The 65,970-nt window shown below is 38.1% G+C and overlaps 2 long non-coding RNA genes and 1 pseudogene across 20 annotated transcripts; 1 reads left to right on the plus strand and 2 right to left on the minus strand.

Moving 5' to 3' along the window:
* Positions 1-23,643: 23,643 nt before the first annotated feature.
* LOC127923087 (NT-3 growth factor receptor-like) lies at positions 23,644-44,114 on the plus strand (annotated as a pseudogene).
* An 11,115-nt stretch (positions 44,115-55,229) lies between these two features.
* Positions 55,230-58,820, minus strand: LOC127923088 (uncharacterized). Of its 17 annotated transcripts, XR_008113291.1 has the most exons (7): positions 58,569-58,820; positions 58,467-58,517; positions 58,314-58,415; positions 58,160-58,261; positions 57,956-58,057; positions 57,752-57,904; positions 55,231-57,700 (listed from the first exon to the last, which is right to left on the minus strand). It is a non-coding gene; the product is annotated as an uncharacterized LOC127923088 (long non-coding RNA). The 17 variants fall into 17 exon arrangements; XR_008113278.1 differs by having other exon boundaries at positions 55,230-57,700; positions 57,956-58,108; positions 58,467-58,820; XR_008113276.1 differs by having other exon boundaries at positions 55,232-57,700; positions 58,007-58,108; positions 58,467-58,820.
* Positions 58,821-59,205: 385 nt separating this feature from the next.
* Positions 59,206-62,156, minus strand: LOC127923089 (uncharacterized). Of its 3 annotated transcripts, none has more exons than XR_008113292.1 (4): positions 61,934-62,156; positions 61,243-61,388; positions 59,376-59,503; positions 59,206-59,279 (listed from the first exon to the last, which is right to left on the minus strand). It is a non-coding gene; the product is annotated as an uncharacterized LOC127923089 (long non-coding RNA). The 3 variants fall into 3 exon arrangements; XR_008113294.1 differs by having other exon boundaries at positions 61,179-61,388; XR_008113293.1 differs by lacking the exon at positions 61,243-61,388 and having other exon boundaries at positions 61,902-62,156.
* Positions 62,157-65,970: the final 3,814 nt, after the last annotated feature.

Here is a 65,970-nt window from a genome sequence, read left to right on the forward strand (position 1 = left end):
CAATATACTTCATTCAATTACATGTACTGAATGTGATATTTTTAGTAATGAAGATATGATATTACTAGTAATGAGAATGTAATGTTACAAGTAATGAGAGATATGATATTACTAGTAATGAGAATGTAAATATTACAAGTAATGAAAGATGTAATGTTACTGAAGTAATGAGAATGATGAGATATTTTAGTAATGAGGAATATTACTATAGTAAAGAGATATTACAAGTAGTAGAGATATTACAAGCAATGAGAGATGTTACTAGTAAAATGTTAACTAGATATTAAGGGATATTTTTGTAATGAGAGATATTACAAGTAATGAATATTACTAGTAATGAGAGAGATATTACTATTAGTAATGAGATATTACAAGTAATGAGATATTTTTAGTAATGAAAGAGATATTACAGCGTAATGAGATATTTTTAAGTAATGAGAATGTAATGTACAAGTAATGAAGATATTACTAGTAATGAGGGAATGTTACTAGTAATGAAAGAGAATATTACTGAAGTAATGAAGATATTACTAGTAAATGTTACTAGTAATGAGAGATATTACTATGGTAATGAGAGATATTACTAGTAATGAAGAGATATTACTAGTAATGAGAGATATTACAAATGAGAGATAATTACTAGTAATGAGGAATGTTACTAGTAATAAAGAGATATTACAAGTAATAAAGAGATATTACTAGTAATGAGAGATGTAATATTTACTAGTAATGAGATATTACTAGTATTAAAGAGATATTACACAAGTAATGAGAATGTGCAAGTAATGAGATATTATATTAAAAGAGATATTACTAGTAATGAGAGATATTACTAGTAATGAGAGAATGTAATGTTACTAGTAATAAAGAGATGTTACAAAGCAATGAGAGAGATGTTACTAGTAATGAGAGATGTACTAAGCAATGAGAATGTGATATTACAAGTAATGAGAGATATTACTAGTAAAGAGATATTACACTAGTAATCAATGAGATATTACCCCAAGTAAGAGATATTACTAAGTAATGAGTAATGTACAAGTAATGAGAAATATTACAATTAATGAGAGCAATGAGAGATATTACTAAGTAATAAAGAGATATTACTAGTAATGAGGAGATATTTTAAATAATGAAAGAGATATTACACCCAAAGTAACAAAGAGATATTACTAGTAATGAGAATGTACAAGTAATGAGAATATTACACAAGTAATGAGAATGTAATGTTACAAGTAATGAAAGAATGTAATGTTACTAGTAATGAGAGATGCTACAAGTAATGAGAGATATTACTAGGTAACAAAAGATATTACTAGTAATGAAAGATATTACAAGTAATGAGAGCAATGTTACTAGTAATGAAGATATTACTAGTAATGAGGAATATTACTAGTAATGAGGAATGTACTAGTAATGAGATATTTTTAAGTAAGAGAGATATTACAAGAATGAAAGTTACAAGTAATGAGAATATTACTAGTAATGAGAATGTAATGTTACACAAGTAATGAGAATATTACAGTAATGAGAAATATTACTAGTAAGTAATGAGATATTACCCCAAGTAATGAGAGATATTGCAAGTAATGAGAGATATTACAAGTAATGAAGAATATTACTAGTAATGAGAGATATTACAAGTATGTAAGAGATATTACAAGTAATGAGAGATATTACTAGTAATAAAGAGATATTACTAGTAATGAGATATTACTAGCAAAGAGATATTACTAGTAATGAATGTAAATGTTACAAAGAGATGTAATTACTAGTAATGAGAGATGTAATGTACACTAGTAATGAGATAATTACAAGCAAGTAAAGAAGTAATATTTTTAGTAATGAGAATGTAATTACTAGTAAAGAGATATTACCAAGTAATGAGAATATTACTAGTAATGAAAGGATATTACAAATGACAAAAATATTACAGTAATGAAAGATATTACTAGTAATGAGAGATATTACTATTAAAAGAGATATTTTTAAGTAATGAGAGATATTACATTAATGAGAGATATTACTAGTAATGAGAGATATTATAGTAATGCCAAAGAGATATTACAAGTAAGGAATAATAGATGAGATATTACTAGTGATGAGGATGTTACTAGTAATGATAGGATATTACTAGTGATGAGGAATGTAATGTTACACTAGTAATGAGGATGTTACTGAGTAATGAGATATTACTAGTAATGAGGATATTACACTAGTAATGAGGATGTTACTGAAGTAATAAAGAAGATATTACAAGTAATGAGGACTAGTAATGAGATAGCAATTACAAATGACCAAAGATATTACAAGTAATGAGAATGTACAAGTAATGAGATATTACTAGTAATGAGAATGTGATATTACAAGTAATGAGAGATATTACTAAGTAATGAGAATATTACTAATTAATGAGATATTACAAGTAATGAATATTACAAGTAAATGAATGTTACAAGTAATGAGATATTACTAGTAATGAGATATTTACAAGTAATGAGATATTTTTAAGTAATGAGATATTTACTAGTAATGAGAATATTACTAGTAATGAAAGGAATGTACAAGTAATGAGAGATATTACTAGCAATGAAAAGATATTACAAGTAATGAGGGAATGTTAAATATTTACTAAGATAATGAATGTTACTAGTAATGAAGATATTACACAAGTAATGAGAAGATATTACAAGTAGTAGAGATATTACAAGTAATGAGATATTACAAGTAAAGAGATATTACTAGTAATGAGAATATTACTAGTAATGAGATGTTACTAGTAATGAGATGTACAAGTGATGAGATATTACTAGTAATGAGATGTTACAAGTAATGAGAGATATTTACTAGTATTGAGAATGTAATTTACAAGTAATGAAAATGTTACTAGTAATGAGGAATGTACTAGTAATGAAGATATTACACAAGTAATGAGAGAGATATTACTAGTAATGAGAGATATTACTAGTAATGAGATATTTTTAAGTAATGAAGATATTACTAGTAATGAGATATTACTAGTAATGTAGATACTACTAGGAATGTTAATGTTACTAGTAATGAGAGATATTTACTAAATGAATGTAATGTTACAAGTAATGAGAATGTGATGTTACTGGTAATGGATATTACTAGTAATGAGATATTACTAAAGTAATGAGATATTACAAGTAATGAGAGATATTTAAGTAATGAAAGAGATATTACACAAGTAATAATGAGATATTACTGAACAAATGTAGATGTGATATTACTAAAGTAATGAGGATGATATTACTGAAAGTAGATGAGGATGTTACTAGTAATGAGATGTTACTAAGTATTGAGATATTACAGTAATGTAATGTAATGTTAATGTAATAGAGATATTACAAGTAATGAGATATTGTAATGAGATATTACTAGTAATGAGATATTACTAGTAATGAGATATTACTAGTAATGAGAGATATTACTAGTAAAAGAGATATTACAAGTAATGAGAGATATTAATGTAATTAGAGATATTACTAGTAATAGCCAATTACAAGTAATGAGAGATATTACAAGTAATGAGATATTACTAGTAATGAGATATTACAAGTAAAGAGATATTAATAAGTAATGAGAGATATTACTAGTAATGAAGAGATATTACAAGTAATGAGAGATATTACTAGTAATGAGAGATATTACTAGTAATGAGAGATATTACTAGTAATAGTAGAGATATTACTAGTAATGAGAATGTTACTGCAAGTAATGAAGATATTACTGAAGTAATGAGATATTACTAGCAAGTAATGAGATATTAAAGTAATGAGAATGTAATTACTAGTAATGAAGATGTTACACAAGTAATGAGAATATTACTAGTAATGAGGGAATGAGATATTACAAGTAATGAAGAGATATTAAAGTAATGAAGATATTACTAGTAATGAGAGATATTACTAAGTAATGAGAGATATTACAAGTAATGAAGTACAATGAGATATTACTAGTAAAGAGATATTACTAGTAGTAAAGGGAGATATTACAAGTAATGAGATATTACTAGTAATGAGAGATATTACTAGTAATGAGAGATGTTACAATAATGAGATATTACAAGTAATGAGAGATATTACTAGTAATGAGATATTACTAGTAATGAGATATTACAAGTAATGAGAGATATTACAAGTAATGAGATATTACTAGTAATGAGGATATTACAAGTAATGAGATATTACTAAGTAATGAGAGATATTACTAGTAATGAGAGATATTACAAGTAATGAGAGATATTACTAGTAATGAGAATATTAATGAAGTAATAAAGAGATATTACAAGTAATGAGGAATGTTTACTAAGTAATGTAAGAGATATTACAAGTGATGAGAGATATTACTAGTAATGAGAGATATTACTAGTAATAGAGATATTACAAGTAATGAGGATATTACTAAGTAATAAAGGATATTACTAGTAATGAGATATTACAAGTAATGAGGATATTTACAAGTAATGAGGATATTACAAGTAATGAGAGATATTACTAGTAATGAAAGAGATATTACAAGTAATGAGAGATATTACAAGTAATGAGGATATTACTAGTGATGAGGATGTTACTGAAGTGATGAGATATTACTGTGAGTTACTGAAGTAATGAGAATGTTACTAGTAATGAGGAATATTACTAGTAATGAGATTACAAGTAATGAGATGTTACAAGTAATGAGAGATATTACAAGTAATGAATATTACTAGTAATGGATATTACAAGTGAGAGATGATGTTACAAGTAATGAGAGATGATATGTTACTGAAGTAATGAGAGATATTACTAGTAAGAATGAGATATTACTAGTAATGAGATATTACTAGTAATGAGAGTAATTACAAGTAATGAGATATTACTAGTAATGAGAGATATTACTAGTAATGAGATATTACTGAAGTAAGGAGATATTTACAAGTAATAAAGAGATATTACTAGTAATGTAAAGAGATATTACAAGTAATGAGAGATATTACTAGTAATAGTAATGAGATATTACTAGTAATGAGAAGAGATATTACAAGTAATGAGAGATATTACTAGTAATGAGAATGTAATGTTACTAGTAATGAGAGATATTACTGAAGTAATGAGATATTACTAGTATGAGGATGAAGTAATGAGGATATTACTAGTAATGAGAGATATTACTAGAAGTGATGAGATATTACAAAGTAATAAAAGAGATGTTACAAGTGATGAAAGTAATGAGAGATATTACTAGTAATGAGTGATATTACTAGTGATGAGAGATATTACTAGTAATAAAGAGATATTACTAGTAATGAAGAGGATATTACTAGTAATGAGATATTACTAGTAATGAGATATTACTAGTAATGAGAGATATTACTAGTAATGAGAGATGTTACAAGTAATGAGAGATATTACTAGTAATGAGATATTACTAGTAATGAGAGATGTTACTAGTAATGAGATATTACTAGTAATGAGGGATATGACAATGAGAAGATATTACAAGTAATGAGGGAGATGTTACTAGTGATAAAGAGATATTACTAGTAATGAGATGTGATATTATGTAATAGAGATATTACTAGTAATGAGGAGATATTACTAGTAATGAGAGATATTACTAGTAATGAGATATTACTAGTAATGAAGATATTACTAGTAATGAGATATTATAGTAATGAGATATTACTGAAGTAATGAGAGATATTACTAGTAATGAGGATGATATTACAAGTAATGAGAGATGTTACTAGTAATGAGAGATATTACTAGTAATAAAGAGATATTACTAGTAATGAGATATTACTGAAGTAATGAGATATTACTGAAGTAATGAGATGATATTACAAGTGATGAGAAGATGTTACTAGTAATAAAGAGATATTTACTAGTAATGAGAGATATTACTAGTAATGAGAGATATTACTAGTAATGAGAGATATTACTAGTATAAAGAGATATTACAAGTAATGCAAAGAGATATTACTAAGTAATGAGAGATATTACTAGTAAAGGGGTAATATTACTAGTAATGAGATATGTTACTAGTAATGAGAGATATTACTAGTAATGAGAGATATTACTAGTGAGATATGTTACAAGTAATGAGAGATATTACTAGTAATGAGATAATGTAATGTTACTAGTAATGAGGAGATATTACTAGTAATGAGGATGTTAGAGTAATGAGGATGTTACTGAAGTAATGAGGATGTTACTAGTAATGAGGATATTACTAGTGATGAGAGATATTACTAGTAATGAGATATTACTAGTAATGAGATATTACAAGTAATGAGATATTACTAGTAATGAGAGATATTACAAGTAATGAGATATTACAAGTAATGAGAATGATGTGATATTACTAGTAATGAGATGATATTACTAGTAATGATAAGAGATATTACTAGTAATGAGAGATATTACTAGTAATGAGAGATATTACTAGTAATGAGAGATATTACTAGTAATGAGAGATATTACTAGTAATGAGATATTACAAGTAATGAGAGATATTTTAGTAATGAGATATTACTAGTAATGAGATATTACTAGTAATGAGAGATATTACAAGTAAAGAGATATTACTAGTAATGAGATATTACAAGTAATGAGATGTTACTGAAGTAATGAGGATATTACTAGTAATGAGAGATATTACTGAAGTAATGAGGATGTTACAAGTAATGAGAGATATTACTAGTAATGAGAGATATTACTAGTAATGAGAGATGTTACAGATATTAAAGTAATGAGATGTTACAAGTAATGAGAGATATTACAAGTAATGAGTGATAGAGATGTTACTGTAATGAGAGATATTACTAGTAATGAGAGATATTACTAGTAATAGATGTTACTAGTAATGAGAGATATTACTAGTAATGAGATATTACTAGTAATGAGATATTACTAGTAATGAGAGATATTACTAGTAATGAGAGATATTACTAGTAATGAGAGATATTACTAGTAATGAAAAGAGATATTACTAGTAATGAGAGATATTACAAGTAATGAGATGTTACTAGTAATGAGAGATATTACAAGTAAAAGAGATATTACTAGTAATGAGATATTACTGTAATGAGATATTACTAGTAATGAGGGGATATTACTAGTAATGAGAGATATTACAAGTAATGAGAGATGTTACTAGTAATGAGAGATATTACTAGTAATGAGAGTAATGAGATATTACTAGTAATGAGAGATATTACTAGTAATGAGGATGTTACTAGTAATGAGAATGAGATATTACTAGTAATGAGATATTACTAGTAATGAGAGATATTACTAAAGTAATGAGAGATATTACTAGTAATGAGATATTACTAGTAATAAAGAGATATTACTAGTAATGAGATATTACTAGTAATGAGAGATATTACTAGTAATGAGATGATATTACAAGTAATAAAGAGATATTACTAATGAGATATTACAAGTAATAAAGAGATATTACAAGTAATGAGATATTACAAGTAATGAGAGATATTACTAGTAATGAGAGATATTACTAGTAATGAGATATTACTAGTAATGAGGATGTAATGAGATATTACTAGTAATGAGAGATATTACTAGTAATGAGATATTACTAGTAATGAGATATTGTAATGAGATATTACTAAAGTAATAGAGATATTACTGAAGTAATGAGAGATATTACAAGTAATGAGAGATATTACAAGTAATGAGAGATATTACAAGTAATGAGACTTACAAGTAATGAGAGATATTACTAAGTAATGAGAGATATTACTAGTAATGAGATATTACTAGTAATGAGAGATATTACTAGTAATGAGAGATATTACTAGTAATGAGAGATATTACAAGTAATGAGATATTACAAGTAATAAAGAGATATTACAAGTAATGAGAGATATTACTAGTAATAAAGAGATATTACAAGTAATGAAAGAGATAGTAATGAGAGATATTACTAGTAATGAGATATTACTAGTAATGAGATATTACTAGTAATGAGATATTACTAGTAATGAGAGATATTACTAGTAATAGAGATATTACTAGTAATGAGATATTACTGAGTATTATAGAGATATTACTACAAGTAATGAGAGATATTACTGAGAGATATTACTAGTAATGAAGATATTACAATAATGAGATATTACTAAAGGAGATATTACTAGTAATGAGAGATATTACTAGTAATAGAGATATTACTGAAGTAATGAGAGATATTACTAGTAATGAGAGATATTACTAGTAATGAGAGATATTACTAGTAATAAAGAGATATTACTAGTAATGAGAAGATATTACAAGTAATGAGAGATATTACAAGTAATGAGATATTACTAGTAATGAAGAGATATTACTAGTAATGAGAGATATTACAAGTAATGAGAGATATTACAAGTAATGAGAGATATTACTAGTAATGAGATATTACTAGTAATGAGATATTACAAGTAATGAGAGATATTACTAGTAATAAGAGATATTACTAGTAATGAGAGATATTACTAGTAATGAGATATTACTACTAGTAATGAGAGATATTACAAGTAATGAGAGATATTACTAGAGATATTACAAAGTAATGAGATATTACTAGTAATGAAGAGATATTACTAGTAATGAGATATTACTAGTAATGAGATATTAGATGAGAGATATTACTAGTAATGAAAGAGATATTACTAGTAATAAAAGAGATATTTACTGAAGATATTATGAGTAATGAGATATTACTAGTAATGAGAGATATTACAAGTAATGAGAGATATTACTAGTAATGAGAGATATTACTAGTAATGAGAGATATTACTAGTAATGAGAGATATTACTAGTAAGATATTAAATGAGAGATATTACTAGTAATGAGATATTACTAGTAATGATATTACTAGTAATGAGATATTACTAGTGATGAGAGATGTTACTAGTAATGATGAGAGATATTACAAGTAATGAGAGATATTTACAAGTAATGAGATATTACTAAGTAATGAGATATTACTAGTAATGAGAGATATTACTAGTAATGAAGAGATATTACTAGTAATGAGAGATTACAAGTAATGAGATATTACTAGTAATGAGAGATATTACTAGTAATGAGATATTAGTAGTAATGAGAGATATTACTAGTAATGAGAGATATTACTAGTAATGAAAGAGATATTACTAGTAATGAGGATATTACTAGTAATGGGATGTTACTAAAAGAGATATTACAAGTAATGAGATATTACTAGTAATGAGATGTAATGAGATATTACTAGTAATGAGAGATATTACTGATATTAAAGAGAATGAGATATTACTAGTAATAAAGAGATATTACCCAAGTAATGAGAATGTGATATTTACTAGTAATGAGAATGATATTACAAGTAATAAAGAGATATTACTAGTAATGAGATATTACTAGTAATGAGAGATATTACTAGTAATGAGAGATATTACTAGTAATGAGAGATATTACTAGTAATGAGAGATATTACTAGTAATGAGATATTACTAGTAATGATATTACAAGTGAGATATTATAGTAATGAGAGATATTACTAGTAATGAGAGATATTACAAGTAATGAGAGATATTACTAGTAATGAGATATTACTAGTAATGAGAGATATTACTAGTAATGAGAGATATTACTAGTAATGTAGAGATATTACAAGTAATGAGAGATATTACTAGTAATGAGAGATATTACAAGTAATGAGAGATATTACTAGTAATGAGAGATATTACTAGTAATGAGAGATATTACAAGTAATGAGATATTACTAGTAATGAGGAAGTAATGAGATATTACTAGTAATGAGAGATGTTACACAAGTAATGAGAGATATTACAAGTAATGAGAGATATTACTGAAGTAATGAGAGATATTACTAGTAATGAGAGATATTACTAGTAATGAGAGATATTACTAGTAATGAGAGATATTACTAGTAATGAGAGATATTACTAGTAATGAGATATTACTAGTAATGAGATATTACACAAGTAATGAGAGATATTACTAGTAATGAGATATTACAAGTAATGAGAGATATTACTAGTAATGAGATATTACTAGTAATGAGAGATATTACTAGTAATGAGAGATATTACTAGTAATGAGATATTACAAAAGAGATATTACTAGTAATGAGAGATATTACTAGTAATGAGATATTACTAGTAATGAGATATTACTGAAGTAATGAGATATTACAAGTAATGAGATATTACTAGTAATGAGAGATATTACTAGTAATGAGAGATATTACTAGTAATGAGAGATATTACTAGTAATGAGAGATATTACTAGTAATGAGAGATATTACTAGTAATGAGATATTACTAGTAATGAGATATTACTAGTAATGAGATATTACTAGTAATGAGATGTTACTAGTAATGAGAGATATTACTAGTAATGAGAGATATTACTAGTAATGAGATATTACAAGTGATGAGGATATTACTAGTAATGAGAGATATTACTAGTAATGAGATATTACTACAAGTAATGAGAGATATTACAAGTAATGAGAGATATTACTAGTAATGAGATATTACTAGTAATGAGGATATTACTAGTAATGAGAGATATTACTAGTAATGAGAGATATTACTAGTAATGAGAGATATTACTAGAGAGATATTACTAGTAATGAGAGATATTACTAGTAATAAAGAGATATTACTAGTAATGAGATATTACTAGTAATGAGATATTACTAGTAATGAGAGATATTACAAGTAATGAGGGAGATATTACTAGTAATGAGATATTACTAGTAATGAGAGATATTACTAGAATGACAAGATGAGATATTACTAGTAATGAGAGATATTACTAGTAATGAGAGATATTACTAGTAATGAGATATTACACAAGTAATGAGATATACTGAGATATTGTAATGAGGATATTACAAGTAATGAGATATTACAAGTAATGAGAGATATTAGAGATATTACTAGTAATGAGATATTATAGAGATATTACTAGTAATGAGATATTACTAGTAATGAGAGATATTACTAGTAAGAAGAGATATTACTAGTAATGAGATGTTACTAGTAATGAGAGATATTACTAGTAATGAGAGATATTACTGAAGTAATGAGAGATATTACTAGTAATGAGATGAATGTAATGAGATGTTACTAGTAATGAGAGATATTACTAAGTAATGAGATATTACTAGATATTACTAGTAATGAGAGATATTACTGAGAGATATTAAGTAATAAAGAGATATTACTAGTAATGAGAGATATTACTAAGAGATATTACTAGTAATGAGATATTACAAGTAATGAGAGATATTACTAAGTAATGAGATATTACTAGTAATGAGATATTACTAGTAATGAAGAGATATTACTAAATGAGAGATATTACTAGTAATGAGAGATATTACAAGTAATGAGATATTACTAGTAATGAGAGATATTACAGAAGTAATGAGATATTACTAGTAATGAGAGAGAGTAATGAGAGATATTACTAGTAATAAAGAGATAAAGTAATGAGATATTACTAGTAATGAGAGATATTACTAGTAATGAGATATTACTAGTAATGAGATATTACTAGTAATGAGAGATATTACTAGTAATGAGAGATATTACAAGTAATGAGAGATATTACTAGTAATGAGATATTACAAGTAATGAGAGATATTACAAGTAATGAGATATTACTAGTAATGAGAGATATTACTAGTAATGAGATATTACTAGTAATGAGATATTACTAGTAATGAGATGAGAGATATTACTAGTAATGAGATATTACTAGTAATGAGATATTACTAGTAATGAGAGATATTACTAGTAATGAGAGATATTACTAGTAATGAGAGACAAGTAATGAGATATTACTAGTAATGAGAGATATTAAAGTAATGAGAGATATTACTAGTAATGAGAGATATTACTAGTAATGAGATATTACTAGTAATGAGATATTACCCAAGTAATGAGATATTACTAGTAATGAGATATTACTAGTAATGAGAGATATTACTAGTAATGAGAGATATTACAAGTAATGAGAGATATTACTAGTAATGAGATATTACTAGTAATGAGATAACTAGTAATGAGATATTACTAGTAATGAGAGATATTACTAGTAATGAGATATTACTAGTAATGAGAGATATTACTAGTAATAAAGAGATATTACAAGTAATAGAGATATTACTAGTAATGAGATATTACTAGTAATGAGAGTTACTAGTAATGAAGATATTACTAGTAATGAGAGATATTACAAGTAATGAGATATTACTAGTAATGAGAGATATTACTAGTAATGAGAGATATTACTAGTAATGAGAGATATTACAAGTAATGAAGAGATATTACTAGTAATGAGAGATATTACTAGTGATGAGATATTACTGTAAGTGATGAGATATTACTAGTAATGAGATGTTACTAGTAATGAGGATGTTACTAGTAATGAGATATTACTAGTAATGAGAGATATTACTAGTAATGAGAGATATTAAAGTAATGAGGATATTACTAGTAATGAGAGATATTACTAGTAATGAGATATTACAAGTAATGAGATATTACAAGTAATGAGAGATATTACTAGTAATGAGAGATGTTACTAGTGATGAGATATTACTAGTAATGAGAGATATTACTAGTAATGAGAGATATTACTAGTAATGAGAGATTTTAAGTAATGAGAGATATTACTAAGTAATGAGATGTTATGAAGTAATGAGAGATATTACTACAAGTAATGAGAGATATTACTAGTAATGAGATATTACTAGTAATGAGATGTTACAAGTAATGAGAGATATTACAAGTAATGAGATATTACTAGTAATAAAGAGATATTACTAGTAATGAGATATTACTAGTAGAGATGTTAAAGTAATGAGATATTACAAGTAATGAGAGATATTACTAGTAATGAGAGATATTACTAAGTAATGAGAGATATTACTAAACAAAAGAGATATTACTAAGTAATGAGAGATATTACAAGTAATGAGAGATATTACTAGTAATTAGTAGTAAAGAGATATTACTAGTAATGAGATATTACTAGTGAGAGATATTAAAGTAATGAGAGATATTACTGAAATGTAAGAGATATTACTAGTAATAAAGAGATATTACTAGTAATGAGATATTACAAGTAATGAGAGATGTTACTAGTAATGAGATATTACTAGTAATGAGAGATGTTACTAGTAATGAGATATTACTAGTAATGAGATATTACTAGTAATGAGATATTACTGAGTAATGAGATGTTACTAGTGATGAGAGATATTACTAGTAATGAGAGATATTACTAGTAATGAGAGATATTACTAGTAATGAGAGATGTTACTAGTAATGAGAGATATTACTAGTAATGAGATATTACAAGTAATGAGATATTACTAGATGAGAGATGTTACTGAGATATTACTAGTAATGAGAGATATTACTAGTAATGAGAGATATTACTAGTAATGAGAGATATTACTAGTAATGAGAGATTACTAGTAATGAGATATTACAAGTAATGAGATGTTACTAGTAATGAGAGATATTACTAGTAATGAGATATTACTAGTAATGTAATGAAGATATTACTAGTAATGAGAGATATTACAAGTAATGAGAATGAGATATTACTAGTAATATTATTACTAGTAATGAGAGATGTTACTGAAGTAATGAGAATGTAGAGATGTTACAAGTAATGAGATATTACTAGTAATGAGATATTACAAGTAATGAGATATTACAAGTGATGAGATATTACTAGTAATGAGATATTACAAGTAATGAGAGATATTACTGAAGTAATGAGAGATGTTACTGTAGTAAAGAGATGTTACTAGTAATGAGAGATGTTACTAGTAATAGAGATATTTACAAGTAATGAGAGATATTACTAGTAATGAGATATTACTAGTAATGAGATGTTACTAGTAATGAGATATTACTAGTAATGAGATATTACTAGTAATGAGAGATATTACTAGTAATGAGATATTACTAGTAATGAGAGATATGTAATGTAAGAGATATTACTAGTGATGAGATATTACTAGTAATGAGAGATATTACTAGTAATGAGAGATATTACTGAAGTAATGAGAGATATTACTAGTAAGTGAATGGGATGTTATTAAGTAATGAGAGATGTTACAAGTAATGAGATATTACAAGTAATGAGGATAGTAATGAGATATTACTAGTAATGAGATGTTACTAGTAATGAGAGAGATATTACTGGTAATGAGATATTACTAGTAATGAGATATTTACTAGTAATGAGATATGTTACTAGTATGAGGATATTTTTAATGAGGAGATGAGTAATGAGAGAGTAATGAGATATTACTAGTAATGAGATATTACTAGTAATGAGAGATATTACTAGTAATGAGTAATGAGATATTACTAGTAATGAGAGATATTACAAGTAATGAAGAATGGAATAATGAGGAGATATTACTAGATGAGAGAGAGATTTACTAGTAATGAGATATTACTGGTGATGAGGATATTACTAGTGATGAGGGGATGTTACTGAGAGATATTACTACTGATGAGGATGTTACTAGTGAGAGGATGTTACTAGTAATGAGATGTTACTAGTATGAGATATTACTTAATGAGATATTACTAGTAATGAGAGATATTACTAGTAATGAGAGATATTACTGAGATATTTAAGAGAGATATTACTAGTAATATTAGAGATATTACTAGTAATGAGAGATATTACTGAAGTAATGAGAGATATTACTGAAGATTTACTGAGATGAGATATTACTAGTAATGAGAGATATTACTAGTAATGAGAGATATTACTAGTAATGAGAAGATATTACTAGTAATGAGAGATATTACTAGTAATGAGAGATATTACTAGTAATGAGATATTACTAGTAATGAGAGATATTACAAGTAATGAGAGATATTACAAGTAATGAGAGATATTAGATGAGATATTACTGAAGATATTACTAGTAATGGAGATGTTACTAGTAGTAAAGAGATATTACTAGTAATGAGAGATATTACTAGTATGAGATATTACTAGTAATGTAATGAGATATTACTAGTAATGAGAGATGTTACTAGTAATGAGAGATATTACTAAGTAATGAGATGTTACTAGTATGAGGATGAGATATTACTAGTAATGAGGGAGATATTACTAGTAATGAGGATATTACTAGTAATGAGGAGATATTACTAGTAATGAGAGATATTACTAGTAATGAGGGATGTTACTAGTGATGAATGTAGATATTAAGTAATGAGATATTACTAGTAATGAGGATATTACTAGTAATGAGAGATGTGACGAGATGTTACTAGTAATGAGATATACTACTAGTAATGAGAGATGTTACTGAAGTAATGAGGATATTACTAGTAATGAGAGATATTACAAGTAATGAGAGATATTACTGGTAATGAAGAGATATTACTAGTAATGAGAGATATTACTAGTAATGAGATATTACTAGTAATGAGAGATATTACTAGTAATGAGATATTACTAGTAATGAGAGATATTACTAGTGATGAAGATATTACTAGTGATGAGAGATATTACTAGTAATGAGGAGATATTACTAGTAATGAGATATTACTAGTAATGAGATATTAGGATGAGAGATGTTACTGAAGTAATGAGAGATATTACAAGTAATGAGATATTACAGTAATGAGAGATATTACTAGTAATGAGAGATGTTACTGAAAGTGATGTTATGAAAGGATGTTACAAGTAATGAGAGATATTACTGAAGTAATGAGATATTACTAGTAATGAGAGATATTACTAGTAATGAGGATATGTTACTGAAGTGATGAGAGATATTACTGAAGTGATGAGGATGTTACTAGTGATGAGATGTTACTAGTAATGAGATATTACTAGTAATGAGAGATATTACTAGTAATGATGAGATATTACTGAAGTAATGAGAGATATTACTGTAATGAGAGATATTACTAGTAATGAGAGATATTATGTTGAGATGTTACTAGTAAGAGATATTACTAGTAATGAGAGATGTTACAAAAGTAATGAGAGATGTTACTAGTAATGTTAGGAGAGATGTTACTAGTATTAGAGATGTTACTGAAGTGATGAGATGTTACTAGTAATGAGATATTACTGAAGATATTACTAGTAGTGAGAGATATTACTAGTAATGAGAGATGTTACTAGTAATGAGATATTACTAGTAATGAGAGATATTACTAGTAATGAGATATTACTAGTAATGAGAGATGTTACTGGTAATGAGATATTACTAGTAATGAGAATGTGATGTTACTAGTAATGAGAGATATTACTAGTAATGAGAGTTACTGTGATGAGATATTACTAGTGATGAGATATTACTAGTGATGAGAGATATTACTAAGTGATGAGATATTACTAGTAATGAGATATTACTAGTAATGAGATATTACTAGTAATGAGAGATATTACTAGTATGAGAGATATTACGAAGTAATGAGATATTACTGAATGAGATATTACTAGTAATGAGAGATATTACTAGTAATGAGATATTACTAGTAATGAGAGATATTACTAGTAGAGATGTTATAGTAATGAGAGATGTTACTAGTAATGAGGATATTACTAGTAATGAGATGTTACTAGTAAGAGATATTACTAGTAATGAGATATTACTAGTGATGAGATGTTACTGAAGTGATGAGATGTTACTAGTAATGAGATATTACTAGGATGAGATATTACACAAAGAGAGATATTAAAGAGATGTTACTAGTAATGAGAGATATTACTAGTAATGAGATGTTACTAGATGAGATATTACTAGTAATGAGATATTACTAGTAATGAGATATTACTAGTAATGAGATATTACTAGTAATGGAATGTTACTAAGTAATGAGAGATATTTTTAAGTAGTAATGAGAGATATTACTAGTAATGAGATATTACAAGTAATGAGAGATATTACTATAGTAATGAGAGATATTACTAGTAATGAGATGTTACTAGTAATGAGAGATGTTACTAGTATGAGAGATATTTTTGAGGATGTTTTTTAGTAATGAGATATTACTAGTAGTAAAGAGATGTGAAAGAGATGTTACTAGTAATGAGATATTACTAGTAATGAGATATTACTAGTAATGAGAGATATTACTAGTAATGAGATATTACTAGTAATGAGATATTACTAGTAATGAGAGATATTACAAGTAATGAAGAGATATTACTGAAGTAATGAGATATTACTGAATGATGAGATATTACTAGTAATGAGGATGTTACTAGTGATGAGGATGTTACTAGTAATGAGGATGTTACTAGTAATGAGATGTTTATGAGGATGTTACTAGTGATGAGGATGTTACTGGTATGAGGGAATGTGATATTTACTGGTAATGAGATGTTACTGAAGTGATGAGGATGTTACTAGTGATGAGGATATTACTGAGTGATGAAGAGGATGTTACTGTAATGAGATTTAGTATTGAGGATGTTACTGAAGTGATGAGGATGTTACTAGTGATGAGATGTTACTTAGTAATGAGGATATTACTAGTAATGAGATATTTACTGAAGTAATGAGGATATTACTAGTAATGAGATATTACAAAATGAGAGATATTACTAGTAGTAATGAGATGTGATGTTACTGAAGTGATGAGAGATGTTACTAGTAATGAGAGATATTTACTGATGAGATGTTACTAGTAATAGAGATGTTATATTTATGAGAGATATTACTAGTAGTGAGAGATGTTTTTAGTAATGAGAGATATTACTGTAAGTGATGAGATATTACTAGTAATGAGATATTAGAGAATGAGATATTACTAGTAATGAGAGATATTACAAGTAATGAGATATTACTAGTAATGAGAGATATTACTAAAGTAATGAGATATTACTAAGTAATGAGATGTCTTACTAGTAATGAGATATTTTACTAGTAATGAGAGATATTACTAGTAATGAGATGGCAATGTTACAAGTAAAGAGATATTACTGAGAGAAGTAAATGTCTTATTATTTAAGAGATGGAATAGATGTTACAAGTGTGAGAGATGTTACTGAAGTGAGATAGGATGTTACTGAGAGATGATGAGAGATGTTACTAGTGATGAGATGTTACTAGTGATGAGAGATGTTACTGAAGAGATATTACTAGTGAGGATGTTACTGAAGTGATGAGGATGTGATGTTACTGAGTGATGAGGATTTACTAGTAATGAGATATTACTGTATTGAGATGTTACTAGTAAAGAGATATTACTAGTAATGAGATATTACTAGTAATGAGATATTACTAGTAATGAGAGATATTACTAGTAATGAGAGATATTATGTAATGGGATTACTAGTAATGAGATATTTACTGAGATGTTACTAGTGATGAGGATGTTACTAGTAATGAGATATTACTGAGTGATGAGGGATATTACTGAGATGTTACTAGTGATGAGATGTTACTGTAAGTGATGAGGGATATTTACTAGTAATGAGATATTACTAGTAATGAGGATATGTAATGATATTACTAGTAATGAGGATGTTACTAGTGATGAGATATTACTAGTAATGAGAGATATTGATGTTAGTAATGAGAATATTACTGATGAGGATATTACTAGTGATGAGAGATGTTACTGAGATATTGTAATGAGATGTTACTAGTAATGAGGATGTTACTAGTATGAAGAGATATTACTAGTAATGAGAGATATTACTAGTAGATATTTATGAGATATTACTGAAGTAATGAGAGATATTACAGAGTAATGAGATGTTACTAGTAATGAGATATTACTAGTAATGAGATATTACTTAAATGAGAGATATTTTTTAATGAAGATATTACAAGTAATGAGAGATATTACTAGTAATGAGAGATATTACTAGTAATGAGAGATATTACTAGTAATGAGGAGATGTTACTAGTAATGAGATATTACTGAAGTAATGAGATATTTACTAGTAATGAGAGATATTACTAGTATGTTGTAAGAGATGTTAAGTAATGTAGAGATATTACTAGTAATGAGATGTTACTGAAGTGATGAGATATTACTAGTAATGAGATGTTACTAGTAATGAGATATTACTAGTAGAGATATTACTAGTAATGAGATATTACAAGTAATTAAAGAGATATTACTAGTAATAAAGAGATATTACACAAAGTAATGAGATATTTTAAGTAATGAGATATTACTAGTAATGAGAGATATTACTAGTAATGAGAGATATTACTAGTAATGAGATATTACTAGTAATGAGATATTACTAGTAATGAGAGATATTACTAGTAATGGAATGTTACTAGTAATGAGATATTATTACTGAGATATTACTAGTAAAGAGATATTACTAGTAATGAGATATTACTAGTAATGAAAGAGATATTACTAGTAATGAAAGAGATATTACTAGTAATGATGAGATATTACTAGTAGTAATGAGATATTTACAAAGTAATGAGAGATATTACTAGTATGATGAGATATTACTAGTAATAAGAGATATTTTAGATATTACTAGTAATGAGATATTACTAGTAATGAGAGATATTACTAGTAATGAGAGATATTACTAGTAATGAGAGATATTACTAGTAATGAGATATTACTAGTAATGAGATATTACTAGTAATGAGAGATATTACTAGTAGTAATGAGATATTACTAGTAATGAGATATTACTAGTAATGAATGTTACTAGTAATGAGATATTATAGTAATGAGAGATATTACTAGTAATAAAGAGATATTACTTAATGATATTACTAGTAATGAGAGATATTACTAGTAATGATGAGATGATTAGAGATATTACTAGATGAGATATTACTAAGTAATGAGAGATATTACTAGTAATGAGAGATATTACTAGATGAGGATGTTACTAGTAATGAGGAGATGTTACTAGTATGAGAGATATTACTAGTAATGAGATGTTAATGTATGAAGATATTACTAGTAATGAGATATTACTAGTAATGAGATATTACTAGTAATGAGAGATATTACTAGTAATGAGATGATATTACTAGTAATGAAAGATATTACTAGTAATGAGATATTACAAGTAATGAGAGATATTACTAGTAATGAGATATTACTAGTAATGAGAAGATATTACTAGTAATGAGAGATATTACTAGTAATGAAAGAGATATTACTGTAATAAAGAATTACAAAAGTAATGAGAGATATTACAAGTAATGAGAGATATTACTAAGATATTACTAGTAATGAGATGTTACTAGTAATGAAGATATTACTAGTAATGAGATGTTACTAGTAATGAGAGATGTTACACAAGTAATGAGATGTTACTGAAGTGATGAGGATATTTACCATGAGATATTACCAAGTGAGAGATGTTACAAGTATGAGAGATGTTACTAGTAATGAGGGAATGATGTTACTGAAGTGATGAGGATGTTACTAGTAATGAGATGTGATATTACTAGTGATGAGGATGTTACAAGTAATGAGATATTACTAGTAATGAGAGATGATATTACTAGTAATGAGGACTAGTAATGTTACTAGTAAGAATGTAATGATATTACTAGTAATAAAGAGATGTTAGAAGTAATGAGGATGTTACTAGTGAAGATGTTACTAGTATGAGATGTTACTAGTATGAGGAGATGTTACTAGTAATGAGAGATATTACTAGTATGAGGATGTTACTAGTAATGAGATGTTACTAGTAATGAGAGATATTACTAGTAATGAGAGATATTACTAGTAATGAGATATTACTAGTAATGAGAGATATTACTGAGATATTACAAGTAATGAGAGATGTTACTAGTGAGGATATTACTGAGTAAGATGATATTACAAGTAATGAGAAGATGTTACAAGTAATGAGGATATTTACTAGTAATGAGAGATATTTACAAGTAATGAGAGATATTACTAGTAATGAGAAGATATTAAAGTAATGAGAGATATTACTAGTAATGAGATATTACTAAGTAATGAGAGATATTACTAGTAATGAGATATTACAAGTAATATTACTAGTAATGAGATATTACTAGTAATGAGATGTAGAGATGTTACTAGTAATGAGATATTACTAATGAGATATTACAAGTAATGAGATATTACAAGTAATGAGATATTACTAGTAATGAGATATTACTGAAGATGAGAGATGTTACTGGTAATGAGATATTTACTGGTAATGAGAGATATTACAAGTGACCATAGAGATATTTACTAGTATTATGAGATATTTACTGAGAGATATTACTAGTAATGAGGATATTACTAGTAATGAGATATTACTAGTAATGAGATATTACAAGTAATGAGATATTTACTAGTAATGAGAGATATTACTAGTAATGAGATATTACTATTAGTAGAGATATTACTAGTAATGAGGAGATGTTACTAGTAGAGAGATATTTAGTAATGAGATATTACTAGATGAGATATTACTAGCCCAATGAGATATTACTAAAGTAATGAAGATATTACTAGTAATGAGATATTACAAGTAATGAGAGATATTAAAGTAATGAGGATATTACGGAGTAATGAGAGATATTTACTAGTAATGAGAGATATTATGTAATAAGATTTACTAGTAATGAGAGATATTACAAGTAATGAGAGATATTACTAGTAATGAGGATGTTACTAGTAATGAGAGATATTACTAGTAATGAGATATTTACTTAAGTAATGAGATATTACTGAGTGATGAGGAGATATTACTAGTAATGAGATGTTACTGGAGTAATGAGATGTTACTAATGAGGGATATTACTAGTGATGAGGATGTTACTGAGTAATGAGGGATATTACTGAGTAATGAGAGATATTACTAGTAATGAGGATGTTACTGAGTAATGAGGATGTTACTAGTAATGAGGATGTTACTAGATGAGGGATATTACTGAATGAGGGATGTTACTGAGTAATGAGGATGTTACTGAAATGAGGGATGTTACTAGTAATGAGAGATATTACTAGTAATGAGATATTACAAGTAATGAGGGGAGATATTACTAGTAATGAGATATTACTAGTAATGAGGGATGTTATAGTATGAGGGATATTACTAGTAATGAGAGATATTACTAGTAATGAGGGATATTACCAAGTAATGAGGGATATTTACAAGTAATGAGAGATATTACTAGTAAAGAGATATTACACAAGTAGTAAGAGATATTACTAGTAATGAGAGATGTTACTAATGAGAGATATTACTAGTAATGAGAGATATTACTAGTAATGAGATATTACTAGTAATGAGATATTACTAAGTAAGAGATATTACTAAGTAATGAGATATTACTAGTAATGAGATATTACTAGTGATAAAGAGATATTACTAGTAATGAGAGATATTACTAGTAATGAGGATATTACTGAGTAATAGTAGAGATATTACACAAGTAATGAGATATTACTAGTAATGAAGAGATATTACTAGTAATGAGAGATGTTACAAAGTATTTAGTAAGAGATATTACTAGTAATGAGAGATATTACAAAGTAATGAGGAGATATTACTAGTAATGAGAGATATTACTAGTAATGAGAGATATTACAAGTAATGAGGAGATGTTACTGAAGTAATGAGAGATGTTACTGGTAAGAGATGTTACTAGTAATGAGATATTACTAGTAATGAGAGATATTACTAGTAATGAGAGATATTTACTAGTAATGAGAGATATTACTAGTAATGAGAATGTACCAAGTAAGATGTTACTAGTAATGAGATATTACTAGTAATGAGATATTACTAGTAATGAGAGATGTTACTAGTAATGATATTACTAGTAATGAGAGATATTACTAGAGAGAGATATTACTAGTAATGAAGATGTTACTAGTAATGAGAGATATTACTGAATGAGAGGAGATACTACTGAGCGTATTGAGGATGTTAATGAAGAGATGTTACTGAAGTGATGAGGAGAGATATTGCAATTTACTAGTGATGAGGATATTACTGAGTGATGAGGATGTTACTAGTAATGAGTTACTGAGTAATGAGATATGTTACTGAGATATTATAGTAATGAGATATGTTACTAGTAATGAGGATGTTACTAGTGATGAGGATATTACTAGTAATGAGAGATATTAGGTAATTGAGATGTTACTGAGATGAGGATGTTACTGAGTGATGAGGATGTTACTAGTGATGAGATGTTACTGTTTTTTAGGTTTGTATAACTGAACCTACTGGTAATTTACAGACATCATCCCAGCAGAATACCAACAGCACATCTCTCTTCTTCCCAGACCCTGAAGGACCTCACCCTTTCTGTTGTCTATAAGATGTCTGATATCAATGTGTTTACTACTACAGTAGTACCAGCAGTAAAACAACAGTACTTCTCCATCTCATCCACAGACCCTGAAACCATCAGGGTGTCCCTTTGGTTCCCAGACCCTGAAGGACCCCAACCTGTCTGTTGTCTATATGCTGTAGTTCCGTCTGTAAACCAACAGTACTTCTCCATCTCATCCACAGACCCTGACACCATCAGGGTGTCCCTTTGGTTCCCAGAGCCTGAAGGACCCCAACCTGTCTGTTGTCTATATGCTGTAGTTCCATCTGTAAACCAACAGTACTTCTCCATCTCATCCACAGACCCTGAAACCATCAGCGTGTCCCTTTGGTTCCCAGAGCCTGAAGGACCCCAACCTGTCAGCCAGAAAAGACTTCCAGAGAGAAGCTGAGCTGCTCACCAACCTCCAGCACGACCACATTGTTAAGTTCTATGGGGTCTGTGTGGATGGAGATCCCCTCATCATGGTGTTTGAGTACATGAAGAATGGGGACCTCAACAAGTTCCTCAGGTAGTGGTATAGGAACAATGCTGGTACACAGGGGCGCCTCTTTGGTTTCAGAAGTGGGGGGACATAGCCTGACAGGGGAGGTCTGGAATATTTTGGGGAATCTAAAGCTAATTAACTGCATTTTTACACAATCCAACCTGCCGTCTCTATTTAGAACAAAAGAAAGCAAAAATGTCCTCTGTCTCTACTCCTCCTCTGTCTCTACTACTCCTCTGTCTCTACTCCTCCTCTGTCTCTACTACTCCTCTGTCTCTACTCCTCCTCTGTCTCTACTCCTCCTCTGTCTCTACTCCTCCTCTGTCTCTACTCCTCCTCTGTCTCTACTCCTCCTCTGTCTCTACTCCTCCTCTGTCTCTACTCCTCTGTCTCTACTCCTCCTCTGTCTCTACTCCTCCTCTGTCTCTACTCCTCCTCTGTCTCTACTCCTCCTCTGTCTCTACTACTCCTCTGTCTCTACTACTCCTCTGTCTCTACTCCTCCTCTGTCTCTACTCCTCCTCTGTCTCTACTACTCCTCTGTCTCTACTACTCCTCTGTCTCTACTCCTCCTCTGTCTCTACTCCTCCTCTGTCTCTACTCCTCCTCTGTCTCTACTACTCCTCTGTCTCTACTCCTCCTCTGTCTCTACTCCTCCTCTGTCTCTACTACTCCTCTGTCTCTACTCCTCCTCTGTCTCTACTCCTCCTCTGTCTCTACTACTCCTCTGTCTCTACTCCTCCTCTGTCTCTACTCCTCCTCTGTCTCTACTACTCCTCTGTCTCTACTCCTCCTCTGTCTCTACTCCTCCTCTGTCTCTACTACTCCTCTGTCTCTACTCCTCCTCTGTCTCTACTCCTCCTCTGTCTCTACTCCTCCTCTGTCTCTACTCCTCCTCTGTCTCTACTCCTCCTCTGTCTCTACTACTCCTCTGTCTCTACTACTCCTCTGTTCTGTTTCGTATCTCCCTCTCCAGAGTCCATGGTCCAGATGGCCAGCCTCTACATACTGTATAGATGAAGGTTAATGTTTCTCCCTCTCCAGAGTCCATGGTCCAGATGGCCAGCCTCTACATACTGTATAGATGAAGGTTAATGTTTATCTCTCTCCAGAGTCCATGGTCCAGATGGCCAGCCTCTACATACTGTATAGATGAAGGTTAATGTTTCTCTCTCTCCAGAGTCCATGGTCCAGATGGCCAGCCTCTACATACTGTATAGATGAAGGTTCATGTTTCTCTCTCTCCAGAGTCCATGGTCCAGATGGCCAGCCTCTACTCCAGACTGTATAGATGAAGGTTTATGTTTCTCTCTCTCCAGAGTCCATGGTCCAGATGGCCAGCCTCTACATACTGTATAGATGAAGGTTTATGTTTCTCTCTCTCCAGAGTCCATGGTCCAGATGGCCAGCCTCTACAGACTGTATAGATGAAGGTTAATGTTTCTCTCTCTCCAGAGTCCATGGTCCAGATGGCCAGCCTCTACAGACTGTATAGATGAGGTTAATGTTTCTCTCTCTCCAGAGTCCATGGTCCAGATGGCCAGCCTCTACATACTGTATAGATGAAGGTTAATGTTTCTCTCTCTCCAGAGTCCATGGTCCAGATGGCCAGCCTCTACAGACTGTATAGATGAAGGTTTATGTTTCTCTCTCTCCAGAGTCCATGGTCCAGATGGCCAGCCTCTACATACTGTATAGATGAAGGTTTATGTTTCTCTCTCTCCAGAGTCCATGGTCCAGATGGCCAGCCTCTACATACTGTATAGATGAAGGTTAATGTTTCTCTCTCTCCAGAGTCCATGGTCCAGATGGCCAGCCTCTACAGACTGTATAGATGAAGGTTTATGTTTCTCTCTCTCCAGAGTCCATGGTCCAGATGGCCAGCCTCTACATACTGTATAGATGAAGGTTTATGTTTCTCTCTCTCAGAGTCCATGGTCCAGATGGCCAGCCTCTACATACTGTATAGATGAAGGTTTATGTTTCTCTCTCCAGAGTCCATGGTCCAGATGGCCAGCCTCTACAGACTGTATAGATGAAGGTTTATGTTTCTCTCTCTCCAGAGTCCATGGTCCAGATGGCCAGCCTCTACATACTGTATAGATGAAGGTTTATGTTTCTCTCTCTCCAGAGTCCATGGTCCAGATGGCCAGCCTCTACAGACTGTATAGATGAAGGTTTATGTTTCTCTCTCTCCAGAGTCCATGGTCCAGATGGCCAGCCTCTACATACTGTATAGATGAAGGTTTATGTTTCTCTCTCTCCAGAGTCCATGGTCCAGATGGCCAGCCTCTACATACTGTATAGATGAGGTTAATGTTTCTCTCTCTCCAGAGTCCATGGTCCAGATGGCCAGCCTCTACATACTGTATAGATGAAGGTTTATGTTTCTCTCTCCAGAGTCCATGGTCCAGATGGCCAGCCTCTACAGACTGTATAGATGAAGGTTTATGTTTCTCTCTCTCCAGAGTCCATGGTCCAGATGGCCAGCCTCTACAGACTGTATAGATGAAGGTTTATGTTTTCTCTCTCCAGAGTCCATGGTCCAGATGGCCAGCCTCTACATACTGTATAGATGAAGGTTTATGTTTTCTCTCTCTCCAGAGTCCATGGTCCAGATGGCCAGCCTCTACAGACTGTATAGATGAAGGTTAATGTTTCTCTCTCTCCAGAGTCCATGGTCCAGATGGCCCAGCCTCTACATACTGTATAGATGAAGGTTTATGTTTCTCTCTCTCCAGAGTCCATGGTCCAGATGGCCAGCCTCTACATACTGTATAGATGAAGGTTTATGTTTCTCTCTCTCCAGAGTCCATGGTCCAGATGGCCAGCCTCTACGAACTGTATAGATGAAGGTTTATGTTTCTCTCTCTCCAGAGTCCATGGTCCAGATGGCCAGCCTCTACATACTGTATAGATGAAGGTTTATGTTTCTCTCTCTCCAGAGTCCATGGTCCAGATGGCCAGCCTCTACAGACTGTATAGATGAAGGTTTATGTTTCTCTCTCTCCAGAGTCCATGGTCCAGATGGCCAGCCTCTACAGACTGTATAGATGAAGGTTTATGTTTCTCTCTCTCCAGAGTCCATGGTCCAGATGGCCAGCCTCTACAGACTGTATAGATGAAGGTTTATGTTCTCTCTCTCCAGAGTCCATGGTCCAGATGGCCAGCCTCTACAGACTGTATAGATGAAGGTTTATGTTTCTCTCTCTCCAGAGTCCATGGTCCAGATGGCCAGCCTCTACATACTGTATAGATGAAGGTTTATGTTTCTCTCTCTCCAGAGTCCATGGTCCAGATGGCTATGCCTGTGGATGGCCATCCTGTTCAGATGAAGGTTAATGTTTTCTCTCCCAGAGTCCATGGTCCAGATGGCCAGCCTCTACATACTGTATAGATGAAGGTTTATGTTTCTCTCTCCAGAGTCCATGGTCCCAGATGGCCTGGCCTCCAGGAACTGTATAGATGAAGGTTTATGTTTCTCTCTCTCCAGAGTCCATGGTCCAGATGGCCAGCCTCCACAGACTGTATAGATGAAGGTTTATGTTTCTCTCTCTCCAGAGTCCATGGTCAGATGGCCAGCCTCTACATACTGTATAGATGAAGGTTTATAATTTTCTCTCTCCAGAGTCCATGGTCAGATGGCCAGCTCTACAGACTGTATAGATGAAGGTTAATGTTTCTCTCTCCAGAGTCCATGGTCCAGATGGCCAGCCTCTAAAACTGTATAGATGAAGGTTTATGTTTCTCTCTCTCCAGAGTCCATGGTCGAATGGCCAGCCTCTACATACTGTATAGATGAAGTTTATGTTTCTCTCTCTCCAGAGTCCATGGTCCAGATGGCCAGCCTCTACAGACTGTATAGATGAAGGTTAATGTTTCTCTCTCTCCAGGTCCATGGTCAGATGGCCAGCCTCTACAGACTGTATAGATGAAGGTTTATGTTTCTCTCTCTCCAGAGTCCAGGTCCAGATGGCCAGCCTCTACATACTGTATAGATGAAGGTTAATGTTTCTCAACCTCTCCAGAGTCCATGGACCAGATGGCCAGCCTCTACATACTGTATAGATGAAGGTTAATGTTTCTCTCTCTCCAGAGTCCATGGTCAGATGGCCAGCCTCTACAGACTGTATAGATCAAGGAAATGTTTCTCTCTCTCCAGAGTTCCATGGTCCAGATGGCCAGCCTCTACATACTGTATAGATGAAGTTAATGTTTCTCTCTCTCCAGAGTCCATGGTCCAGATGGCCAGCCTCTACATACTGTATAGATGAAGGTTAATGTTTCTCTCTCTCCAGAGTCCATGGCCAGATGGCCAGCCTCTACATACTGTATAGATGAAGGTTTATGTTTTTCTCTCAGTCTCCAGAAAGTCCATCCAGAGTCCATTTCAGATGGCCAGCCTCTACATACTGTATAGATGAAGGTTAATGTTTCTCCTCTCTCCAGAGTCCATGGTCCAGATGGCCAGCCTCTACATATCGTATAGATGAAGGTTAATGTTTCTCCCTCTCCAGAGTCCATGGTCCAGATGGCCAGCTACATACTGTATAGATGAAGATTAATGTTTCTCTCTCTCCAGAGTCCATGGTCCAGATGGCCAGCCTCTACATACTGTATAGATGAAGGTTAATGTTTCTCTCTCTCCAGAGTCCATGGTCCAGATGGCCAGCCTCTACATACTGTATAGATGAAGGTTAATGTTTCTCTCTCTCCAGAGTCCATGGTCCAGATGGCCAGCCTCTACATACTGTATAGATGAAGGTTAATGTTTCTCTCTCTCCAGAGTCCATGGTCCAGATGGCCAGCCTCTACATACTGTATAGATGAAGGTTAATGTTTCTCTCTCTCCAGAGTCCATGGTCCAGATGGCCAGCCTCTACATACTGTATAGATGAAGGTTAATGTTTCTCTCTCTCCAGAGTCCATGGTCCAGATGGCCAGCCTCTACATACTGTATAGATGAAGGTTTATGTTTCTCCCTCTCCAGAGTCCATGGTCCAGATGGCCAGCCTCTACATACTGTATAGATGAAGGTTGATGTTTCTCTCTCTCCAGAGTCCATGGTCCAGATGGCCAGCCTCTACATACTGTATAGATGAAGGTTAATGTTTCTCTCTCTCCAGAGTCCATGGTCCAGATGGCCAGCCTCTACATACTGTATAGATGAAGGTTTATGTTTATCTCTCTCCAGAGTCCATGGTCCAGATGGCCAGCCTCTACATACTGTATAGATGAAGGTTTATGTTTCTCTCTCTCCAGAGTCCATGGTCCAGATGGCCAGCCTCTACATACTGTATAGATGAAGGTTAATGTTTCTCTCTCTCCAGAGTCCATGGTCCAGATGGCCAGCCTCTACATACTGTATAGATGAAGGTTAATGTTTCTCTCTCTCCAGAGTCCATGGTCCAGATGGCCAGCCTCTACATACTGTATAGATGAAGGTTAATGTTTCTCTCTCTCCAGAGTCCATGGTCCAGATGGCCAGCCTCTACATACTGTATAGATGAAGGTTAATGTTTCTCTCTCTCCAGAGTCCATGGTCCAGATGGCCAGCCTCTACAGACTGTATAGATGAAGGTTAATGTTTCTCTCTCTCCAGAGTCCATGGTCCAGATGGCCAGCCTCTACATACTGTATAGATGAAGGTTAATGTTTCTCTCTCTCCAGAGTCCATGGTCCAGATGGCCAGCCTCTACATACTGTATAGATGAAGGTTAATGTTTCTCTCTCTCCAGAGTCCATGGTCCAGATGGCCAGTCCTCTACATACTGTATAGATGGTTTATGTTTCTCTCTCCAGAGTCCATGGTCCAGATGGCCAGCCTCTACAGACTGTATAGATGAAGGTTAATGTTTCTCTCTCTCCAGAGTCCATGGTCCAGATGGCCAGCCTCTACAGACTGTATAGATGAAGGTTAATGTTTCTCTCTCCAGAGTCCATGGTCCAGATGCTATGATCCTTGTGGATGGCCATCCCGTTCAAACTGACGGAGAGCTGGGTCTGTCCCAGATGTTACACATCGCTACCCAGATCTCAGCCGGCATTGTGTACCTGGCCTCCCAGCACTTTGTCCCACAGAGACCTGGCCACCAGGAACTGTCTAGTGGGCAACGGGCTGTTGGTGAAGATAGGAGACTTCGGGATGTCCAGAGACATCTACAGCACAGACTACTACAGGGTAAGGACTCATGTATGGATGGACTATAGCATTTGGACTGAGAGATTTGATCATTTATGAACCCCTGTGCCATTAACTCCTTAGTGATCCGCTAACGGGATTGATTGGACAACATCCAGTGAAATTGCACCAAATTCACAAACAGAAATATTCATAATAAGACTTCATAAAACATAAGGATAGGAATGATGATGGTGTCTAAGAATCGTTGACAGACATGTTCTCCATTTGGTTCTGGAGCTGGTCTCCACCTCCCTGTTTCTTCTTCTTCCCTCCATCCTGCTGTGTTATGCATCAGAATACAGCTTAACTTCTTGTTCATCCAGCCGCAGTGTCAGATTTCAACAAGGCTTCACGGCGAAAGCAGACGATTATCTGAGGACAGCACCCAGCATACAAACACATGAAAATCAGATTTCCAACCAGCCAGGCATGACACAAAAGTCAGAAATAATGAAAACAACAAAGTGAAAACAAAGTGAGTTCCAGGTCGCTTTGAGTCCACCTGAAGTGACACATGGAAGAGCAGGGCTACTTCTTCATTTCTCAAAGGAAAAACATCAACCAATTTCTGAAGACTGTTGACATCTAGTGGAAGCCATAGGAACTACAAGCAGATTCCTATTAAAAAGGTCTTACCATAGAAATCTAATGCAAGACAGATAGACCTAAAAAAAAAAAATCCCAGGTTGGATTGTGCTTGGGGTTACGCCTGCCAACTCAGTTCTGTTATACTCACAGACATTATTCTGACAGTTTTAGAAATGTCAGAGTGTTTTCTATCCAAATCTAATAATGATATGCATATCCTAGCATCTGGGCCTGAGTGGCAGGCAGTTTACTTTGGGCACGCTTTTCATCCGGACGTGAAAATACTGCCCCTAGCCCAAAAAAGTTTTCAATCTAGAGCAAAAAAATGTCCTTATATGATAAGTAAACACAGTGAGGCAGTCCACGAGGGGGCGTAGTGCCCCTCTTGAAGTAAACACAGTGAGGCAGTCCACGAGGGGGTGTAGTGCCCCTCTTGAAGTAAACACAGTGGGGCAGTCCACGAGGGGGCGTAGTGCCCCTCTTGAAGTAAACACAGTGAGGCAGTCCACGAGGGGGCGTAGTGCCCCTCTTGAAGTAAACACAGTGGGGCAGTCCACGAGGGGGCGTAGTGCCCCTCTTGAAGTAAACACAGTGAGGCAGTCCACGAGGGGGCGTAGTGCCCCTCTTGAAGTAAACACAGTGAGGCAGTCCACGAGGGGGCGTAGTGCCCCTCTTGAAGTAAACACAGTGGGGCAGTCCACGAGGGGGCGTAGTGCCCCTCTTGAAGTAAACACAGTGGGGCAGTCCACGAGGGGGCGTAGTGCCCCTCTTGAAGTAAACACAGTGAGGCAGTCCACGAGGGGGCGTAGTGCCCCTCTTGAAGTAAACACAGTGGGGCAGTCCACGAGGGGGCGTAGTGCCCCTCTTGAAGTAAACACAGTGGGGCAGTCCACGAGGGGGCGTAGTGCCCCTCTTGAAGTAAACACAGTGGGGCAGTCCACGAGGGGGTGTAGTGCCCCTCTTGAAGTAAACACAGTGAGGCAGTCCACGAGGGGGCGTAGTGCCCGGGGCAGTCCACGAGGGGGCGTAGTGCCCGGGGCAGTCCACGAGGGGGCGTAGTGCCCGGGGCAGTCCACGAAGAGGAAGCTGCCTCATGTCAACCTGTAAACAAGTTATTGTTACAATCTGGTGAATTTCTGTTCTTCCCAAAAACCTCACGTAATGAACGTGTGTGAGAGACATCTGAAATGTATATATATATATTTTTTATTTAACCAGGTAGGCTAGTTGAGAACACCTTTATTTAACCAGGTGGGCCAGTTGAGAACACCTTTATTTAACCAGTTGAGAACAAGTTCTCCATTTCCAACTGCGACCTGGCCAAGATAAAGCAAAGCAGTGCAGTACACGTGTGTGGCGCCTGTAACTCCTTTGATCAAGTCATCCTTTAAATGCGTCAGGAGAGTCTAGATGGTTATCAGTCCTGCGGAGAGTCTAGATGGTTATCAGTCCTGCGGAGAGTCTAGATGGTTATCAGTCCTGCGGAGAGTCTAGATGGTTATCAGTCCTGCGGAGAGTCTAGATGGTTTATCAGTCCCGGAGAGTCTAGATGGTTATCAGTCCTGGGAGAGTCTGACGTTTATCAGTCCTGCGGAGAGTCTAGATGGTTATCAGCCCTGGGGGAGAGTCTAGACGTTTATCAGTCCTGCGGAGAGTCTAGACGTTTATCAGTCCTGCGGAGAGTCTAGATGGTTATCAGTCCTGGGGAGAGTCTAGACGTTTATCAGTCCTGCAGAGAGTCTAGATGGTTATCAGCCCTAGGGAGAGTCTAGATGGTTATCAGGCCTGGGGAGAGTCTAGATGGTTATCAGGCCTGGGGAGAGTCTAGACGTTTATCAGTCCTGCGGAGAGTCTAGACGTTTATCAGTCCTGGGGAGAGTCTAGATGGTTATCAGCCCTGGGGAGAGTCTAGATGGTTATCAGGCCAGTCCTGGGAGAGTCTAGATGGTTATCAGGCCTGGGGAGAGTCTAGATGGTTATCAGTCCTGGGGAGAGTCTAGACGGTTATCAGTCCTGCGGAGGAGATGGTCAGCCCTGGGGAGAGTCTAGATGGTTATCAGTCCTGGGAGAGTCTAGATGGTTATCAGGCCTGGGAGAGTCTAGATGGTTATCAGGCCTGGGGAGAGTCTAGATGGTTATCAGGCCTGGGGAGAGTCTAGATGGTTATCAGTCCTGGGGAGAGTCTAGATGGTTATCAGTCCTGGGGAGAGTCTAGATGGTTATCAGGCCTGGGGAGAGTCTAGATGGTTATCAGGCCTGGGGAGAGTCTAGATGGTTATCAGGCCTGGGGAGAGTCTAGATGGTTATCAGGCCTGGGGAGAGTCTATGGATCAGGCCTTATCATGGCCTGGGAGAGTCTAGATGGTTATCAGGCCTGGGGAGAGTCTAGATGGTTATCAGTCCTGGGAGAGTCTAGATGTTTATCAGGTCCTGGGGAGAGTCTAGATGGTTATCAGCCCTGGGGAGAGTCTAGATGGTTATCAGGCCTGGGGAGAGTCTAGATGGTTATCAGGCCTGGGGAGAGAGATGGTTATCAGGCCTGGGGAGAGTCCAGATGGTTATCAGATGGTTATCAGGCCTGGGGAGAGTCCAGATGGTTATCAGGCCTGGGGAGAGTCTAGATGGTTATCAGTCCTGGGGAGAGTCTAGATGGTTATCAGTCCTGCGGAGAGTCTAGATGGTTATCAGGCCTGGGGAGAGTCTAGATGGTTATCAGGCCTGGGGAGAGTCCAGATGGTTATCAGGCCTGGGGAGAGTCTAGATGGTTATCAGCCCTGGGGAGAGTCTAGATGGTTATCAGCCCTGGGGAGAGTCTATGGAGTCCTGGGGAGAGTCGAGACGTTTATCAGTCCTGCGGAGAGTCTAGATGGTTATCAGCCCTGGGGAGAGTCGAGACGTTTATCCTGGGGAGAGTCTAGATGGTTATCAGTCCTGGGGAGAGTCTAGATGGTTATCAGTCCTGGGGAGAGTCTAGATGGTTATCAGCCCTGGGGAGAGTCTAGATGGTTTATCAGTCCTGGGGAGAGTCTAGATGGTTATCAGCCCTGGGGAGAGTCTAGATGGTTATCAGGCCTGGGGAGAGTCTAGATGGTTATCAGGCCTGGGAGAGTCTAGATGACGTTTATCAGTCCTGGAGAGTCTAGACGTTTATCAGTCCTGCGGAGAGTCTAGATGGTTATCAGCCCTGGGGAGAGTCTAGATGGTTATCAGTCCTGGGGAGAGTCTAGATGGTTATCAGCCCTGGGGAGAGTCTAGATGGTTATCAGCCCTGGGGAGAGTCTAGATGGTTATCAGGCCTGGGGAGAGTCTAGATGGTTATCAGGCCTGGGGAGTCTAGATGGTTATCAGTCCTGGGGAGAGTAGATGGTTATCAGGCCTGGGGAGAGTCGAGATGGTTATCAGGCCTGGGGAGAGTCTAGATGGTTATCAGGCCTGGGAGAGTCTAGATGGTTATCAGGCCTGGGGAGAGTCTAGATGGTTATCAGGCCTGGGGAGAGTCTAGATGGTTATCAGTCCTGCGGAGAGTCTAGGTTTATCAGTCCTGGGGAGAGTCTAGATGGTTATCAGGCCTGGGGAGAGTCTAGATGGTTATCAGTCCTGGGGGAGAGTCTGGATGGTTATCAGGCCTGGGGAGAGTCTAGATGGTTATCAGGCCTGGGGAGAGTCTAGATGGTTATCAGGCCTGGGGAGAGTCTAGATGGTTTTCAGGCCTGCGGAGAGTCTAGATGGTTATCAGGCCTGGGGAGAGTCTAGATGGTTATCAGGCCTGGGGAGAGTCTAGATGGTTATCAGGCCTGGGGAGAGTCTAGATGGTTATCAGTCCTGGGGAGAGTCTAGATGGTTATCAGTCCTGGGGAAGAGTCTAGATGGTTATCAGGCCTGGGGGAGGTCTAGATGGTTATCAGGCCTGGGGAGAGTCTAGATGGTTATCAGTCCTGGGGAGAGTCTAGATGGTTATCAGTCCTGGGGAGAGTCTAGATGGTTATCAGGCCTGGGGAGAGTCTAGATGGTTTCATCAGTAATGGTTATCAGCCTGGGGAGAGTCTAGATGGTTATCAGTCCTGGGGGAGAGTCTAGATGGTTATCAGTCCTGGGGAGAGTCTAGATGGTTATCAGGCCTGGGGAGAGTCTAGATGGTTATCAGGCCTGGGGGGAGATGGTCTGGGGGAGAGTCTAGATGGTTATCAGTCCTGGGGAGAGTCTAGATGGTTATCAGGCCTGGGGAGTCTAGATGGTTATCAGGCCTGGGGAGAGTCTAGATGGTTATCAGGCCTGGGGAGAGTCTAGATGGTTATCAGGCCTGGGGAGAGTCTAGATGGTTATCAGGCCTGGGGAGAGTCTAGATGGTTATCAGGCCTGGGGAGAGTCTAGATGGTTATCAGGCCTGGGGCCTGGGGAGAGTCTAGATGGTTTATCAGGCCTGGGGAGAGTCTAGATGGTTATCAGGCCTGGGGAGAGTCTAGATGGTTATCAGGCCTGGGGAGAGTCTAGATGGTTTATCAGGCCTGGGGAGAGTCTAGATGTTTATCAGTCCTGGGGAGAGTCTGGGATGGTTATCAGGCCTGGGGAGAGTCTAGATGGTTTATCAGGCCTGGGGAGAGTCTAGATGGTTATCAGGCCTGGGAGAGTCTAGATGGTTTTATCAGGCCTGGGGAGAGTCTAGATGGTTATCAGTCCTGGGGAGAGTCTAGATGGTTATCAGGCCTGGGGAGAGTCTAGATGTTGTAATCAGGCCTGGGGAGTTGATGCTGTATGATTACAACAGTAACATCAGTCTTGTTGATGCTGTCTATGTTTAACATCAGTCTTGTTGATGCTGTCCATGATGAGTAACATCAGTCTTGTTGAGATGATTACAACAGTTAGTCTTGTTGATGCTGTCCATGATTACAACAGTAACATCAGGGATGCTGTCCATAGATGTCTTGTTATCAGGCCTCAGTCTTGTTGAGCTGTCTGATGGTCTTGTTGATGCTGTCAGGCCTAACATCAGGTTGATGCTGTCCATGATTACAACAGTAACACCAGTCTTGTTGATGCTGTAGATGGTTGATGCTGTCAGATTACAACCTCAGTCTTGGGAGATTACAACAGTAACATCAGTCTTGTTGATGCTGTCCATGATTACAACAGGTCCTGGGGAGTAACACCAGTCTTGTTGAGATGGTTAGTCAGGCCTGGGGATTACAACAGTAACATCAGTCTTGTTGATGTCCATGATTCAGTAACATCAGTCCTGATTACAACAGTAACATCGGTCTTGTTAGGGAGAGTCTAGAGTCTTTTATCCATGATTACAACAGTAACATCAGTCTTGTTGAATCAGGCCCTACAACAGTAACATCAGTCTTGTTGATGCTGTCAGGACCATGATGACAACAGTAACATCAGTCTTGTTGATGCTGATGATTACAACAGTAACATCAGTCTTGTTGATGCTGTCCATGATTACAACAGTAACATCAGTCTTGTTGATGCTGTCCATGATTACAACAGTAACATCAGTCTTGTTGATGCTGTCCATGATTACAACAGTAACATCAGTCTTGTTGATGCTGTGATTACAACAGTAACATCAGTCTTGTTGATGCTGTCCATGATTACAACAGTAACATCAGTCTTGTTGATGCATGATTACAACAGTAACACCAGTCTTGTTGATGCTGTCCATGAACAACAGTAACATCAGTCTTGTTGATGCTGTCCATGATTACAACAGTAACATCAGTCTTGTTGATGCTGTCCATGATTACAACAGTAACATCAGTCTTGTTGATGCTGTCCATGATTACAACAGTAACATCAGTCTTGTTGATGCTGTCCATGATTACAACAGTAACATCAGTCTTGTTGATGCTGTCCATGATTACAACAGTAACATCAGTCTTGTTGATGCTGTCCATGATTACAACAGTAACATCAGTCTTGTTGATGCTGTCCATGATTACAACAGTAACATCAGTCTTGTTGATGCTGTCCATGAACAACAGTAACATCAGTCTTGTTGATGCTGCTGATTACAACAGTAACATCAGTCTTGTTGATCCATACAACAGTAACATCAGTCTTGTTGATGCTGTCCATGATTACAACAGTAACAGTCTTGTTGAGTCTTGATTGATGCTGTCAGTAACATCAGTCTTGTTGATGCTGTCCATGATTACAACAGTAACATCAGTCTTGTTGATGCTGTCCATGATTACAACAGTAACATCAGTCTTGTTGATGCTGTCCATGATGACAACAGTAACATCAGTCTTGTTGATGCTGTCCATGATTACAACAGTAACATCAGTCTTGTTGATGCTGTCCATGATTACAACAGTAACATCAGTCTTGTTGATGCTGTCTGTCCATGATTACAACAGTAACATCAGTCTTGTTGATGCTGTCCATGATTACAACAGTAACATCAGTCTTGTTGATGCTGTCCATGATTACAACAGTCAGTCTTGTTGATTACAACAGTAACATCAGTCTTGTTGATGCTGTCCATGATTACAACAGTAACATCAGTCTTGTTGATGCTGTCCATGATTACAACAGTAACATCAGTCTTGTTGATGCTGCTACAACAGTAACATCAGTCTTGTTGATGCTGTCCATGATTACAACAGTAACATCAGTCTTGTTGATGCTGTCCATGATTACAACAGTAACACAGTCTTGTTGATGCTGTCCATGATTACAACAGTAACATCAGTCTTGTTGATGCTGTCCATGATTACAACAGTAACACCAGTCTTGTTGATGCTGTCCATGATTACAACAGTAACACCAGTCTTGTTGATGCTGTCCATGATTACAACAGTAACATCAGTCTTGTTGATGCTGTCAGGGCCATGATTACAACAGTAACATCAGTCTTGTTGATGCTGTCCATGATTACAACAGTAACATCAGTCTTGTTGATGCTGTCCATGATTACATCAGTAACATCAGTCTTGTTGATGCTGTCAGGGCCATGATTACAACAGTAACATCAGTCTTGTTGATGCTGTCCATGATTACAACAGTAACATCAGTCTTGTTGATGCTGTCCATGATTACAACAGTAACATCAGTCTTGTTGATGCTGTCCATGATTACAACAGTAACATCAGTCTTGTTGATGCTGTCCATGATTACAACAGTAACATCAGTCTTGTTGATGCTGTCCATGATTACAACAGTAACATCAGTCTTGTTGATGCTGTCCATGATTACAACAGTAACATCAGTCTTGTTGATGCTGTCCATGATTACAACAGTGATTACAACAGTAACATCAGTCTTGTTGATGTCCATGATTACAACAGTAACATCAGTCTTGTTGATGCTGTCCATGATTACAACAGTAACATCAGTCTTGTTGATGCTGTCCATGATTACAACAGTAACATCAGTCTTGTTGATGCTGTCCTGATTACAACAGTAACATCAGTCTTGTTGATGCTGTCCATGATTACAACAGTAACATCAGTCTTGTTGATGCTGTCCATGATTACAACAGTAACATCAGTCTTGTTGATGCTGTCCATGATTACAACAGTAACATCAGTCTTGTTGATGCTGTCCATGATTACAACAGTAACATCAGTCTTGTTGATGCTGTCCATGATTACAACAGTAACATCAGTCTTGTTGATGCTGTCCATGATTACAACAGTAACATCAGTCTTGTTGATGCTGTCCATGATTACAACAGTAACATCAGTCTTGTTGATGCTGTCCATGATTACAACAGTAACATCAGTCTTGTTGATGCTGTCCATGATTACAACAGTAACATCAGTCTTGTTGATGCTGTCCATGATTACAACAGTAACATCAGTCTTGTTGATGCTGTCCATGATTACAACAGTAACATCAGTCTTGTTGATGCTGTCCATGATTACAACAGTAACATCAGTCTTGTTGATGCTGTCCATGATTACAACAGTAACATCAGTCTTGTTGATGCTGTCCATGATTACAACAGTAACATCAGTCTTGTTGATGCTGTCCATGATTACAACAGTAACATCAGTCTTGTTGATGCTGTCCATGATTACAACAGTAACATCAGTCTTGATTGATGCAGTAACATCAGTCTTGTTGATGCTGTCCATGATTACAACAGTAACATCAGTCTTGTTGATGCTGTCCATGATTACAACAGTAACATCAGTCTTGTTGATGCTGTCCATGATTACAACAGTAACATCAGTCTTGTTGATGCTGTCCATGATTACAACAGTAACATCAGTCTTGTTGATGCTGTCCATGATTACAACAGTAACATCAGTCTTGTTGATGCTGTCCATGATTACAACAGTAACATCAGTCTTGTTGATGCTGTCCATGATTACAACAGTAACATCAGTCTTGTCCATGATTACTGTCAGTCTTGTTGATGCTGTCCATGATTACAACAGTAACATCAGTCTTGTTGATGCTGTCCATGATTACAACAGTAACATCAGTCTTGTTGATGCTGTCCATGATTACAACAGTAACATCAGTCTTGTTGATGCTGTCCATGATTACAACAGTAACATCAGTCTTGTTGATGCTGTCCATGATTACAACAGTAACATCAGTCTTGTTGATGCTGTCCATGATTACAACAGTAACATCAGTCTTGTTGATGCTGTCCATGATTACAACAGTAACATCAGTCTTGTTGATGCTGTCCATGATTACAACAGTAACATCAGTCTTGTTGATGCTGTCAGGACCATGATTACAACAGTAACATCAGTCTTGTTGATGCTGTCCATGATTACAACAGTAACATCAGTCTTGTTGATGCTGTCCATGATTACAACAGTAACATCAGTCTTGTTGATGCTGTCCATGATTACAACAGTAACATCAGTCTTGTTGTAACATGATTACAACAGTAACATCAGTCTTGTTGATGCTGTCCATGATTACAACAGTAACATCAGTCTTGTTGATGCTGTCCATGATTACAACAGTAACATCAGTCTTGTTGATGCTGTCCATGATTACAACAGTAACATCAGTCTTGTTGATGCTGTCAGGACCATGATTACAACAGTAACATCAGTCTTGTTGATGCTGTCCTGATTACAACTAACATCAGTCTTGTTGATGCTGTCCATGATTACAACAGTAACATCAGTCTTGTTGATGCTGTTTCAGGTCTTGTACTGATGCTGTCGGAGGTCACAACAGCACTTTAGTCTATCAGCTGTCACAGCAGTCTTGTTGATGTCCTGATTAACCGTGATTACATAACATAGTCTTGTTGATGCTGTTTCAGGTCTGTGATTACACACAGTTGATGCTGTCCGTGGCCCATGATTAGTCTGCTAACCTGTTCAGCTGTAGGTCACACAGCGCTGTACTAATATAGTCCTGTTAACCTGTTTCAGGTCGGAGGTCACACAGCGCTGTACTAATATAGTCCTGTTAACCTGTTTCAGGTCAGAGGTCACACATGCGCTGTACTAATATAGTCCTGTTAACCTGTTTCAGGTCGGAGGTCACACAGCGCTGTACTAATATAGTCCTGTTAACCTGTTTCAGGTCGGAGGTCACACAGCGTTGTACTAATATAGTCCTGTTAACCTGTTTCAGGTCAGAGGTCACACAGCGTTGTACTAATATAGTCCTGTTAACCTGTTTCAGGTCGGAGGTCACACAGCGCTATACTAATATAGTCCTGTTAACCTGTTTCAGGTCGGAGGTCACACAGCGCTATACTAATATAGTCCTGTTAACCTGTTTCAGGTCGGAGGTCACACAGCGCTATACTAATATAGTCCTGTTAACCTGTTTCAGGTCGGAGGTCACACAGCGCTATACTAATATAGTCCTGTTAACCTGTTTCAGGTTCGGAGGTCACACAGCGCTATACTAATATAGTCCTGTTAACCTGTTTCAGGTCGGAGGTCACACAGCGCTATACTAAGTCCTGTTAATAGTCCTGTTAACCTGTTTCAGGTCGGAGGTCACACAGCGCTATACTAATATAGTCCTGTTAACCTGTTTCAGGTCGGAGGTCACACAGCGCTATACTAATATAGTCCTGTTAATCTGTTTCAGGTCGGAGGTCACACCATGTTGCCGATCCGCTGGATGCCCCTGAGAGCATCATGTACAGAAAGTTCACTGCAGAAAGTGACGTTTGGAGCTTTGAGTCATCCTCTGGGAGATCTTCACCTACGGGAAGCAGCCGTGGTTTCAGCTGGCCAACAACGAGGTATACTGTAGGGCTCTAGTCAAGAGTAGTGGACTATTGAGGCAATAGGACGCCATTTCAACTCACATTAGTATTGGTGGTCTGAAGTCAAGAGGTCTGAAGACAAGAGTAGTGACTATATAACACATTTAGGAGCACCCTAGTGTCTATATAACACATTTTAGGAGCACCCCTAGTGTCTATATAACACATTTAGGAGCACCCCTAGGAGCAGTGTCTATATAACCATTTAGGAGCACCCCTAGTGTCTATATAACACATTTAGGAGCACCCCTAGGAGCACCCCTAGTGTCTATATAACACATTTAGGAGCACCCCTAGTGTCTATATAACACATTTAGGAGCACCCTAGGAGCACCCCTAGTGTCTATATAACACATTTAGGAGCACCCCTAGGAGCACCCTAGTGTCTATATAACACATTTAGGAGCACCCCTAGGAGCACTAGTGTCTATATAACACATTTAGGAGCACCCCTAGGAGCACCCCTAGTGTCTATATAACACATTTAGGAGCACCCCTAGGAGCACCCCTAGTGTCTATATAACACATTTAGGAGCACCCTAGAGCACCCCTAGTGTCTATATAACACATTTAGGAGGACCCCTAGTGTCTATATAACACATTTAGGAGCACCCCTAGTGTCTATATAACACATTTAGGAGCACCCCTAGTGTCTATATAACACATTTAGGAGCACCCCTAGTGTCTATATAACACATCTAGGAGCACCCCTAGTGTCTATATAACACATTTAGGAGCACCCCTAGGAGCACCCCTAGTGTCTATATAACACATTTAGGAGCACCCCTAGGAGCACCCCTAGTGTCTATATAACACATTTAGGAGCACCCCTAGGAGCACCCCTAGTGTCTATATAACACATTTAGGAGCACCCCTAGGAGCACCCTAGTGTCTATATAACACATTTAGGAGCACCCCTAGTGTCTATATAACACATTTAGGAGCACCCCTAGGAGCACCCCTAGTGTCTATATAACACATTTAGGAGCACCCCTAGGAGCACCCCTAGTGTCTATATAACACATTTAGGAGCACCCCTAGTGTCTATATAACACATCTAGGAGCACCCCTAGTGTCTATATAACACATTTAGGAGCACCCCTAGGAGCACCCCTAGTGTCTATATAACACATTTAGGAGCACCCCTAGGAGCACCCCTAGTGTCTATATAACACATTTAGGAGCACCCCTAGGAGCACCCCTAGTGTCTATATAACACACCCCTAGGAGCACCCCTAGTGTCTATATAACACATTTAGGAGCACCCCTAGTGTCTATATAACACATTTAGGAGCACCCCTAGTGTCTATATAACACATTTAGGAGCACCCCTAGGAGCACCCCTAGTGTCTATATAACACATTTAGGAGCACCCCTAGGAGCACCCCTAGTGTCTATATAACACATTTAGGAGCACCCCTAGTGTCTATATAACACATTTAGGAGCACCCCTAGTGTCTATATAACACATTTAGGAGCACCCCTAGGAGCACCCCTAGTGTCTATATAACACATTTAGGAGCACCCCTAGTGTCTATATAACACATTTAGGAGCACCCTAGTGTCTATATAACACATTTAGGAGCACCCCTAGGAGCATATAACACATTTAGGAGCACCCCTAGGAGCACCCCTAGTGTCTATATAACACATTTAGGAGCACCCCTAGTGTCTATATAACACATTTAGGAGCACCCCTAGTGTCTATATAACACATTTAGGAGCACCCCTAGTGTCTATATAACACATTTAGGAGCACCCCTAGTGTCTATATAACACATTTAGGAGCACCCCTAGTGTCTATATAACACATTTAGGAGCACCCCTAGTGTCTATATAACACATTTAGGAGCACCCTAGGAGCACCCCTAGTGTCTATATAACATTTAGGAGCATTTAGTGTCTATAGCACCCCTAGTGTCTAGGAGCACCCTAGGAGCCCCTAGTGTCTATATAACACATTTAGGAGCACCCCTAGGAGCACCCCTAGTGTCCCATTTAGGAGCACCCCTAGTGTCTATATAACACATTTTAGGAGCACCCCTAGTGTCTATATAACACATTTAGGAGCACCCTAGGAGCACCCCTAGTGTCTATATAACACATAACACACTCTTCCTGAGACTCGGCCCTTCCTGATGCCCTGCCCACCTCTTCCTATGCAGTATTCCAGAACTCCCAGGGAAGGGGTAAATCAATGTAATTCAATTAATATTACTCTTAAAAAGCAAGTTTATTAGTACAATCAAACTGCCCCTAAGAAATGTCCTGTCAAGGGGTGCACATCCTCCTAACTCATGCACTTGAAGTGTCAATATTGTCAATAATATTAACCTGTAGTCAGTGAGAGCATTTTAATGTTTTGAAACCCAAATGTATGTAGTGTAAATACAGGTGTACAATAATCTCTCCTCTCTCTGTCTCCCTGTTTGACTGACCCCTAACCCCTACACCCTAACCCCCCCCTCCTCTCTGTCTCTCTGTTTGACTGACCCCTAACCCCTACACCCTAACCCCTCCTCTCTGTCTCTCTGTTTGACTGACCCCTAACCCTTACACCCTAACCCCTCTCTCTGTCTCTCTGTTTGACTGACCCCTAACCCTAACCCCTCCTCTCTGTCTCTCTGTTTGACTGACCCCTAACCCATACACCCTCTCTGTCTCTCTGTTTGACTGACCCCTCCTCTCTCTGTCCCTGTTTGAACCCCTACACCCTAACCCCTCCTCTCTCTGTCTCTCTGTTTGACTGTCCCCTAACCCCTACACCCTAACCCCTCCTCTCTCTGTTTGACTGACCCCTAACCCCTACACCCTAACCCATCCTCTCTCTGTCTCTGTTTGACTGACCCCTAACCCCTACACCCTAACCCATCCAACCCCTACACCCTAACCCATCCTCTCTCTGTCTCTCTGACTGACCCCTCCTCTCTGTCTCTCTGTTTGACTGACCCCTCCTCTCTCTGTCTCTTCAGGTCATAGAGTGTTTAGTTCAGGGTCAGGTCCTGGACAGGCCGAGGGTTTGTCCCAAGGAGGTGTATGACCTGATGCTGGCCTGCTGGCAGAGGGAACCACAGCAGAGGTTGAACATCAAGGACATTCAGAAGGTCCTCTATACCATGGGGAAAGACACACCTGTCTACCTGGATATACTCGGCTAGCACCAGTTCTACCTGGACGGAGTAGGGAGTTGATCCTAGACACTCACCTTGGATCAGTTTTGCATTTCTCTAACCAATGGTTAAGTTTAAGTTTGGGGAGGAGAAGCTGATCCTAGACATGTACCTTAGGGGAAACTTTACCCTGGAGCTTGCCCGGATGTCTTGGGCTAAGATCGTCTGGATGTAATGCTTGTTGGACAGACAGACTGATTAGCAAACCAGGACATAACCAGCCAGCCTGTTCCTTACTGTTCCGCTGTCAACAGGAGCCTAAACGTTTGGGAAGGACTCAAAGTGCCTGATCCACTATTTCCATATACTGGATAAAAGTATTAACAAAACAAACATTTACATTTTGTTTCCTGATACAGTGTACACACCTGGTCAATCTGTCATGGAAAGGTGTTCCTAATGTTCTGTCCACTCAGTGTATATGTAACAGTATAACTTTAAACCCGTCCCCTCGCCCATACCCGGGCGTGAACCAGGGACCCTCTGCACACATCAACAACAGTCACCCTCGAAGCATCGTTACCCATCGCTCCACAAAAGCCGCGGCCCTTGCAGAGCAAGGGGAACTACTACTTCAAGGTCTCAGAGCAAGTGACGTAACCGATTGAAACGCTATTTAGCGCGCACCGCTAACTAAGCTAGCCGTTTCACATCCGTTACATATATCCAGTGCAAAGTATTCAGGACCCTTGACTTTTTCCACATTTTGTTACGTTACAGCCTTACTCTAAAATTGATTAAAATATATATTTTTCCTCATCAATCTACACACAATACCCCATAATGACAAAGCGAAAAACAGGTTTTTTTATTTTTTTTTTATGTATTAAAGATACAAAACATAAATACCTTATTTACATAAGTATTCAGACCCTTTGCTATGAGACTCGAAAAAGAGCTCAGGTGCATCCTGTTTCCATTGATTATCCTTGAGATGTTTCTACAACTTGGAGTCCACCTGTGGTAAATTCAATGAATTGGACATGATTTGGAAAGACTGACACCTGCCTATATAAGATCCCACAGTTAACAGTGTATATCAGAGCAAAAACTAAGCCATGAGGTCGAAGGAATTGTCCCCAGAGCTCTGAGACAGGATAGTGTAGAGGCACAGATCTGGGAAAGGGTACCAAAACATTTCTGCAGCATTGAAGGTTCCCAAGGACACAGTGGCCATCATTCTTAAATGGAAGAAGTTTGGAATCACCAAGACTCTTCCTAGAGCTGGCTGCCCAGCAGAGCCTTGGTCGGGGAGGTGACCAAGTACCTGATGGTCACTGACAGAGCTCCAGTGTTCCTCTGTGGAGATGGGAGAACTTTCCAGAAGGACAACCATCTCTGCAGCACTCCACCAATCAGGTCTTTATGGTAGTGACCAGATGGAAGCCACTCCTCAGTACAAGGCACATGACAACCCGCTTGCAGTTTGCCAAAAGGCACCTAAAGGAGAAACAAGATTCTCTGGTCTGATGAAACCAAGATTGAACTCTTTGACCTGAATGCAAAGCGTCACATCTGGATGAAACCTGTTACCAACGGTGAAGCATGGTGGTGGCAGCATCACTACGGTGAAGCATGGTGGTGGCAGCATCACTACGGTGAAGCATGGTGGTGGCAGCATCACTACGGTGAAGCATGGTGGAGGCAGCATCACTACGGTGAAGCATGGTGGAGGCAGCGGTGAAGCATGGTGGTGGCAGCATCACACTGTGAAGCATGGTGGTGGCAGCATCACTACGGTGAAGCATGGTGGTGGCAGCATCACTACGGTGAAGCATGGTGGTGGCAGCATCACAACAGTGAAGCATGGTGGTGGCAGCATCACACGGTGAAGCATGGTGGTGGCAGCATCACTACGGTGAAGCATGGTGGTGGCAGCATCACAACGGTTAAGCATGGTGGTGGCAGCATCATGCTGTGGGGATGTTTTTCAGTGGCAGGGACTGGGAGACTAGTCAGGATCGAGAGAAAGATGAACGGAGCAAAGTACAGAGAGATCCTTGATGAAAACCTGCTCCAGAGCATTCAGGACCTCAGACTGAGGTGAAGGTTCACCTTTCAACAGGACAACGACCCTGAGGACACAGACAAAACAATGCAGGAGTGTGGCTTCGGGACTCAATGTCTCTGAATGTCCTTTAGTGGCCCAGCCAGAGACCAGACTTGAACCCGATCCAACATCTCTGAAGAGACCTGAAAATAGCTGTGCAGCGACGCTCCCCATCCAATCTGACGGAGCTTGAGGGGATCTGCAGAGAAGAATGGGAGAAACACCCCCAATACAGGTGTACCAAGCTTGTAGCGTCCTACTCAAAATGACTCGAGGCTGTAATCACTGCCAAAGGTGTATCAACAAAGTACTGCATAAAGGGTCTGAATATTAATGGAAATGTGATATTTTAGTGTTTTTAAATTTATACATTTGCAATAAAAAATAAAACATTATTTTGCTTTGTCGTTATGTGGTATTGTGTGTGTCCATGTTAGAGTAAGGCTGTAATGTAAAATAATGTGGAAAAAGTCAAGAGGTCAGAATACTTTCTGAATGTACTGTATATGATCTATAGTTATTCAATGAAGATTATGTTTATAAAACACTGCAAGGAAAACACACAAAAAATACTGTAAATGAAGGTAAATCATGTCTTTAAGGTACAGTGATCATGTCTTTAAGGTATCATGTCTCATGTCTTTAAGGTACGGTGATCATGTCTTTAAGGTATCATGTCTCATGTCTTTAAGGTACGGTGATCATGTCTTTAAGGTACGGTGATCATGTCTTTAAGGTACGGTGATCATGTCTTTTACGGTGATCATGTCTTTGGTACAGTGATCGGTGATCATGTCTTTAAGGTACGGTGATCATGTCTTTAAGGTACGGTGATCATGTCTTTAATGCGGTGATCATGTCTTTAAGGTACGGTGATCATGTCTTTAAGGTACTTTAAAGGTACGGTGATCATGTCTTTAAGGTACGGTGATCATGTCTTTAAGGTACGGTGATCATGTCTTTAATCAGGTCTTTTAAGGTACGGTGATCATGTCTTTAAGGTACGGTGATCATGTCTTTAAGGTACGGTGATCATGTCTTTAAGGTACGGTGATCATGTCTTTAAGGTACGGTGATCATGTCTTTAAGGATCACGGTGATCATGTCTTTAAGGTACGGTGATCATGTCTTTAAGGTACGGTGATCATGTCTTTAAGGTACGGTGATCATGTCTTTAAGGTACGGTGATCATGTCTTTAAGGTACGGTGATCATGTCTTTAAGGTACGGTGATCATGTCTTTAAGGTACGGTGATCATGTCTTTAAGGTGATCATGTCTTTACGGTGATCATGTCTTTCAAGGTACGGTGATCATGTCTTTAAGGTACGGTGATCATGTCTTTAAATACGGTGATCATGTCTTTAAGGTACGGTGATCATGTCTTTCAAGGTACGGTGATCATGTCTTTAAGGTACGGTGATCATGACGGTGATCATGTCTTTAAGGTACGGTGATCATGTCTTTAAGGTACGGTGATCATGTCTTTAAGGTACGGTGATCATGTCTTTAAGGTACGGTGATCATGTCTTTAAGGTACGGTGATCATCATGTCTTTAAGGTACGGTGATCATGTCTTTAAGGTACGGTGATCATGTCTTTAAGGTACGGTGATCATGTCTTTAACGGTGATCATGTCTTTGGAAATGCGGTGATCATGTCTTTAAGGTACGGTGATCATGTCTTTAAGGTACGGTGATCATGTCTTTAAGATACGGTGATCATGTCTTTAAGGTACGGTGATCATGTCTTTGGGTACGGTGATCATGTCTTTAAGGTACGGTGATCATGTCTTTAAGATACGGTGATCAGGTCTTTAAGGTACGGTGATCATGTCTTTAAAGATACGGTGATCATGTCTTTAAGGTACGGTGATCATGTCTTTAAGGTACGGTGATCATGTCTTTAAGGTACGGTGATCATGTCTTTAAGGTACGGTGATCATGTCTTTAAGGTACGGTGATCATGTCTTTAAGGTACGGTGATCATGTCTTTAAGTGATCATGTCGGTGATCATGTCTTTCATGTCTTTAAGGTACGGTGATCATGTCTTTAAGGTACGGTGATCATGTCTTTAAGGTACGGTGATCATGTCTTTAAGGTACGGTGATCATGTCTTTGGTACGGTGATCATGTCTTTGGTGATCACGGTGATCAGGTCTTTAAGGTCTTTACGGTGATCATGTCTTTAAGGTACGGTGATCATGTCTTTAAGGTACGGTGATCAGGTCTTTAAGGTACGGTGATCATGTCTTTAAGGTACGGTGATCATGTCTTTAAGGTACGGTGATCAGGTCTTTAAGGTACGGTGATCATGTCTTTAAGGTACGGTGATCATGTCTTTAAGGTACGGTGATCATGTCTTTAAGGTACGGTGATCATGTCTTTAAGGTACGGTGATCATGTCTTTAAGGTACGGTGATCATGTCTTTAAGGTACGGTGATCATGTCTTTAAGGTACGGTGATCATGTCTTTAAGGTACGGTGATCATGTCTTTAAGGTACGGTGATCAGGTCTTTAAGGTACGGTGATCATGTATTTAAGGTACGGTGATCATGTCTTTGGTACGGTGATCATGTCTTTAAGGTACGGTGATCAGGTCTTTGGTACGGTGATCGGTGATCATGTCTTTAAGGTACGGTGATCATGTCTTTAAGGTACGGTGATCATGTCTTTAAGGTACGGTGATCATGTCTTTAAGGTACGGTGATCATGTCTTTTACGTGTGATCATGTCTTTAAGGTACGGTGATCATGTCTTTAAGGTACGGTGATCATGTCTTTAAGGTACGGTGATCATGTCTTTAAGGTACGGTGATCATGTCTTTAAGGTACGGTGATCATGTCTTTAAGGTACGGTGATCATGTCTTTAAGGTACGGTGATCATGTCTTTAAGGTACGGTGATCATGTCTTTAAGGTACGGTGATCATGTCTTTATCAGGTACGGTGATCATGTCTTTGGGTACGGTGATCATGTCTTTAAGGTACGGTGATCATGTCTTTAAGGTACGGTGATCATGTCTTTAAGGTACGGTGATCATGTCTTTAAGGTACGGTGATCATGTCTTTAAGGTACGGTGATCAGGTCTTTAAGGTACGGTGATCATGTCTTTTACGGTGATCATGTCTTTAAGGTACGGTGATCAGGTCTTTAAGGTACGGTGATCATGTCTTTAAGGTACGGTGATCATGTCTTTAAGGTACGGTGATCATGTCTTTAAGGTACGGTGATCATGTCTTTAAGGTACGGTGATCAGGTCTTTAAGGTACGGTGATCATGTCTTTAAGGTACGGTGATCATGTCTTTAAGGTACGGTGATCATGTCTTTAAGGTACGGTGATCATGTCTTTAAGGTACGGTGATCATGTCTTTAAGGTACGGTGATCATGTCTTTAAGGTACGGTGATCATGTCTTTAAGGTACGGTGATCATGTCTTTAAGGTACGGTGATCAGGTCTTTAAGGTACGGTGATCATGTCGGTGATCATGTCTTTAAGGTACGGTGATCATGTCTTTAAGGTACGGTGATCAGGTGATCATGTCTTTAAGGTACGGTGATCATGTCTTTAAGGTACGGTGATCATGTCTTTGATCATGTCTTTAAGGTACGGTGATCATGTCTTTAAGGTATGGTGATCATGTCTTTAAGGTACGGTGATCAGGTCTTTAAACGGTGATCATGTCTTTAAGGTACGGTGATCAGGTCTTTAAGGTACGGTGATCATGTCTTTAAGGTACGGTGATCATGTCTTTAAGGTACGGTGATCATGTCTTTAAGGTACGGTGATCATGTCTTTAAGGTACGGTGATCATGTCTTTGATCAGGTCTTTAAGGTACGGTGATCAGGTGAGGTACGGTGATCAGGTCTTTTATGTCGGTGATCATGTCTTTAAGGTACGGTGATCATGTCTTTAAGGTACGGTGATCAGGTCTTTAGGTACGGTGATCATGTCTTTAAGGTATGTCGGTGATCATGTCTTTAAGGTACAGTGATCATGTCTTTAAGGTACGGTGATCAGGTCTTTAAGGTACGGTGATCATGTCTTTAAGGTACGGTGATCATGTCTTTAAGGTACGGTGATCATGTCTTTAACGGTGGTACGGTGATCATGTCTTTATCATGGTACGGTGATCATGTCTTTAAGGTACGGTGATCATGTCTTTAAGGTACGGTGATCATGTCTTTAAGGTACGGTGATCATGTCTTTAAACGGTGATCATGTCTTTAAGGTACGGTGATCATGTCTTTAAGGTACGGTGATCATGTCTTTAAGGTACGGTGATCATGTCTTTCATGTCTTTAAGGTACGGTGATCATGTCTTTAAGGTACGGTGATCATGTCTTTAAGGTACGGTGATCATGTCTTTTACGGTGATCAGGTCTTTAAGGTACGGTGATCATGTCTTTAAGGTACGGTGATCAGGTCTTTAAGGTACGGTGATCATGTCTTTAAGGTACGGTGATCATGTCTTTAAGGTACGGTGATCATGTCTTTAAGGTACGGTGATCAGGTCTTTAAGGTACGGTGATCATGTCTTTAAGGTACGGTGATCATGTCTTTAAGGTACGGTGATCATGTCTTTAAGGTACGGTGATCAGGTCGGTGATCAGGTCTTTAAGGTACGGTGATCAGGTCTTTAAGGTACGGTGATCATGTCTTTAAGGTACGGTGATCATGTCTTTAAGGTACGGTGATCATGTCTTTAAGGTACGGTGATCATGTCTTTAAGGTATGGTGATCATGTCTTTAAGGTACGGTGATCAGGTCTTTAAGGTACGGTGATCATGTCTTTAAGGTACGGTGATCATGTCTTTATGGTGATCATGTCTTTAAGGTACGGTGATCATGTCTTTAAGGTACGGTGATCATGTCTTTAAGGTACGGTGATCATGTCTTTAAGGTACGGTGATCAGGTCTTTAAGGTACGGTGATCATGTCTTTAAGGTACGGTGATCATGTCTTTAAGGTACGTGATCATGTCTTTAAGGTACGGTGATCAGGTCTTTAAGGTACGGTGATCATGTCTTTAAGGTACGGTGATCATGTCTTTAAGGTACGGTGATCAGGTCTTTAAGGTACGGTGATCAGGTCTTTAAGGTACGGTGATCATGTCTTTAAGGTACGGTGATCATGTCTTTAAGGTACGGTGATCATGTCTTTAAGGTACGGTGATCATGTCTTTAAGGTACGGTGATCATGTCTTTAAGGTACGGTGATCATGTCTTTAAGGTACGGTGATCATGTCTTTAAGGTACGGTGATCATGTCTTTAAGGTACGGTGATCATGTCTTTAAGGTACGGTGATCATGTCTTTAAGGTACGGTGATCAGGTCTTTAAGGTACGGTGATCATGTCTTTAAGGTACGGTGATCATGTCTTTAAGGTACGGTGATCATGTCTTTAAGGTACGGTGATCATGTCTTTAAGGTACGGTGATCATGTCTTTAAGGTACGGTGATCATGTCTTTAAGGTACGGTGATCATGTCTTTAAGGTACGGTGATCATGTCTTTGATCATGATCGGTGATCATGTCTTTAAGGTACGGTGATCATGTCTTTAAGGTACGGTGATCATGTCTCATGTCTTTAAGGTACGGTGATCATGTCTTTAAGGTACGGTGATCATGTCTTTAAGGTACGGTGATCATGTCTTTAAGGTACGGTGATCATGTCTTTAAGGTCTTTAACGGTGATCATGTCTTTAAGGTACGGTGATCATGTCTTTAAGGTACGGTGATCATGTCTTTAAGGTACGGTGATCATGTCTTTAAGGTACGGTGATCATGTCTTTAAGGTACGGTGATCATGTCTTTAAGGTACGGTGATCAGGTCTTTAAGGTACGGTGATCAGGTCTTTAAGGTACGGTGATCATGTCTTTAAGGTACGGTGATCATGTCTTTAAGGATCACGGTGATCATGTCTTTAAGGTACGGTGATCAGGTCTTTAAGGTACGGTGATCAGGTACGGTGATCAGGTCTTTAAGGTACGGTGATCATGTCTTTAAGTGATACGGTGTTCATGTCTTTACGGGTACGGTGATCATGTCTTTAAGGTACGGTGATCATGTCTTTAAGGTACGGTGATCATGTCTTTAAGGTACGGTGATCATGTCTTTAAGGTACGGTGATCATGTCTTTAAGGTACGGTGATCATGTCTTTAAGGTACGGTGATCAGGTCTTTAGGTACGGTGATCATGTCTTTAAGGTACGGTGATCAGGTCTTTAAGGTACGGTGATCATGTCTTTAAGGTACGGTGGTGATCATGTCTTTAAGGTACGGTGATCAGGTCTTTAAGGTACGGTGATCATGTCTTTAAGGTACGGTGATCAGGTCTTTAAGGTACGGTAATCATGTCTTTAAGGTACGGTGATCATGTCTTTAAGGTACGGTGATCATGTCTTTAAGGTACGGTGATCATGTCTTTAAAGGTCTTTATGGTGATCATGTCCTTAAGGCACGACAGAAGATGAAACGTTCCTGTGTTTCCTTTTCATTAGTATATATTTACATATTACATATCTTTAATATATTTACGTTTCATTTGGAGATGTCTGTCGCGAAGGACACACACCTTAAGGCACGACAGAAGGGGGAGAAACTGACACTGTCAAACTATTGGCAGGGACTTGATGATGAAAGCCTTTACTGCTCTCCAATTGGCTGCGTCAGAGTTCTCATGCTAATGAGGCTCCCTTATTTCTGTCCAATGAACTGGAGGAAGGGAGAAACTCACCAATCAACAGCCAACAAAGTACCATTCTATTTGAATTGAAGTGAATGTACATAATGTACATGTCTGTGAGATAATTTATCTTTCCTTGGATTCTTTAAGGTCCTTTTCCAAAACGACGGCTATAAACGAACGACATCATCTCTGACTTCTGTTTTTAATCAAAGTTACGATCACAGAGGTGATCGGCTATTGTCTTCGGGACTCACATATAGGGAGGGTTAAGTCCATTGACTCTAGAAAGAGAAGGAGAGACTTTTTACAATGCGGAGTGCACCAAAAGAGAGATTTCTCCAAACCAGTGGAGGCTGGCGGAGGGGAGGACGGCTCAAAATAACGGCTGGAACAGAGCGAATGGAATGGAATCAAACACATAGAAACTCTGTGTTTTGATTTATTTATTACCACTCTGCTCATTCCGCTCCAGCCATTACCATGAGCCTGTCCTCCCCAATTAAGGTGCCACCATCCTCCTGTGCTCCAAATTATATTTCTTCAGGAGGTGAAAAAAATAAAATACCAAACACACAGACACACACTGAATAATGTGTTAAGATGTCCCACAACCCCCTCTGCCTGTCACCAAACACACACTGAATAATGTGTTAAGATGTCCCAGGGGACTGGTTACACCCTACAGGAGGATGGAGGGGACTGATTACACCCTACAGGAGGAGGGAGGGGACTGATTACACCCTACAGGAGGAGGGAGGGGACTGATTACACCCTACAGGAGGAGGGGACTGATTACACCCTACAGGAGGAGGGAGGGGACTGATTACACCCTACAGGAGGAGGGAGGGGACTGGTTGAACCCTACAGGAGGAGGGAGGGGACTGGTTGCACCCTACAGGAGGAGGGAGGGGACTGGTTGAACCCTACAGGAGGAGGGAGGGGACTGGTTGCACCCTACAGGAGGAGGGAGGGGACTGGTTGAACCCTACAGGAGGAGGGAGGGGACTGGTTGCACCCTACAGGAGGAGGGAGGGGACTGGTTGCACCCTACAGGAGGAGGGAGGGGACTGGTTGCACCCTTCAGGAGGAGGGAGAGGACTGGTTGCACCCTACAGGAGGAGGGAGGGGACTTGTTGAACCCTACAGGAGGAGGGAGGGGACTGGTTGAACCCTACAGGAGGAGGGAGGGGACTGGTTGAACCCTACAGGAGGAGGGAGGGGACTGGTTGCACCCTACAGGAGGAGGGAGGGGACTGGTTGCACCCTACAGGAAGAGGGAGGGGACTGGTTGCACCCTACAGGAAGAGGGATGGGACTGGTTCCACCCTACAGGAAGAGGGAGGGGACTGGTTGCACCCTACAGGAGGAGGGGGACTGGTTGCACCCTACAGGAGGAGGGGGGGGACTGGTTGAACCCTACAGGAGGAGGGAGGTGACTGGTTGAACCCTACAGGAGGAGGAAGGGGACTGGTTGCACCCTACAGGAAGAGGGAGGGGACTGGTTGCACCCTACAGGAAGAGGGATGGGACTGGTTCCACCCTACAGGAAGAGGGAGGGGACTGGTTGCACCCTACAGGAGGAGGGGGGACTGGTTGCACCCTACAGGAGGAGGGGGGGGACTGGTTGAACCCTACAGGAGGAGGGAGGTGACTGGTTGAACCCTACAGGAGGAGGAAGGGGACTGGTTGCACCCTACAGGAAGAGGGAGGGACTGGTTGAACCCTACAGGAAGAGGGAGGGGACTGGTTGAACCCTACAGGAAGAGGGAGGGGACTGGTTGAACCCTACAGGAAGAGGGAGGGACTGGTTGAACCCTACAGGAGGAGGGAGGGGACTGGTTGAACCCTACAGGAAGAGGGAGGGGACTGGTTGAACCCTACAGGAAGAGGGAGGGGACTGGTTGCAACAGGAGGAGGGAGGGGACTGGTTACACCCTACAGGAGGAGGGAGGTGACTGGTTGAACCCTACAGGAGGAGGGAGGGGACTGGTTGAACCCTACAGGAGGAGGGAGGGGACTGATTACACCCTACAGGAGGAGGGAGGGGACTGATTACACCCTACAGGAGGAGGGAGGGGACTGATTACACCCTACAGGAGGAGGGAGGGGACTGATTACACCCTACAGGAGGAGGGAGGGGACTGATTACACCCTACAGGAGGAGGGAGGGGACTGATTACACCCTACAGGAGGAGGGAGGGGACTGGTTGCAACAGGAGGAGGGAGGGGACTGGTTACACCCTACAGGAGGAGGGAGGTGACTGGTTGAACCCTACAGGAGGAGGGAGGGGACTGGTTGCACCCTACAGGAGGAGGGGACAATGAACCCACATATGAAATAAAATCCACGGACGGACAGACGGACAGAGCAGCCCTGAGAAATGTTAACAAGTCAAATATACTGTCAGGTGAAAATGATAAATTAAATCCATTAGCACAATTGTTTGCATTCCACATTCTGACAGACGTCATGATTGGACGTGTTGTTACGTTGAGGATTTATATACAGCACCAGTCAACAGTTTGGACACACCTACTCATTACAGGGTTTTTCTTTATTTTTTACTATTTTCTACATTGTAGAATAATAATGAAGACATCAACACTAGGAAATAACACATATGGAATCATGTAGTAACCAAAAAAGTGTTAAACAAATTAAAATATATTTCATATTTTAGATTCTTCAACATAATAGATTGTCCTAACATAATAGTTTGCGGTGCTTTCGCTGTAAAGCACTTGTATTTCTATGAACATTTATAATGAGTATTCCTGTAAATTGATGTGGCTCTCTGCAAAATCACCGGATGTTTTTGGAACTAGTGAACATAACGCGCCAATGTATACTGAGATCTTTTGATATAAATATGAACTTTATCGAACAAAACATAAATGTATTGTCTAACATGAAGTCCTATGAGTGTCATCTGATGAAGATCATCAAAGGTTATTGATTAATTCTCTCTCTATTTCAGATTTTTGTGACTCCACTCTTTGCTTTGGAAAAATGGCTGTGTTTTTCTGTGACTTGGCTCTGACCTAACATAATAGTTTGTGGTGCTTTCGCTGTAAAGCCTTTTTGAAAATCGGACACTGGTGGGATTAACAACACGATTGCCTTTCAAAATGGTTTAAGATACTTGTACGTTTGAGGAATTTAAATATGAGATTTCTGTTGTTTTGAATTTGGCGTCCTGCACTTTCACTGGCTGTTGTCATATCGACCCCGTTAACGGGATCTCAGCCCTAAGAAGTTTTAAACAAATATATTTGAGATTTGAGATTCTTCAAAGTAGCCACCCTTTGCCTTGATGACAGCTTTGCACACTCTTGGCATTCTCTCAACCAGCTTCACCTGGAATGCTTTTCCAACAGTCTTGAAGGAGTTCCCACATATGCTGAGCACTTGTTGGCTGCTTTTCCATCACTCTGCGTTCCAACTCATCCCAAACCAACTCAATTGGGTTGAGGTCAGGTGATTGTGGAGGCCAGGTCATCTGATGTAGCACTCCATCACTCCCCTTCTTGGTCAAATAGTCCTTACACAGCCTGGAGGTGTGTGTTGGGTCATTGTCCTGTTGATAAACAAATGATAGTCCCGCTAAGCACAAACCAGATGGGATGGTGTATCACTGCAGAATGCTACGGTAGCCATGCTGGTTAAGGCCAAACCAGATGGGATGGTGTATCGCTGCAGAATGCTGTGGTAGCCATGCTGGTTAAGGCCAAACCAGATGGGATGGTGTATCGCTGCAGAATGCTGTGGTAGCCATGCTGGTTAAGGCCAAACCAGATGGGATGGTGTATCGCTGCAGAATGCTGTGGTAGCCATGCTGGTTAAGTGTCCCTTCAATTCTAAATAAATCACAGACAGTGTCACCATCAAGGCCTGATTCACACAGTCTCCTCTGACAGTGTCACCAGCAAAGCACCATCACACCACCACCTCCATGCTTCACGGTGGGAACCACACATTTGGAGATCATCCGTTCACCTACTCTGTATCTCACGAAGACACGGCCGTTGGAACCAAACATTTCAAATTTGGACTCATCAGACCAAAGGACAGATTTCCACCGGTCTAATGTCCATTGCTCGTGTTTCTTGGCCCAAGCAAATCTCTTCTTCCTATTGGTGTCCTTTAGTAGTGGTTTCTTTGCATCAATTCGACCACGAAGGCCTGATTCAAATAGTCTCCTCTGAACAGTTGATGCTGAGATGTGTCTCTTACTTGAACTCTGTGAAGCATTTATTTTAGGCTGCAAACTGAGGTACAGCGAACTCTAATGTACTTATCCTCTGCAGCAGAGGAAACTCTGGGTCTTCCTTTCTTGTCGTGGTCCTCATGAGGCAGTTTCATCAGAGCACTTGATGATTTTTGCCACTGCACTTTCAAAGTTCATTTTCTGTACGGTTGACCTTCATGTCTTAAAGTAATGATGGGCTGTCGTTTCTCTTTGCTTATTTGAGCTGATCTTTCCATAATATGGACTTGGTCATTTACCAAATAGGGCTATATTCTGTATACCATTCCTAAGAAGGAAATACATTCCACAAATGTACTTTAATCAAGTCACACTTATTAATTTTTTTAAAATCCAGGTGACTACCTCATGAAGTTGGTTGACAGAAGGCCAAGAGTGTGCAAAGCTGTCATCAAGGCAACGGGTGGCTACTTTTAAGAATCATAAAATATAAAATATATTTTGATTTGTTTAACGTATTTTTGGTTACAACATGATTCCATATGTGTTCTCTGGTTCTTCAGCTATTAGTAACAAAGTGGCTCTTTAAACATTGAATCACAACAACGATCAACTGACATCAGTCTTTGAGTTTTCTCCAGTTCTTATGGGACTATATAGTATCAATATTGTGTAGACTGATCTGTATAAACAACATATTGATTATCGATCTTGGACATGCACCAGAAATAGAAACAGTCCTTATTGTTATAGACAGTCTTTAACCTACAGTATCTAACATAGAAACAGTCCTTATTGTTATAGACTATCTTTAACCTACAGTATCTAACATAGAAACAGTCCTTATTGTTATAGACAGTCTTTAACCTACAGTATCTAACATAGAAACAGTCCTTATTGTTATAGACAGTCTTTAACCTACAGTATCTAACATAGAAACAGTCCTTATTGTTATAGACTATCTTTAACCTACAGTATCTAACATAGAAACAGTCCTTGTTGTTATAGACAGTCTTTAACCTACAGTATCTAGCATAGAAACAGTCCTTATTGTTATAGACTATCTTTAACCTACAGTATCTAGCATAGAAACAGTCCTTATTGTTATAGACAGTCTTTAACCTACAGTATCTAACATAGAAACAGTCCTTATTGTTATAGACAGTCTTTAACCTACAGTATCTAGCATAGAAACAGTCCTTATTGTTATAGACTATCTTTAACCTACAGTATCTAACATAGAAACAGTCCTTATTGTTATAGACTATCTTTAACCTACAGTATCTAACATAGAAACAGTCCTTATTGTTATAGACTATCTTTAACCTACAGTATCTAACATAGAAACAGTCCTTATTGTTATAGACTAGTCTTTAACCTACAGTATCTAACATAGAAACAGTCCTTATTGTTATAGACAGTCTTTAACCTACAGTATCTAACATAGAAACAGTCCTTATTGTTATAGACAGTCTTTAACCTACAGTATCTAGCATAGAAACAGTCCTTATTGTTATAGACTATCTTTAACCTACAGTATCTAACATAGAAACAGTCCTTATTGTTATAGACTATCTTTAACCTACAGTATCTAACATAGAAACAGTCCTTATTGTTATAGACAGTCTTTAACCTACAGTATCTAACATAGAAACAGTCCTTATTGTTATAGACTATCTTTAACCTACAGTATCTAACATAGAAACAGTCCTTATTGTTATAGACTATCTTTAACCTACAGTATCTAACATAGAAACAGTTTCCTTATTGTTATATATTTTTAGCAGGTGACAGTCAGGAGCCAATCCGTAGTGAGCACTGAGACAGAACATTGCAGCTGGAGCTTATGACTCGCATGATGAGAGACCTTCCACTTCCTATTGTGTGTCAGGGAGTGTTTGAGGACTTCGAGGGTTTGACGATGGGGGCAACTTGGCCTTCCATTCAGCTGGTGAGAGGGACGTTGCATTGACATCGGAGGAGATGAAGAGGGGTCTCCTCAGCAGAAGTAGATCTCTCCGTCTATAGGAGGCTCTAGGTGCTGGGTTTCTATGGAGACAAACAGATAAACAGACTACAATCAAACCACTGTCGTATTTACACTGTAGTTATACCTGCCACTGTCGTATTTACACTGTAGTTATACCTGCCACTGTCGTATTTACACTGTAGTTATACCTGCCACTGTCGTATTTACACTGTAGTTATACCTGCCACTGTACAGTTATACCTGCCACTGTCGTATTTACACTTTAGTTATACCTGCCACTGTCGTATCTACACTGTAGTTATACCTGCCACTGTCGTATTTACACTGTAGTTATACCTGCCACTGTAGTTATACCTGCCACTGTCGTATTTACACTGTAGTTATACCTGCCGCTGTCGTATTTACACTGTAGTTATACCTGCCACTGTCGTATTTACACTGTAGTTATACCTGCCACTGTCGTATTTACACTGTAGTTATACCTGCCACTGTCGTATTTACACTGTAGTTATACCTGCCACTGTCGTATTTACACTGTAGTTATACCGGCCACTGTCGTATTTACACTGTAGTTATACCTGCCACTGTCGTATTTACACTGTAGTTATACCTGCCACTGTCGTATTTACACTGTAGTTATACCTGCCACTGTCGTATTTATACTGTAGTTATACCTGCCACTGTTGTATTTACACTGTAGTTATACCTGCCACTGTCGTATCTACACTGTAGTTATACCTGCCACTGTCGTATTTACACTGTAGTTATACCTGCCACTGTTGTATTTACACTGTAGTTATACCTGCCACTGTCGTATCTACACTGTAGTTATACCTGCCACTGTCGTATTTACACTGTAGTTATACCTGCCACTGTCGTATCTACACTGTAGTTATACCTGCCACTGTCGTATTTACACTGTAGTTATACCTGCCACTGTGTATTTACACTGTAGTTATACCTGCCACTGTCGTATCTACACTGTAGTTATACCTGCCACTGTCGTATTTACACTGTAGTTATACCTGCCACTGTTGTATTTACACTGTAGTTATACCTGCCACTGTCGTATTTACACTGTAGTTATACCTGCCACTGTCGTATTTACACTGTAGTTATACCTGCCACTGTCGTATTTACACTGTAGTTATACCTGCCACTGTAGTTATACCTGCCACTGTCGTATTTACACTGTAGTTATACCTGCCACTGTTGTATTTACACTGTAGTTATACCTGCCACTGTAGTTATACCTGCCACTGTCGTATTTACACTGTAGTTATACCTGCCACTGTCGTATTTACACTGTAGTTATACCTGCCACTGTCGTATTTACACTGTAGTTATACCTGCCACTGTCGTATTTACACTGTAGTTATACCTGCCACTGTCGTGTTTTACACTGTAGTTATACCTGCCACTGTTGTATTTACACTGTAGTTATACCTGCCACTGTCGTATTTACACTGTAGTTATACCTGCCACTGTAGTTATACCTGCCACTGTCGTATTTACACTGTAGTTATACCTGCCACTGTTGTATTTACACTGTAGTGATACCTGCCACTGTCGTATTTACACTGTAGTTATACCTGCCACTGTAGTTATACCTGCCACTGTCGTATTTACACTGTAGTTATACCTGCCACTGTCATATTTACACTTTAGTTATACATGCCACTGTCGTATTTACACTGTAGTTATACCTGGCACTGTAGTTATACCTGCCACTGTCGTATTTACACTGTAGTTATACCTGCCACTGTCGTATTTACACTGTAGTTATACCTGCTACTGTCGTATTTACACTGTAGTTATACCTGCCACTGTCGTATTTACACTGTAGTTATACCTGCCACTGTCGTATTTACACTGTAGTTATACCTGCCACTGTCGTATTTACACTGTAGTTATACCTGCCACTGTCGTATTTACACTGTAGTTATACCTGCCACTGTCGTATTTACACTGTAGTTATACCTGCCACTGTCGTATTTACACTGTAGTTATACCTGCCACTGTCGTATTTTTACACTGGGTTATACCTGCCACTGTCGTATTTACACTGTAGTTATACCTGCTACTGTCATATTTACACTGTAGTTATACCTGCCACTGTCGTATTTACACTGTAGTTATACCTGCCACTGTCATTTACACTGTAGTTATACCTGCCACTGTCATATTTACACTGTAGTTATACCTGCCACTGTAGTTATACCTGCCACTGTCGTATTTACACTGTAGTTATACCTGCCACTGTCGTATTTACACTGTAGTTATACCTGCCACTGTCGTATTTACACTGTAGTTATACCTGCCACTGTCGTATTTACACTGTAGTTATACCTGCCACTGTCGTATTTACACTGTAGTTATACCTGCCACTGTCGTATTTACACTGTAGTTATACCTGCCACTGTCGTATTTACACTGTAGTTATACCTGCCACTGTAGTTATACCTGCCACTGTCGTATTTACACTGTAGTTATACCTGCCACTGTCGTATTTACACTGTAGTGATACCTGTCACTGTCGTATTTACACTGTAGTTATACCTGCCACTGTCGTATTTACACTGTAGTTATACCTGCCACTGTAGTCATACCTGCCACTGTCGTATTTACACTGTAGTTATACCTGCCACTGTATTTACACTGTAGTTATACCTGCCACTGTAGTTATACGTGCCACTGTCGTATTTACACTGTAGTTATACCTGCCACTGTCGTATTTACACTGTAGTTATACCTGCCACTGTCGTATTTACACTGTAGTTATACCTGCCACTGTCGCATTTACACTGTAGTTATACCTGCCACTGTCGTATTTACACTGTAGTTATACCTGCCACTGTCGTATTTACACTGTAGTTATACCTGCCACTGTCGTATTTACACTGTAGTTATACCTGCCACTGTCGTATTTACACTGTAGTTATACCTGCCACTGTCGTATTTACACTGTAGTTATACCTGCCACTGTCGTATTTACACTGTAGTTATACCTGCCACTGTCGTATTTACACTGTAGTTATACCTGCCACTGTCGTATTTACACTGTAGTTATACCTGCCACTGTCGTATTTACACTGTAGTTATACCTGCCACTGTAGTTATACCTGCCACTGTCGTATTTACACTGTAGTTATACCTGCCACTGTCGTATTTACACTGTAGTTATACCTGCCACTGTCGTATTTACACTGTAGTTATACCTGCCACTGTCGTATTTACACTGTAGTTATACCTCCCACTGTCGTATTTACACTGTAGTTATACCTGCCACTGTCGTATTTACACTGTAGTTATACCTGCCACTGTCGTATTTACACTGTAGTTATACCTGCCACTGTCGTATTTACACTGTAGTTATACCTGCCACTGTCGTATTTACACTGTAGTTATACCTGCCACTGTCGTATTTACACTGTAGTTATACCTGCCACTGTCGTATTTACACTGTAGTTATACCTGCCACTGTCGTATTTACACTGTAGTTATACCTGCCACTGTCGTATTTACACTGTAGTTATACCTGCCACTGTCGTATTTACACTGTAGTTATACCTGCCACTGTCGTATTTACACTGTAGTTTATACCTGCCACTGTCGTATTTACACTGTAGTTATACCTGCCACTGTCGTATTTACACTGTAGTTATACCTGCCACTGTCGTATTTACACTGTAGTTATACCTGCCACTGTCGTATTTACACTGTAGTTATACCTGCCACTGTCGTATTTACACTGTAGTTATACCTGCCACTGTCGTATTTACACTGTAGTTATACCTGCCACTGTCGTATTTACACTGTAGTTATACCTGCCACTGTAGTTATACCTGCCACTGTCGTATTTACACTGTAGTTATACCTGCCACTGTCGTATTTACACTGTAGTTATACCTGCCACTGTCGTATTTACACTGTAGTTATACCTGCCACTGTCGTATTTACACTGTAGTTATACCTGCCACTGTCGTATTTACACTGTAGTTATACCTGCCACTGTCGTATTTACACTGTAGTTATACCTGCCACTGTCGTATTTACACTGTAGTTATACCTGCCACTGTCGAATATTTACACTGTAGTTATACCTGCCACTGTCGTATTTACACTGTAGTTATACCTGCCACTGTCGTATTTACACTGTAGTTATACCTGCCACTGTCGTATTTACACTGTAGTTATACCTGCCACTGTCGTATTTACACTGTAGTTATACCTGCCACTGTCGTATTTACACTGTAGTTATACCTGCCACTGTCGTATTTACACTGTAGTTATACCTGCCAGTCGTATTTACACTGTAGTTATACCTGCCACTGTCGTATTTACACTGTAGTTATACCTGCCACTGTCGTATTTACACTGTAGTTATACCTGCCACTGTCGTATTTACACTGTAGTTATACCTGCCACTGTCGTATTTACACTGTAGTTATACCTGCCACTGTCGTATTTACACTGGACTGGATTACTGCCACTGTAGTTATACCTGCCACTGTCGTATTTACACCAGTTATACCTGCCACTGTCGTATTTACACTGTAGTTATACCTGCCACTGTCGTCTTTACACTGTAGTTATACCTGCCACTGTCGTATTTACACTGTAGTTATACCAACTGTCGTATTTACACTGTAGTTATACCTGCCACTGTCGTATTACACTGTAGTTATACCTGCCACTGTCATTATTTACACTGTAGTTATACCTGCCACTGTCGTATTTACACTGTAGTTATACCTGCCACTGTCGTATTTACACTGTAGTTATACCTGCCACTGTCGTATTTACACTGTAGTTATACCTGCCACTGTCGTATTTACACTGTAGTTATACCTGCCACTGTCGTATTTACACTGTAGTTATACCTGCCACTGTCCTTTACACTGTAGTTATACCTGCCACTGTCGTATTTACACTGTAGTTATACCTGCCACTGTCGTATTTACACTGTAGTTATACCTGCCACTGTCGTATTTACACTGTAGTTATACCTGCCACTGTCGTATTTACACTGTAGTTATACCTGCCACTGTCGTCCTTTACACTGTAGTTATACCTGCCACTGTCGTATTTACACTGTAGTTATACCTGCCACTGTCGTATTTACACTGTAGTTAGTACCTGCCACTGTCGTATTTACACTGTAGTTATACCTGCCACTGTCGTCCTGTTACACTGTAGTTATACCTGCCACTGTCGTATTTACACTGTAGTTATACCTGCCACTGTCATATTTACACTGTAGTTATACCTGCCACTGTCGTATTTACACTGTAGTTATACCTGCCACTGTCGTATTTACACTGTAGTTATACCTGCCACTGCGTATTTACACTGTAGTTATACCTGCCACTGTCGTATTTACACTGTAGTTATACCTGCCACTGTCGTATTTACACTGTAGTTATACCTGCCACTGTCGTATTTACACTGTAGTTATACCTGCCACTGTCATGTTACACTGTAGTTATACCTGCCACTGTCGTATTTACACTGTAGTTATACCTGCCACTGTCGTATTTACACTGTAGTTATACCTGCCACTGTAGGTATTTACACTGTAGTTATACCTGCCACTGTCGTATTTACACTGTAGTTATACCTGCCACTGTCGCATCCTTTACACTGTAAGTTATACCTGCCACTGTCGTATTTACACTGTAGTTATACCTGCCACTGTCGTATTTACACTGTAGTTATACCTGCCACTGTCGTATTTACACTGTAGTTATAGCTGCCACTGTCGTATTTACACTGCCTAGTGAAAGTCTACACACCCTCGTACAGTCTTCACATTTTGCTGCACACCATTTATTAAATAATAATTTGATTAAAACATTTGATTAAATTGGATCATATTTTCAAGTATTGTGGTGGCAGCATCATGTTATGGTATGCTTGTCATCGGAAAGGACTGGGGAGTTTGTTAGGATCTGAAAAATATGAAGGGAGCAGTCTTCTGAAACCTAACTCTGGGATAGAGTTGTCGGGTGTTCCTGATGGATCCAGTCTCTGTCACGCCCTGGTCGTAATATATTGTGTTTTGTCTTCATTTATTTGGTTAGGCCAGGGTGTGACATGGGTTTATTGTGGTGTGTTTTGTCTTGGGGTTTTGTGGGGTGTTGGGTGTGTGGCTTAGTTATCTAGCAAAGTCTATGGCTGTCTGGAGTGGTTCTCAATCAGAGGCAGGTGTGTATCGTTGTCTCTGATTGGGGGAACCATATTTAGGCAGCCATATTCTCTGAGTGTTTTGTGGGTGATTGTTCCTGTCTTTGTGTTTGCACCAGGGCTGTTTCGGTTTAACATTTCATTATTTTGTAGTTTCTTCATGTATAGTTTTTTTCCTTCATTAAAATATCGAGAATCATCATCACGCTGCATTTTGGTCCGACTCTCCTTCACCACAAGAGAACCGTTACAGTCTCAGTCCGGATTTAAATCTGCGTGAAAATCAGAGACGAGGTCTGAATATTTCTGTCCCATCAATGACTCTCAAATAAATGTACTAAACTTCAGTAATAATGACAAAAAGCAATGTTTAAATGTCGCCCGAAGACACACAGATGGAGGTATCGTATTCTAATTGTTGCCGAAGGTGATCACACCAAGCATTAACTCTCACTGTGAAGACATAAGCAATAAAGTAAACTATGTTTTTACATTTGTAATTCATTTGGAAAACCCTCAGATCCCAGCACATAAAGATATGACACTGTAGTAGAATAGCCCAGATCACAGACCCAATAACTGGACTGGATTGTGGTCTCAACACTGGAGTAGAATAGCCCAGATCACAGACCCAATAACTGGACTGGATTGTGGTCTCAACACTGGAGTAGAATAGCCCAGATAGCCAATAACAGATTGTGGTCTCTAGCCAGATCACAAGACCCAATAACCAATAACTGGACTGGGTTGTGGTCTCAACACTGGAGTAGAATAGCCCAGATCACAGACCCAACAACCAATAACTGGACTGATTGTGGTCTCAACACTGTAGTAGAATAAGCCCAGATCACAGACCCAA

The sequence above is a fragment of the Oncorhynchus keta genome, unplaced genomic scaffold (assembly GCF_023373465.1).
Source record: "Oncorhynchus keta strain PuntledgeMale-10-30-2019 unplaced genomic scaffold, Oket_V2 Un_contig_28294_pilon_pilon, whole genome shotgun sequence".
Classification (NCBI taxonomy): domain Eukaryota; kingdom Metazoa; phylum Chordata; class Actinopteri; order Salmoniformes; family Salmonidae; genus Oncorhynchus; species Oncorhynchus keta.